We start from the raw sequence: 62,167 nt of genomic DNA on the forward strand, positions 1-62,167 counted from the left end.
AGTAAAGTATTAAAAGACTGAAAAGATAGGAAAGGGTCATGTTGTTCAAGGCTTTAAATGCAAAACAGAGGGCATTATATTTAATCCTGGAGGCAATAGGGAGATACTGGAGTTTATTGAGTAGGGTGTGATATGGTCAGACCTGTGGTTTAGGAAAATCACTCTGGCACTTAAGTGGAGGATGGAATAGAGCAGAGAGAGACTTGAAACAAGGAGACCAATTAGAAAGTTGATGCAAGAATTTAAGAGAATTGATGAGGGCTTAAACTAGGGTGGTAGCTTTGAGTGGAGAGAAATTGATGTGTAAACATCTGTGTGTAGACATGAAAGTTGTAGAAAAGACAAGATCTGACAATAGATTGGATATGGTTACTGAGTCTGAGAGTCTCACTTCTGATACATATTAGAAACATTTATTTTTTCTAACTTCCAGGGATTCTTGGTTAATCAATCAACAAGCATTTATTAAATACCTACTATGTGCCAGGCACTGTGCTTTTTTTCATTAAAAATGAATCAGTCCTTGCCTCAAGGGGTTTACTTCTGAATGGAATAGTGAGAAGGAGATCTGAAGAAGTCATCTTTTTTAAACTCTAAGGATAACTTTTCCCTTGTATTCTGTTTATAGATACTGACCTAGACAGGGGAGGGGTGGTTACTTTCACAAGGATTCTCATGTTAAAGGAAAAAGGCCCTCAACTCAACAATATAGTTACTATCAATCAATCAACAAACATTTATTAAGCATTTACTATGTGCCAGGTACCACACCATGTTAAGCAGTGTGATGTTAATGGAATATCCATTGATAGGCCTTATGTGACCACATGTGTTTAATCACGGATGTCTTACTGCTTTGAGTTCCAGCCTAGCTGTGATACATCTTGAATCACATAGAGCCCATTGAGGGAGGGATGTGCCTAAAGGGAAGCTTGCTTAGGGGAGGCTTGCCTGTAGGAAGACTTTCATACCTTTTGGTACTGAACTAATTAGGCACTGAGTTGGACTCAATGGTGTCCCCATTAAAGTTGCATTTCTTTTAAGAAAAACAGATTAAAGAATCTGTGCTGGCAGGCCATCTTGGGTATGCTAGGGTGCTTGCTGTTACAAGCAGTGAAGATACAAAGAAAGATAAAAATAATTTCTGCCCTCGAGGAGTTTACACTTTAATGGTAGAGCTATGTAAATAATTAGGTACATTCAGTACAACATACAAAGTAGATGGAAGGTAACCTTAGGAGAGGTCTAGAAGCTGAGTTGGGGTGGGGTGCAGCAGGAAAGTCCTCCTACAGAAGGTGGTATTTGTGTTGTCTTGAAGGAAGTCAAGGATTCAAAAAGGTTGAGGTAAGGAGTGAGAGAATTCCAGGCATGTATACATTCTCTGGCAAGCAGTGTCAATTCCTTTACATCCATGGAAGGATCCTAGCACTTAAAATTACAAAAATCCCAAATAGCAAACAATTTTTATACATATTGTTGACAGGAATATAGAACTACAAAGACTAGACATCATGGATCATTAACTAGTTGAATGAAAGGTCAATATTAACAAAAAATGAGAAGAAAGGATAAAGATAAAAAGATACTGCAAACAGTTAAAAGATTTTCAGACTAAACTACTAAAATAAGCTGTCAACTCTAAAAATCTGGTAAAAGGTAAAGACAGACAGTTATTATCAACATTTCTTAGAAATCTGTATGAGATGTAAAACCGTTTCCACAAGCTGGCCAGAAGACCTCAGAGTATATCTCAGCCCTCAGATATGATCTTGCCAAGTCAGAGACAGGACAATTAAGAGTGATACTAGTTTACATGCCATGTTAATTTGCAAAACTTTATGCAGAAGAACATAGAATTATGAATACCCCTGCTTCATCAAAAAATGAAAGAGGAAGAGGACAAAATGAATCTGTGAGTAAGACCCAAATTAAGTCAGATTAACACAAGACTATTTATAGATGAAACTGAAAGTACAATAAATACCCACAAAATAGAACAGGTCTGCCAGCGTTTGCATAGCTGTCTATTTCCATCATCATAGTATACTTCAGTATCCAGTCCAGAAGATGATGCTATGGCAGAGCTTGACCAAAAACATACCTAAAAAACTGTGGCAGAGGTGATAAAATTTTAGTCATGCAAAGATAAATTTTCAAGATTTTTCAAAGGGAAAAATTCCAAAAGAATATAAAAGATAGCAGATGGTATTATTGCCACAAACTGGTGATAGAGAAGAACCTAGTAATTACCAATTCACATACCTTTTTCTCACTTAAAAAATTATTTTTAAGAATAATGGGATTTACTATTGATCAGAGAAATGCAAATCAAAACAGCTCTGAGGTAACATATCTCTCCTGTCAGATTGTCTAACATGACAAAACAGAAAAATGATAAATGCTGGAGAGGATGTGGGAAAATTGGAACATTAATACATTTTTGGTGGAGTTGTGAACAGATCCAGCCATTTTGGAGAGCAATTTGGAACTATGCCCAAAGGGCTATAAAAATGTGCATACCCTTTGATCCAGCAATACCACTCCTAGGGCTATATCCCAAAGAGATCACACAAGTGGGAAAGGGACCTGTATGTACAAAAATATTTATAACTGCTCTTTTTGTGGTGGCAAAAAATTGGAAATTAAGGGGATGCCCCTCAACTGGGGAATGGCTGAACAAGTTGTGGTATATGAATATGATGGAATACTATTGTGCTATAAGAAATGGGGAAGATACAGACTTCATAGTAACCTGGAAAGACCTACATGATCTGATGCTGAGTGAGAGGAGCAGAACCAGGAGAACATTATACACAACCACAGACATATTAATTCTGTGATGACTAACTTTGATAGAACTGGCTCTCCTTGGCAATACAAGGCTCAAAGACAGCTTCAAAGGACTCATGATGGAAAAAGCTAGCTACATCCAGAGAAAGAACTGTGGAGTCTGAATATAGATTGAGGCAAACTATTTGCTCTCTTTTTTTTCTTCTTTTTTTGTTTTGTTTCTTCTCTCTCATGATTCATTCCATTGGTCATAATTCTTCTTTTGTGACTATTGTGTAAATAAGTTTAATGCAAGGTTTATGTAGAATCTATATTGTACTACATGCCGTCTTGGGGGGTGGGGGGAGGGGAGGGAAGGGAAGAAAATTTGAAACTCAAGAACATGTAAAACCGTTTTAAACTAAAAATAAAAAAATCTAATTTTAAAAAAGATGATTGCACATGAAACTACAAATCTACTATGTATAACCTGCCATTCCTTTTAAATATACAACAAAGTTAACATGTAAAAAAAAGAATAATGGGATTTAAGAAAATATTTTTATTGAGGACATCCTTCATAATATGTGGGTGCAAATGACTGAAAAAAGACGTGGACCAATCATGTAGCGTATTTTACCAATAACAGATGGACAGCTTAAATATTGTATCAGTCTCTACGACCTTAAAGACTTCCACTAAACTCTGTGAAAGATTTATGAGAAGGCGTGGATAAAATACCTTAGGGTGAGAAGGTATGGTTTGCTGCCCGGTGAAGGCAGGACTCCCATTGCTGAGATGATTATGGATCCAAGGGACCTCAGAAACCATCTAATCATAGGATCATATACTTAGAGCTGAAGGAACTTTAGACACCATTGAGTCCAACTCTTCCTTTTAGAGATGAGGACACTGAAGCCCAGAGAGGGCCCAGAGAGGCAGGATATCAATTCAGGTTTTCCTGATTCAAGTTCAGTGCTCTGTCAACTGTACCATCAAGCAATAAAATGGGTATTTTCCTTTAAAAGTTTTCCCAAAAGATGGTGTTCTTTCCCATCCAAAACGTCTCATTCCCCCCACCCTGAACCTGCCCCTTCCCCTCCCAACTTATTCTCCGTCATTTTCCCTAAGCTCTTTTTCCTTCTTTCCTCTTCTTTTTAAGGGTTATGTAGCATCTTGGAGCAGCTAGAAGTAACATCAGATTCCAGATAAAGTCTGGGGAAATGGGGATGCCAGAAAACTCAGGAGTCAAGAGCCTTTTCTAAATTTTTTTTTCTTCTTAATATATTTATTTCGTTAAATATTTCCCAATTGCATGCAAATGTTTTAAACATTCGTTTTTGAAATTTTGAGTTTCAAATTCTCTCCCTCTCTGCCGCCCCTCCCTTCCCCTTGAGGCAAGTGATTTGATATCGATTATATACGTGAAGTAACGCAAGGTCAAGAGCCTCTTGATTGTGGAAATGATGACAGCCTAAAAATCAAGTCCGAGGACCCCCTTTCTCTTGGTTCCAAGCACCAAGAGCTCCTATCCATCCCTCTCGGCGTCGCAGCTGGCCCGGGTTTCGCCCAAGCATCACCACTGCCTCCACATGCCCCAAGGTCAGAGCTGGTCCTAAGCAAGACGCAGCCCGGAGCAATTCAAACTTGGCGACTGGGAGGGACCAGCAGGCTCAGCCCCTTCGGGGACCCCAACTCAGAACACCGAAATTCTATAGGGTCACGCCAGGACTCCGTATTCCTCGCTCAGTGTGCGCGGGGGAATTGCCTTCTTCCGTTCCCCCATCTCTCCACTCCAGGCCCCTCCCTCTCCCCCGCCCCCAAGCCACGGGAAAGGCTCCTGTTCCGCAGCGCCTCCTGCTGGTTCAAGGAATAAAGGGGGGTCTGAGGCCCCGTGACCGGTCATAGTTGATTAGACCAAAGGAGATTCATGTCCCGGGCCCACAAACATCGAGGAAGATAGATTCAGGGGCGAGAATGGGCCTGTGAAAGAAACTGTAGCAAACCCCCCCAGAAATGCAGGGAAAGCGAAAGGGCACGTGGGAAGAGCAGGTGGGGGCCAATGACAAAGAAAGTTTGGACTTTATCCTTTAGGGGCTAGAGAGTCATTGAAGGTCTTTAGACCAGAGGGTGGTGCATGCCAAGTAATATTTTGAGAAGATTATTCTGGTATCAACGACCCGGTGAGGGTGGGGAAGTCACTGGGAGGGAGAACTGGAGACAGAGACTTTCATTTAGAGAACCCGTTTGGGGTTTTCTTGGCAAAGGTGCTGGAGTGGTTTGCCATTTCCTTCTCTAGCTCATTTTATGGATGAGGAAACCGAAGCAAACAGGGTTAAACAGGGTTACCAAGGGGTCGTAGAGCTAGTGTCTGAGGTCAGATTTGAACTTGGGAACATGAGTCTTTCGGATTCCTGGGTCCTCGCCCTATGCACTGTAACACCCGGCTGCCCAGAACACCCAGTTAGAAGAAATTAAGTGGAGATGGTGTGATGAGAGAGAGGCTGGTTAAGGGTAATGACAACTAGAAGTGGAAAGGGACAGATGCCAGAGACAATGCAAAGGAAGGATTAGCTGTTACTTAGCAAATGGTTGGGTGATTACAGAGGGAGGCAGAGGAAGTTAAGGATGGCTGCAAGATGCAAAACCTAGGTGACCAGGATAATGATGCTATGAGTGACTGAAATGAGACAAGAGGAAGAAAAGATTTGAGAGAAAAAGGATGAGTTTAATTTGAGTTCTTTGGCTCTTTCTACGTTTCTCCATCTCATGAGTCTGTTCTTTTCTAATCTCGTTTCTGTTTGGTTTTCTCTGAGTTCCTTATACCATGCTTGAGAACAGGTTGTATTCTTTGTACTCTGCCTAGTACATTTCATTATACATGGTTAAAAGGACTGGAGTGAATTTTGGAGTTCTTTCGGTCCAATTACTCTTTTAAGTCTTACAATCCAGCCTCCTACTCAGCAATCACTTCAGGAACATCAGAGGCCATCTACCTTATTTCAACACTTTCAGTGAGGGGGAAATCACTATTTCACAAGGCAGTACAATCCTTTTGAACAACACTGAAAGTTCTTCCTTATAATTCTACCCAGTCTTTTCTAGGCTAATCCTCTACAAGTTAAACAAAATGTCAAGTCCTTCCTTATGAGAGTCCTTAAACTATGAAAAAGGTCATTATGTCCCTCTTCTTCCTACCTCCATCTAAGACTGCTTGTCGAAATCCTACTCATCCTTCAAGACGCTGCTACAATTCTACCTCCCTGAAGTTGTTAGCATTGTAGTTAACAGGAAGTTAGGAACATCAGAGTCAGGAGGTAGAAGTGAAGTTGAAGTGAAATTGAGACTCTGAGGTGTCAGCACTATGAGAAGGGACAGCTCCTAGCGATATGCTGCTGAGCTGTTTTATTATCATTATGGAAGTCCAGGGATGGCATGTAGTGGGGATATGTCAGGAGTGGGAAAGGCTAACGTTTGTGTCTTTGGATTGTTAACCCAGTGAAAGTAATATCCAAGTGACTCTCTAGAATGTAAGAAAGATGTAATTATTTGGATTTACAGAAAGGAAATTTCTCTTTCATGGGTATGTCTTCATGTCTTTTCCTGAGGCACTCACAGGAAAGCATCTGTATAATTGTGTCTACATGCTCCTTCTTAGGGCGTCATATGGCAGTGCTCACGTTATCCTTGTAATACAAGGGACCTGTGTTCCAATTAATGCTTTGTTCTTGATGAGGCCTCCTGTCTTCTGTAGCAGATTACAACCTTAACCATCCCCTCTTTTTCTAAAATCTTCCACCTCTCCCTACCAACTGGTTCTTCAAACACGCTCACGTTTTTCCCATTCTTAAAAGACCTTCCTTAGACCTACCATCCCCTCAAGTTCTTGTCCTGTATCTCTTCTTCCTTTCTCAGCCAAACACCTTGAAAAAACTGTCTATGCTCACTGCCTCCCTTTCCTCTCCTCTCACTCCTCAAACCTTTACAATCTGATTTTTTATCTCATCACCTAACTAAAACCTTCCTCTCCAAAGTTATCAGTTATCTTTTACTTGTGAAATCTGATGGTCATTTCTCAATCCTAATTCTCAACTTTTTGCAGACACAGGTTAAATGACTTGCCCAGAAACACACAGCTAGTATCTGAGGCTGCATTTGAACTCAGGTCTTCCTAACAACATTCCCAATGCTCTATCCACTGTGCCACCTATCTGCCTGCATGGGGACCCAACTTTTGAGTTTGTATGATTTGGAGTAGACCAGAGCAGGTGCAACATGTATATGACTCATCTCTCTCTTACAATACAAGGTCCTTGGCAGAAGGAAGTATGCAATTTTTCATCTTTGTATTCCCAAAACCTAATAAGAAGTGCCTCACATATTATATAGTTCAAGAAGTGTTTATTGAACTTCTCTCCTACCCTGTAGTGAATTTATGCCATTGGTTCTAACTGGGCTTTGATATGAGATCCATGATTAATCAAAAGGGAGCAATCTTAACAATCGATGTCGGAAACACTAAATGGATGAAAAATGCCCATTTTCCAAACTATCATTAAGTTGGTTGGACAGTTCAATAAGTTAGTACACTAATATGTTGCTGGGACAGACATCCCATAAAGATGATGAGTTGAGCCCCCAACTGAACAGGAAGAACTGCATTTGGAAAATTAAGCAGTATTTTCAATGATATCAACATGACCCCTAGTGTAAAATGTTCCCCCATTGATAGGCTGTGGGTACAAATCTTGGGTTAACATAATCTCCAAAGAATTAAGAGTGTAGGTGACTCAAAAGGCAATGGAGTAATACATGGTGGGTACACATTTGCTGGAGCATATTTCTAATGATGACTTAAGTGTAAGAAATAATGTAAGGAATTTCATGGAGGAAGCCTATTCTCAGAAAAGGAGGTAGGCCAGTCAAATGTCGACAGGATGTTCAGATGGAGAGTGTGGATTACTCCCCTGGCATCTACAAAATGTAAAAAGGTCTAGAATACTTCCAGCTCATTGGGTGAATCTTCTGTGAAGAATCAATAAACAAATAATACAAAATAAGGAAGTATGGATAGGCTTAGATCTGCACTAATGTAGAGAATACTCATATTGATAGAATAATAAATCATTTAAAGTATCAAAGAAATAAAAATATTTTTAAAAAATTTCATTTGTTTTATTTTGAACACCACATAAACATTTCCATATACACTGTAGTACAGAAGAGGATTATACATGAAACTGTAAATCTCTATTGCCTAGAACTTGCTTTTCAAGTACATAAAAAACTCAACATAAAACTTTCAAGTTGTTCTGCTTGTCTTGGTTCCTTCTGGCTTCCTGTCCCTTCTATTCTGTTCTTTTCTGGGAAAGGAGAGAGACTCTATCTCAACTCTCCCTCCTTCAACACATTCCCCCCACCCCACCATTAGAAAAAAAAGGATTTAAAAAAATCACCCTTTGTAATAATATGCGTAGTCAAGCAAAACAAAGTCATACATTGGCCATGTCCAAAAACACATGCCTCATTCTGTACCTTGAGTTCATCACATTTCTGCCAGGAAGTTGTAGCATGCTTCTTGTCCTCTGGTGTCATGGGGGGTCATTTCATCTAGGAGAGATCTTAAGTCTTTCAAAGTTATTTTTAGATTTAGAGTTAGAAGACAGTCTAAACTGGGTAAAAATGTCTCTCCCCAATTCATATCCTTTATTGACTGATCTGTCTCACATTATTCTTTCCTTTACTTCTATCCTAATCTTGACTTTATTTAACAGCCAAGTTTTTCTTGATCTTTTCTATAACCACTTCCTCCTCCAGTGCCGTGCTCTTGTATCTGCTTTCTTAATCCCAAGTTCCTCTTGGCTCCCCATCCTACTTCTGAGCGCAGAAGTGTCTAATCTTTGCCTTTTATTACAAATGACAAAAACACTTCCATGAGAACTGATATAACAACTTTGATCCTGGAGACTATAAATAATAAAACCTCTTGGATTATTTCCCTCCCAGATAAATCTAGAAAAGCCTAAATCGGACCCACTTCCAGGATATTTGAATCAGCTCATTGGCTACCAACCAGAATTTTGAATATGAATGTTTATTAGAAAACAGACATAGATGTGAATGGGACTCACCTAAGTGCAGTAGCAAGAAATAAGCTCACTGTCAATAAAGAAGTCACTGTAACCAGGGAGAGCTGACACAATCTGAAGTGAAGACTATGTACCTGTGCATCTCTCTCATCCTGTTCATTTGGCTTGGTCCAATAACTTGAATCTGTTCCAGGTATACTCTATCCTTCTTGGCTTCAAGTTCACGATTTCCCACAAGACTGGCTTGGGGACACGACTGCTTGCAGTAGAAATAGCTGCTATCGATAACTGCCATCATTCGTTTAAACATCTTTTCCCTTGTGGTCCCTTTCTCTATCACTTCTCATTTAGTCCTTTTGAGCGTATGCCTCCCATACCTTCCCTACTGGCCCCATGTCTACTGAAGCATGAACCACATGAGGAAGAAAGCCAGAACCATCCGACAGCTCTCACACATAACTCCTCCACACCCTTGGGGGATTCAGAGGATATCTGTTCACTGGCAGACTACTTGATTACTATTTATAACATCCATACAGCTAAACCCCAACTCACTGAGTGGATTCCCCAAGAGCGGGCAACCCCTCAAAGTTGCCACCCACCTAAAGATGTGGCTCATCATTCAGTCAACAAACATTTATTTAGTGCTTACTATGTGCTGGGAATATGAAAAAAAGCAAAAAAAATAGTTTCTATCTTCAAGAAATTCACACTCTAACAGGGGCAACAACATGCAATCAACTATGTGAAAATAAGATATACAGGGGATAAACTGGAGTTAGTCTTAGAGGGAAACCACTAGCATTAAAGTGTATTGAAAAAGCTTCTTGCAGAAGGTGGGATTTTAGCTGAGACTTGAAGGAAGTCGGGAGCCAGAAAAGAGGGGGGAGAGCCTTCCAGGTAAGGAGGATAGTCAGTGAACATGCATGAAGTTGGGAGGTGAAGTGTCTCATGGGAGGAAAAGCAAGGAGGCCAAGTGTCACTAGATGGTAGAATATGTGGGCACAAAGTGTAAGAAGGCTGGAAAGTTAGGAGAGGGCCAGTAGTGCACTTGGTAATTCTAGACCTTTTGGTCTTATCCAGGAGCCTTGCTCCATTAATTTTCCATTCTTTTTCATCTGCAGTTTCTGCCTTTTCACTGGCTCTTTTAACCTCTCCTTATAAACTATTCTTAGGTCACTCCCATCTTGAAGAAATATTTCCTCAATGTTGAAGAGGTTATAGAAAGATAAGCACACTAAAACATTGTTGGTGTACTATGAAATGGTACAAGAATTTTGGAAATAAATTTGGAATTATACAAATAAAGTGACTAAAACATCCATACCTTTTGACCTAGAGATTCCATTACTAGGCTTATATCCGAGGAAAGTCATTGATATTATTTAGTGCTTACTATGATATATTGATAAGAAGAAAGTCCTCATATACACCAAAATATTTACAGCAACACTTTTTGTGACAGCAGAAAACCAAAAAAAAAGTAGATGCCCATTGATTAGAGAATGACCAAAGAAACTGTGGTACATTAATATAACAGAATATTACCGTGCTATAAGAAATGATGAATGTGATGAATATAGAGAATCACAGAGAGGTCTGTATGAATTGATGCAGAGTGAAGTAAGCAGAGCCAAGAAAAAATATACACAATGACTACAATAATGTAAATGAAAAGAACCAGACACACAAAAAAACAAAAGCAAACACAGCAAAATTATAAAGATCAAGTATGACTCAAAAGGAGACATATGAAAAGACACTCCCAACCTACCCCTTTGTGGAACTGGGAAGTCCACAGGTGCTGCACATTGTACATGTTTTTGGACCTTTTCAGCTGGTGATCAGCTGTGCTGATTATTCCCCCTCTTCTTGTTCTTTGTCTTTAAAAAATATTTGTTAGATGGGATGATTGTCTAGGAAGGGGAGAGGAGGAATATTGGGGAAAACTATGAGGATTAAAAAAACTTTTAAAAAAGAAAATATATCCATGCACATAGACATTATACGTGGCAATATTAATAATTAAGAACTTCCCTCCTTAGGATCTTTGTGTATTGCAAGTTTACTTTACCTATCCCTTTAGAGCAGAGTTAGTGCTCATATGTAGAATTCCAAGGTAGAAAACCATAAGCACCTCCTATAAGGTAATTAATACTCCCTTGAGTAATCAACCCAAGGCCATCCTCATAGTTCTGTCTGGGAATATTTAAAATTGACCATCCTGTATACCTATGCAGTTTTAATTGCTTCTTGTTATCTTTTACTTTCATACCTAAAACTAGCCAAGGGGATTTCCTCAATTACCACTTATTATCACTTCATAGACTAGTGTCCACCTGGGCCCAAACATTCCCACAGCACATGGGACCATAGATAAAATCTTACACATCTCTTTTTAATTACAAATAAACTGAGAACTTTTCCAAACCCACATTCTCATTCCCCATACCCAATTACTGTGCTCAAAGATCTCCAAGTATAGATGTGGAAGCGGAGGTAATAGATACATCTTGTCCCTCTGAAGGCCCTAATGAAGAGGAAACATCTCTATGTACCAGAGATGGGACTTTCCTATACCAAAAGGAAAAGCTAGGAAGCCATTTCTGAGGAAGCTGCTACTTCGTCACCCCAAACTGGACAAATGTAGAGGACTAAAGTACCCCACTCCTATGTCTGGCCAGCTATAAGATCCTCTCATAAATCTCTTCTGGACACAAGTTTTCTGCATGGGTTTTCTCCTCTTAAACTCTGGTGGAGACACTGGGTTACCACATAATTATTTATTTGTAGGATGGTGGCTGGAAAGCAGGGACTTACATGAGCTCCCCATCACGTCCCTCCAAAAACCTATAAAAAATGGCTCTGAACAAATTCTAGAACTGCAGAATCCACAAAATAGCAGAGAGAAGCAGGAATCCAGCCCAGGACAGCCTGGATGGCCGCTGGATGAGGTCTATCGAGCACGGAGTTGAGGAGAGCGGAGCTCAGCATGGGAGGCAGCAGGACCAGCCAGACCAGGAGCCGGGCAGAACAGGCCCTAGCACCCTGAATCAGTGAGCTGTGGCAGTTACCAGACTTCTCAACCCACAAACACCAAAGACAACAGAGAAGGTTAGTGGGAAAAGCTGCAGGGGACAGAGTGAAAGGAGTTCCCAGTTCGGTCACCACCCCAGGGGCAGTGGGGGAGGTGCAGCTACAGAACTACAGTTGTAGTTAATTCCAGCCCCAGGCCCACGTGGTGGGAGGAATTAAGTGGTGGATCAGGGCAAGAGTGAAGAGCCTGCAGAAGATTTGCATCAGGTTGGGGTTGGTGGTTCTTGAGGAAGGAGGAGTGCCGGGGTGGCAGAGCTGGCTATATAGAAATAGCTCTGAAATCAATGGTGCATCCCCTCAAGCTTGGAAGAAAGTACTCTTTGCTCTACAAGCAGTCATACCCTGACGAAAAACTAAAGGGTCAAGTAAGTTGGCTGGGAACATGGCCAGGCAGTGAAAATGCACCCAGATTCAGTTTCAGACTTTGGAATCTTTCTTTGGTGACAAAGAAGACCAAAACATACAGTCAGAAGAAGTCAACAAAGTCAAAGAGCCTACACCAAAAGCCTCCAAGAAAAACATGAACTGGTCTCAGGCCATGGAAGAGCTCAAAAAGGAGTTGGAAAAGCAAGTTAGAGAAGTAGAGGAAAAATTGAGACGAGAAATGAGAATGATGCAAGAAAACCATGAAAAACAAGTCAATGACTTGATAAAGGAGACCCAAAAAAAATACTGAAAAAAATATTGAAGAAAACAACACTTTAAAAAATAGACTAACTCAAATGGCAAAAGAGCTCCAAAAAGCCAATGAGGAGAAGAATGCCTTGAAAGGCAGAATTACCAAATGGAAAAGGAGGTCCAAAAGACCACTGAAGAAAATACTACCTTAAAAATGAGATTGGAGCAAGTGGAAGCTAGTGACTTGATGAGAAATCAAGATATTATAAAACAGAACCAAAGGAATGAAAAAATGGAAGACAATGTGAAATATCTCACTGGAAAAACCACTGACCTGGAAAATAGATCCAGGAGAGAGAATTTAAAAATTATTGGACTACCTGAAAGCCATGACCAAAGAAAGAGCCTAGATATCATCTTTCAAGAAATTATCAAGGAGAATTGCCCTGATATTCTAGAGCCAGAGGGTAAAACAGAAATTGAAAGAATCCACAGATCGCCTCCTCAGACAGATCCCAAAAAAAAAACTCCTAGGAACATTGTCGCCAAATTCCAGAGCTCCCAGGTCAAGGAGAAAATACTGCAAGCAGCCAGAAAGAAACAATGTGAATATTGTGGAAAAACAATCAGGATAACACAGGATCTGGCAGCTTCCACATTAAGGGACTGAAGGGCTTGGAATACGATATTCTGGAGGTCAATGGAGCTAGGGTTAAAACCAAGAATCACCTACCCAGCAAAACTGAGTATCATGCTCCAAGACAAAATATGGACTTTCAATAAAATAGAGGACTTTCAAGCTTTCTCAGTGAAAAGACCAGAGCTGAATAGAAAATTTGACTTTCAAACACAACCACCAAGAGAAGGTTGAAAAGGTAAACAAGAAAGAGAAATCATAAGGAACTTACTAAAGTTGAACTGTTTTGTTTACATTCCTACATAGAAAGATGGTGTGTATGATTCATGAGACCTCAATAACATAGTAGCTGAAAGGAATATGCATATATATATATATGTGTATATATATGTGTCTATGTATGTATATGTGTAGGTGTATATATATGTGTGTGTATATATATGTATATATATACACACACACAAAGGGCACAGGGTGAGTTGAATATGAAGGGATGATATCTAAAAAAATAAAATCAATTTAAGGGATAAGAGAGCAATATATTGAGAGAGGGAAAAAGAGAGAGATAGAATGGGGTAAATTATCTCACATAAAAGTGGCAAGAAAAAGTGGTTCTGTAGGAAGGGAAGAGGGGGCAGGTGAGGGGGAATGAGTAAATCTTGTTCTCATTGGATTTGACCTGAGGAGGGAATACCATAACACTCAATTGGGTATCTTACCCCACAGGAAAGAAGGAGGAAGAAGATAAAAAAGGGGGGATGATAGAAGGGAGGGCAGACGGGGGGAGAAGGTAATCAAAAACAAACACTTTCGAAAAGGGACAGGGTCAAGGGAGAAAATTCAATAATGGGGGATAGGTTAGGAAGGTGCAAAACATAGTTAATCTTTCACAACATGAGTTATTGTGGAAGGGTTTTACATAATGATACGTATGTGGCCTATGTTGAATTGCTTGCCTTCTTAGGGAGGGTGGATGGGGAGGGAAGAGGGGAGAGAATTTGGAACTCAAAGTTTTAAAAACAGACATTCAAAAACAACAAAAAAAAAGTTTTTGCATGCAACTAGGAAATAAGATACACAGGCAATGGGGCATAGAAATTTATTTTACCCTACAGGAGAAGAAGGGAAAGGGGGATGGGAGGGGAGTGGGGTGACAGATAGGAGGGCTGACTGGGGAACGAGGCAACCAGAATATATGCCATCTTGGAGTAGGGGGAGGGTAGAAATGAGGAAAAAATTTGTAATTCAAACTTTTGTGAAAATCAATGCTGAAAACTAAATATATTAAATAAATTTAAAAAAAAAGAAAAGAAAGGACACTTGATACAGAGAAAAAAAAATTATTCATTTGTAGAGGCATTTGTTGCCAAATGTAGGAAGTGAAACGAGCAGAAAAAAATTGATCACATTTCCCTCTCATTTTAAAGCTCCTTAAGCACAAAGAAGCTCTTATTCCAACTGTGGCAGTAAGTGGTCCTAATTTGGGGTCTGAATCCTGATTTTACATTCATTATGTGGGAGACCTTGGGGCAAGTCACTTTCTGGGCCTCAGTTTCCTCATTTATTAACAAAATTAGTTGTTCTAGATCAGAGGTGTCAAACTTGCAGCTGCAACCAAATGAAAATGTAATTGGAAAATCTTTGACAAAATAAAAATACAATATAGATAATTTGTGGTTTTCTAAGTCAATATGTGACGATCTGTTTCTACTTGAGTTTGATACCCCTGTTCTAGGTGACCTCTAAGGTCCTTTTCATCTCTGAATCTATGAATAATTAATGGGGCAAGCTGCTCAAGGAGATGAGATGCGATAAAAATCAGGAGGAAGGGTCTTGCCAAGCAGAAGATCCATCTTTTTCTCAGACACTAGAGCCAAGAAGAAAAAATAGGAGATAATCAAGAGATTTTTAGGGTTAGAGTAGGGCAGAAGAAGCTCACAACAGATATTTTTAATAAGCACAGAAAGCAGGCCATACTCTGCAAGAAACAGAACAGACAAATGGCAACCACCTTCTTCATTTCAGCCTGGAGAATGACAGAATTATTTTCTTCATTTTTCTCTTTCTTATTTCTCATTTAGGCATTGGTTTCAATGTTGTTTCAGTATCTGAGGATGAACTCGAACAACAGAGTGACAGGAGAAGGGGCAAGAAGGATGATGTGGGACTACATATACCTTTGAAAATGAGACTAAAAATTTTTCATCTCATCTATGCCTTTTGATTAAGAATTGGCCCCTCTTTCTGACTTTTTTTGGGGGGGGGAGGCATTTCCATGTTTATTGGAAAGAAGGCAAAAGTAAATATTAAACAGCTCCTCTTGGTGTTTTGAAGTTCATCCCAACTGTGGGCTGGGTAACTTGCAGGCTGGACAAACTGCCAAATTCCAGGAGTTTTAACATTTCTTTGGTGTCAGGGTCCACTTCAATGATCTCCTGATCCAAAGCAGAGACCTCAGGGACATAGTTATCCCTCCTTTTTCTTTCTTCTTCCTGCAGTTTGATGGAGATACCTCTCACAGGGCCTCTCTGGATCCGCTTCATCAGATGAGTAACATATCCCGCAATCTTGTTGCGGAGCTTCTTGCTGGGGATGATGGCAATCTCCTCGCATATGCACTTGTTGGTGTGGGAAATCATTGCCGAGGTGGGTGTAGTACTTTTCAATGATGACTCGTGCCTTCTTCACGGTCTTGGTACGAATGCGACCCATGTTGGCTCCAGAGGGTGAAGAGAATCCCTCTTTCTGACTTTTGCCCATCATGAAGATCCATTCTTAGATGCCACAATTCTGCCACATCTCTCTCAACTCCAATCAGACTCTATTAACTCAAATATGTGGAAACGCTTGCGTGTACTATTAGCTTCACTTGGGACATCACAGGACTTACCCTTGGTGTGTACTCTGAAGTGAGTGGCAAGTTTAGATTTATAGATGAAGCCCTTGCCACACTCTCCACAAGAGAATGGCCTCTCAGGCTTGTGAATGCGCTGATGCGTAAGGAGATGTCCCTTTTGTCGGAAACTCTTGTCACATTTGGGGCAATGGAAAGGTCTCTCCCCTGTGTGAAGGCCCTGATGGCTAAGCAGCTGCCCTTTCAGGCGGAAACTCTTATCACATTTAGGGCACTGGAAGGGCTTCTCCCCTGTGTGTGTTCGAATGTGTTCAATGAGCTTGGAGTGTTTAGTGAAGCCCTTACCACAATCGCAGGAGAATGGCCACTCCCTACTGTGTAAGCGCAGGTGGGCCTTCATATCCGCCTTCACACGGTAACTCTTATCACACTCAGGGCACTGGAAGGGTCTCTCTCCTGTGTGTAGGCGCTGGTGACTGAGCAGCTGGCCTTTTAGGCGGAAGCTCTTGCCACAGTCCTGACACCAGAAAGGCTTCTCCCCACTGTGCACTCTCCCGTGTTCAGTGAGCTTCGATTGCCTGCTAAAGCTCTTGCCACACTCACTGCAAGAGAATGGCTTTTCTCCTCTGTGTATGCATTGGTGGTCCTTCAAGATGCCCTTGAGACGAAAGCTCTTATCACATTCAGTGCACTGGAAGGGCTTCTCCCCACTATGCAGCCTGAGGTGCTCAGTGAGTTTACTCTGGTGGGTAAAGTTCTTCTCACACTCACTGCAAGAGAATGACCTCTCCCTACTGTGTGCACGCTGATGAGCATTCATGTCACCCTTTAGGTGGAAGGTCTTCTCACAGTGAGGACACGGAAAAGGGATCTGCCCTGTGTGAAGGCGCTGGTGCCTCAGCAGCTGCCCTTTTTGGCGGAAGCTCTTGTCACACTCCAGACACTGGAACGGCTTTTCCCTACTATGTACTCTCATGTGTTCTGTGAGCTTACGCTGCTTGGTGAAACCCTTGCCACATTTCCTGCAAGAGAATGGCCTCTCCCCAGTATGCACTCGCTCGTGCACTTTCAGCATGCCCTTCAGCCGAAAACTCTTCTCACATTCAAGACACTGGAATGGCTTCTCCCCTGTATGTACTCTGAAGTGGTTGGTGAGCTTAGACTTTACTAGAAAGCCCTTGCCACACTCACTGCAAGAGAATGGCCTGTCCCTACTATGGGCACGCTGGTGAGCTTTCAGGTCACCTTTCATGTGGAAGCTCTTGTTACACTCAGGACATTGGAATGGCTTCTCCCCACTGGGCACTCTCATGTGGTTTGCGAGTTTAGATTTCTCAGCAAAGTCCTTCCCACATTCTACACAAGAGAACGGCCTCTCCCCGTAGTGTTGACAACGCTGATGGGCCCTCATGTTGCTCTTCTGGCGGAAGCTCTTATCACACTCAGGACAATGAAATGGTCTTTCTCCACTGTGAATAAGTTGGTGGTTGATCAGACTCCTCTTATGGCGATACATCTTTTCACACTTGGGGCACTGAAAGGGCCTCTTCTCTGTGTGCACAATTAAGTGTCTGAGAAAATACTGCTTTAGACGAAAACTCTTGTTGCACTCACTGCACTGGAAGCACCTCTGCTCCCAATGGGGCCTAGGTTGCCAATGGAGATTGGATTGCCTCCTGGTTTTCCTTGTACTCTTTGAGTATTTCTGTGACTGTGTCTTCCCATGCAGTTTTTGGTGTTTTACCCAATGGGTCTTTGATGAGAATCTTTTCCCACAGACAGAGCAAGAGTGAAGCACTCTTTGACCTGGACACATTTCCTGGCAATCAGAGGGATTCTGGGGTTTGTGAATTAGACTTCTCTCACAGTAAGCCAATTCCAGGGGGCTATGCCCTTTTGGAATTAGATGCCATGTGTCTGTGCTGCATGAGTTTCTTAAGGAAGCTTCTTGGTCAGACATAGCAGAAACCTCTCTCACTGTGCCTTGTAAGGGTTCACAAATCTGAATTTGTAGGATATCTAAATAGCCTTCTACTTCTCTTGGATGCATACATCTGTGGTATCCTGTAATTAAAATCAAATATCAAAAAATATTTATATTTATCAACAAGCATTTACCTAGGTCCCATTATGTGCCAGGTAGTATGCTGAGGATATAAAGACAAAAATGAAACAGTCCCTGTCCTCAAAGAGATTTTACATTTTAACAGAGGAGACCATCTGTACATGTAACAGGGATACATGAACAGGTGAGCCCCCCTCTTGTGTGGGCCTGGACCATTACTGGTGGGCTATATGGACTCTGGCTCAGTGCTGAAAAACTACGCACTTTGAGATAAAGAAGCAATAACTCCCCTCTGAATTGGCCACTGAGCCAGGAACAGCCACATACCCAGTAGACTTTAAAAGGAAAGAAACTTCTATCCTCATTCTTGAATGGATGACAATGAGCTCTCCTTCCGGGACTTCCTATGGGAATGTCTCCTTCTGCCCCCCAACATATACAACTGTTGTTTCCCCAAAGCAATGAGCACATGTGCTACCTAAATGAGCCCAAATCTATGCTTTGGGGCCTTGGTTGGTTCTTCTGATATTATTCTTTTCCCAAGCACAGGTGATCGAAGAGCAATCATGAGGCAGGCATTTCCAGCCTCGAAGGGAATCTCATGAGTTGGAGAGGTTGAAAGTCCCTGAGTTCCTCATTTACTGCAGGATGTTCTATGGAAGCCCCACCCACCCACCCAGTAGCTACTACAACTCTTCTCACTACTCAGGAAGATAAGACTGGCTTAGCTTGGCTTGTCAGAAGACATGGAATCTTTTGTGTCTTAAGCATTTTGGGGGTAAGAGGTGTAGGGAGGAGAGTGTGGGATGGAACATGGGATACACAAAGAGCTGTCTACTCCTGATATTGATAGCATACTTTGAATATTTTTCCAGTTTCATTTTGAGGGAAGATGAGGAGACCCTACACGTGAGCAAAACCTAAGCTTTAAGTGACTATTCCCAGGGCTCTGGGGTCAAGGAGTAAAGAGCCAGAGACAATGAGAAAAGCGCATGATCATTCTCTTTAGAAGAGGCTCCCCCAAGACTGAATCCAGTCTGTGCAAAAGCCCAGTGAAAATCAAACACCATTTCCTAGTTCATCGTAACCCAAAAGAAATGGAATACTCAAGGAATGAAAATAGGAAGATCTAACTACATACATCATCTTAAGTTTCACGGTCCTGGTTCCTTACAACTTACCCCCAAACATCTGTTCTTCATGGCTTAAGTCACTGGAACTGAAGGCAGTTTTTGTTTCCTGTGACTCCTTCAGATTTCTGATGAAAGGTTCTTCCCCCCGTTCGATCAAAGATATTAAGTCTGGTTTGGAAATTGAATAGTCTGCACAGAGAGGCCACAGAGAGGCAGTTTAGTTTCTTTGGTACTCAATTTAAACATGTGTTCAGTGGTTCATAAAGTTCCCTCATTTCATCAGAGGGACAATGCATGGAAATAGATGTGGAAAAAAAGAGGCCTTGGAATACCATGAAAAGGAATAAAATAGTCTACATGCCTGAATAATTAGATTTTATATCCATTAAAAATTTTTTAACCACACCTCAGAAGGTGTTGTATTATTTAATAAATTTGATTACAAACGTTTTTGTTTTCAGAATTCTATAAATATCCCTTGAGTTAGCTAGAGATACCACAGAATGTTTTTTTTTAATGAGAGCTACAAATAAGGATTTCAACAAGAGAATGCCAAACATCTGGCTCTCTCTGAAATATTCTCTACAATATTTCTGATGACAAAAGCATCATTGAGTCCAAAAGGCTTCACTGTAAGTCCCATAGCTAATGAGACAGTCTAGGTTAAAAGTAAAGAAGATGGCTAGGGCAATGGATTAAGCATCAAACACCAGAGGTTGGGGCTGGACAGAGAGAATCTGCTGAGTCGGAAGTCAGAATGGTCCATATTCCCTTCTTAGTTGGCTGGATGCTCAATTCTATATTGAAACTGCTCTCATCAAAGTCTGCAATAACTTGTCAATCTCCATTTCTAGCCCCAGGATCCTATCCCAACCCAGTCCTCTATTTCCAAATGCCTACAAAATATCTCCAATGACATATTATGTTGTCTTTTCATGTTTATTGTGTTTAAAGATGAGCTCATTATCTTTGCTATCACTCTATCACTCCTGGTTCACGCAGCTACCTTTATGTTTTGCATCAATGACATTCCACATTATTTCCCAGTTAAAATGCTTGAGGTAATCATTAACTCCTTCCTTTCCTGAAATCACAATGTCTAGTCAGCCAGTGAATTCTCTCAATTTTTCTTCTGTAATGTCTCTTGGATTGGACTCTTTCTTTGCATTCCCATTGCTACCATGTTTTTAGCCAGTGCTTCAATTGCTGTCCTCCTTACCTTTCCTCCTCTAAGCCAACATCCACACCAAGGCAAAAGAACCCTTTCTAAAACACTATTCTTATCAAATACTCTTCTAAAACTTAAGAATTTGGAAAGCCTCCCTATTGCTTTTTAGGTTAAGTGAAAACTTCTCAAGTGAGCATTCTAGGCTCTTAATAAACTGAACTTTCCTGACCTTAATAACTTATTTCCCATTATACCGCAATATCAATTTTCTTCTCCTGTCAGACCAGTCTGTGTTCTGTACCGTAAATACTACACATTCATGCCTGCATTTTTGCTCATAACTCTTACTCCACTTCAAAATGTCTTCCCAGATCCTCACCTACAATAATAATCATACTCCTTTTTCAAAACTCCATTATCTCAGCCATCATGAAGCCTTCTTCAATTAAGCCAGCTGACAGGAAACTCTTTTTTACATGAATTTATACAGAACTTCTAGCCATGTCACTTCCATCTCTCAGCCTCAGTTTCTCCATATGTAAAATGAAGAGGTTGGACTAAGTGACCTTTAAAGTCACTTCTGGCTCTAAATCTATGAACCAATACTATTAGATTGGATACTTCAAACTGTAATAATCTTATGTTGTCCTCTACCTTCTTCACTTATGTAAATATTATTTCTCAACTAGATTTTAAGTTACATAAAGATTTTGCCTTATGTTCCTTCTGTATCCCTTGTAGTAAACAGAACTCAATTACTGACCTTAATTTTTTTAACTTCATTTTTTTCAATAAAAAATCCACTTTCTCTTCCTTCTACTCTTCCTCCCCCCGCTCCACTGTAGTCACTATGAATATTATTCTCCTGATTCTCCTTATTTCACTGTGATAATTTTTACAAGTCTTCCCAGGCTCTCTAAATTCCTCATGTTCATCATTTCAGGTAACACTATTTGTCCAACCATCCTTCAGTGGATAAGCATTCACATTCCAGTTTTTTTGCTGCCACAGAAAGAGTAGCTATTAATATTCTGCCAAAGAAAGTCTTTCTATTTCACTTCTATGGGATATATGGGATAAATTAGAATTCTGAGCAGTAGTGGGATCACCTGATAAAGACAATGAATAGTTTAGTGACTGTTCTCACAAAATTCAAATTATCTTCCCAAACATCTCTAGCAACCATTTATTAGTATGCTTATCTTGACATAACTATTTCTGTATCTCGTCATCTTTGCCAACTTGATGCAAACATCTTACTTTGCAGAGCAGTAATTAAGGCACAGAGAAAGAGCTTAAGTGCTGAACCAAGGTTACACACGTCCTAAGTATTAGAGTTGGGACTGGAACCCACGTCTTCTGATTCTAAATCCATTGCTCCTCTTACTAGATTATCTTGGGGCTTTATCACAAAATAAACACATGTCACAGAAAGAATTATTATTATAAGTATGGGCATTCATAAAAAGTAAAACTAAAATGTCTCATCACAGCTTTCAATTTCCCACTGCTTATTATATGCTAGACCAGAGGTCAACAAGCTTTGGCGGAAAGGCCTCGAGCTAGGAATGATTTCTACATTTTTAAATGTTTTATTATATTTTAAAATGTAAAAATCATTCTTAGCTTAATGGCCACATGGCAGGCTGGATTTGCTCCTCTGCCTAGTTTGCCAACTTCTGGACTAGACAATTGCATATCGTATCTACCTCACTTCTGTCTGTATTTCACAGACCACTTCGAGACCTTCACTCAAATCCTGTAACATATATTACCTCTACCATTCACTTTGTCATTATCTCTGGCATGGAGGTATTGAACTACTGTTTATCTCTTGTACTGTTGTTTAATAAGAAGCAAGATAAAGTATAGCGGGTTTGTAGACAGGGAATCCGGATGCAGATTTGTGCTTTGTCACTAGTTACATGATCCTGGGCCATGTCAGACAAATGTCATTTTTTTCTATGCTGCATAGAAATAATTGATAACAACAACAATACTGGTAAGAGCTAACATTTAAATAGCACTTCTTATGTGCCAGGCACTGTGCTAAGCACATTACAATTTCGATCTCATCTGATCCTCACAACAATCCCTCAAGATAGGTGCTATTAGTATCCCCATTTTACAGTGGAGGGAGTTGAGGCAGATAGAGGGTGAGTGATTTGCCCAGGGTCACCACAGCTAGTACGTGTCTGAGGCTGGATTTGAACACGGGTCTTCTTCACTTTAGGCCCAGCACTCTGTGTACTGTCCCACCTAGCTGCCCTAGAAAATGAAAAAAAAAAAAGAATCTGAAAAGAGGGGCAGGGACGTGACTAAGAACAGCACGTAGATCAGAGTATCGCCTCCTCACTCCACAGAGGTGAGCGTTTTGTTTTGAGGTTTTGTGCACTATCTTGGAAGGCCCCTGCCACAGACACTAAAAGCTATTTACTCTTTAAACGGGTGAGGAAATTGTCCTGAAGACTTAACTGGTTCTAACTGTTAAGGCAGCATTTCTGGTCATTCAAGGCACAAAGACCAACTGCATTAAGAGCTCCCACTCCTCAGACTCGGAAGACTCCTTACTCCTTCCTTGTCACTGTGAGTTGACAGGTCCTTCCAAATACCATGACTGGCAAATGTGGAGGTGAGAAAGGCTGCATCCACTGGAACTACTACAATATCTTTGCTGAACATCCCTTCTGTGGTAAGTAAATCTTTTCTAAAATGCTATTAAGCTTACAAGTGTCTTATTTAATTCCCCTTCTGAGCCTGATCTACCAGATGAGGTTAAGTCAGGCTGGCTTAGAATAGGCAACTTTGTTTTAACTGAACAAACTATAGCCCCGCTGGGCTGTACAGAGATAGAGATGGACGGCTGAGTGGGCCCAGGCTACTGTAGCATGTAGAGAATACTGTATTAATAATATGATCTGAACTAATTTAGACATAAAAACCAGCTCAGCATACATAATGAATACAATTCCCATCTTCTAGACATTCTGTCAACCTTGAATTATCATTGAATCCAATTCTCTTAAAATATGATAAAGGTTTAAGTATATAAAAAGTAGGTTAGTGAAAAACCATCTTTGTGGGGCGGGTTTTTGAGCACAATCATCAGACAGCACACAGAAAGCCTCTTTTGCCTCAATATATCTTTCACAATCTGATTCCATGAAAGTCACATGCACAAAGTTTTAATTTACATAAACATATCTTACTGAGGGACAGAAGTGTCTCATAATTGGCTTTCATCACGTGCTTATACAGCTCTTTCTGCCACTCAACAAGTTTCCTCCATTCTTGCTCTGAGAAATACATGGCTACATCATCAAATGTCATGGGTACCTGAAATTACAAGTGAAAATCACATTAGCTTCAGTGATATTTTGCGCCTTATCTTCAGTGTCAATTTTCAAAAGACACCCCCAAATATAATTTTTTCAGACAGTAATACCGCAAAGGTGTAATTTTAGGACTTAATAAAGTTCCTATCAAAACTCCAAACATGATACCAGATGCCAAAATTAACAACTGACTTTATTTTAAAAATTACTTTATTATGAACTTAATTCCAATATGTAAGAGAGAACTGCATATGAAACGGTGAAATTCAGTTACTTTTATAATTTTTAAGAAACGTATATTAAATTTAACACATTACTAACAAAGATGCTGTACTTGTCTTTGTTCTCATCTGAACCTTCTTGTGCTTTCACATTTTTTTCACCTTTTTTGTCTTTAAATGTGTAGATTTAATTTTAAAAGACAGGAAAAAGATTTTTTGTTGATGTGAAAGATCTTTGAGTCAGCTGTCCTGACCATCAACTAATCAGAACCAACATCTAAATTTGTTTAAACACACAAACAACACAAAATCCAGGAATAATAATGAGAAAAAGTTGGGCATAGTTTAAATAACTGAATCTTGAATTATTAAACAACTTATTAAAAATAAAAAATAGGAAACGAACAAACAACTGATAGCATCAGTTTATATTCACATGAATATATACACATTTTATATACGTATATATAACATATATTAACATTAATTATAATAATTTCCCTCAGAAGTCTAACCAATGTAAATTAATTGCTACAAGGAGACCAAAGAATCACAGAAGAAGGCTCCAACCTGTCTATAAAATTTCACTGTAAAGGTAGGGCCAGGTAATGCAATTACATTAGTCCCAGGCACATAAATGAATGAATGGTATAAACTAGGTGTAAATAAGTCTTTAACCAACTTGAGCCAATTATAGAACTTTGACAAAGAAAGACAGATGGTGTCACACAGAAAACATCTTATGATTGTGTTGAGAAAATTAAGTCACATATTGGGCTATTAAGAAAATTAGCAAACCAGTTCAGTTATAAGGATTCTAGTTTGAGAGTTAGAATCAAACCCCTGAGTTTTTGCCACTCCGTGTGTCTCTCTCTTTTCTCTCTCCTCACACCCTCCCACACCCCAAAATATCCCCATATCACCTGAGAGATAGGACCACTAGCATAGAGTACATCCAGCTGGGATCAGAAAGGCTGAAGACAACACCTCCAGCCTGGAGTACAGACACATGAGGAAAAGTAGGCTCAGGATGTGATTCTCATGAGAGAGAGGCCAGCTATGGAAACCTTTAAAAGCACTGGCAGAGAGCCTTGTCAAAGGATAACTGCATAAGATGATGAAAGAAGAGAATTTCCAACGACCAGGAGTTATGTGTCCTCACTGAGGCCCTCATTCCCTCTGTGCTTTAAGCCTGTGCACACCCTCCCAGGACCCTGAATAGAGTTTTGGGAGAGTATGCCCTAGACTTGGGAGGGAGTGTTTTTGTACCTTCTGTTTTTGCTATCCAATCTTAACTTTTGCTAAGACATAATTCTGTCAGGCTGATTATTAGTGGAAGCACACCAGTGATCTTGTGAGCAATGATACCAGAAAATCCAGCTCCTTAGGACTGTCCCAGAACGCTGACAGTATTTAGTCACCTTCTGGGCACCAGGCCTGTCAATTTAAGTGGCAGTTGAGGAAGTAGTCCTAGAACACGTATTACATTGTGAAGACGGTTAATAAATGATTAGGAGCAGTTTTATCTCATAAAGGAGAGCAAGCAGTTGAAGGGAAAAGAAGTTTACGTAAAATGTGGAAAGATATCCAATTAAACAAAATCATCCCAAAAACATGAAAATGGAAGGACTACAAACAGCAGAAAAATGGATAAGATTTGCAGAAGTCATTTTGACAAACTGTTTTCTCAACTAAGGACCACCACACTTGGGTCTTAACATCAGTTCTGAAGATACTTAATAAAAGATGTAAAAAAAACGGCATTAAGGAGAACAAAGACAGGAAGAGCTGCTAGAACGGATCAAGTATATACAGAGGGGATCTGTGGTGGAGATGACACAGTTGTGAGGGTTTTAGGAGACCAATATACAAGGTATTTGAAGGGGAGGATACCAAAGGTATGGAAAAAGTCTAAATACTGAAAAAAGGTGAATAATAGTAACAATTAAAAAGCATTTACTATGTGCCAGTCAACATGGTAAGTGCTGTACAAATATTACCTCATTTGATCCTCACAAGAACCCTGGGTATAGGTGCTATTTTTTTTTCAGATGAGGGAACTAAGAAAGAGGTTAAATAACTTTTCCACATAGCTCATAAAGCGTCTGAAGTCACATTTGAACTCAGATCTTCCTGATTCCAGGTCCAGTGCTCTGTCCACTGAACTACCTAGCTACAGAGAATAAAAGACTGAGTAACTATTAACCTAGTTTTCTATTTATACAAAATCTTTTTTAAATTTTTATTTTACCCTCAGTTCCAAATTCTTTCCTTACCTGCCCTGCCCTGCCCTTCTCCCCTACCCATTGAGAAGGCAAGAAAAACAGCCCATTACAAATAACATCTATACAAAATCTTAAAGAGATAGCTACAAATGGACCGAAGTCATCCTTGACAAGGCTATTATTAGGCACATATGAGCTTTCTCAAGTGATATTCAACAGTGGACCACATTTTTACCATCTCCTAATTAAGAAAGATGTAGAGAATGATAAGATTCCATTGAGCTTATTATTTGCTGATTATGAAAAAGCATTTCATTTGATAGAATAGAACACCTCTTTACAGACTCTTTCACAGGAAAGTATCTCTCAGAAAGACATGAAGATCATTCAGGATTCCCTGGAATATGCAACAATAGAAATATCCCTGTTCAATGACCCTCTAATAATAAACATGAGGAGAGACATAAAATAAGGAGATGATTGCTCACCAAAGATACTGCTGCTGTGACAGAAGAGATGCAGTACAGCATCCTGGTGGAGGAGGGATCACCTGTGGATGGTGAGGTCCTCTAGAAGCTCCACTTTGTAGATGATATCATGCTGACTGCATCAAGCCCCAGGTCATTACTGAGCCTCCTGGAAGAGATCTATATTCGCTCAAAGGAGTGTGGTCTCTTTATTCACACAGGAAAGACTATGTCTGTCGGCTGGATTTCAATATGTATTTGGATGAGAGAGAGAGAGAGAGAGAGAGAGAGTGTGTGTGTATGTGTGTGTGTGTACAGACAGGTAATGAGCTGGGCCCAGAGTTGAAAAGGAGGGAGAAAGTGGATAAGGACTGCTTTTGAGAAACAGCAAAGCCTCTTTGCTATTTGGTGTCAGTGTAAACTGACCTGAAGCATCCTATTAAAAAAAAAAGACCCATTTTTCATTCCTAACATTTTGCCAATGTTGCTACATAAAAATGAGAAGTGAATAACTAAAGATGAATATTACACAAATGGCAATGGAGAGGCAGATGCGGGTACGAGCCGGCCAAACATAAAACCAATGCAGAACTCTACATAAGTACAAGAATAAAGGGTATCATCAAGAAATTGTGTCACAGGAAGACAAGAAGGGTTGGTCATGTGGCAAGAACTAAAGATGACTAATAGATGACCGTTGTGCTCCACTGTTACCTTCAATGTCAGGAAAAAGCTTGGAAGGCATCTAGTACGTATTGTGGCAAACTTGGAAAACCATGGAAAAGAATCACACAGGATAGGGAGGCATGGATAGGTTTCAATCTACAGAGGGAACTCCTGAATCAATAAGAGATTTTTATTTGAGGCTTTCAATAATAAGCCTCTCAAATATACTGACAGACCTTTAATATAGTTAACATTTATAGAGTTAGAATTTAATTAAAATTTGCAAAGTACTTTATATCACCCTTGAGATTCACAACCACCGTGTGAGTTAGTTGCCATTATTAACTCCATTTTAAAGATGAAGAAATTGAGCTTGAGAAGTTAAGTGACTCACCCACGGTTACATAACCACTAAGTTACTGAGGCAGGACCTGAATTCAGGTCTTCCTGATTCCCTTTATCCACTATCCCAGATGTGTCAAATTTGAAGCCTGCAAAGCTTCCCAGTAAGGCCCAAATCAGGTTAAGATGTAATTGGGAAAATTTAACAAAATGATTTCAAAAACCACACAGATAATGTTAGTTTGTGGTTTTCTAAGTCAATATGACATGTAGGGATTTGTTTCTGTTTTGACACCACCACACTATCTTACCTAGCTGGCAATGTATCTTGTTGCTTTATATTCTGTACTGCTGACTTATCCTTTATCATGTTTCCATTATATCAACATATTTTTGCTATTCCCTACTTTGGTTCTTTTTTCCTAATTTATCATTTGTTTTTTAAATGAAAAAGTAACTTTTCCATTTCTATTAATGTTAGAAATATGGAGGTGACTCACTCATACCTTTTCTGAGTTTTCATTTTCCAATGTGTCATAGAGCAATCTCCCCTCTCCTTTTTTTTAAATCGAACTGTTGTGTTGAAGGCATGTCTAGCAAAGCCCCCTCAAATCCTCTTGTATTTCTTTAACAAAGTATTAAATTCCTTGAAAAAAGTAGCTCTTTGCTAAGATGTGAACTTGCTTGGCTGTGGATGCTCCCTAAAATAACAAATGATTTATTATTAGTCAGTTCATACTCCTGGGCTATGCATCATTGGTTTGGTCCTTCCTTGGGCCTTAAGTTTCCTTATCTGCAAAATGAGGTTGGACTAGATGGCCTTTGGGGTCCCTTCCACCTCTATCCCTATAATCCTACGGCTCTGGAGCTTGAGTGAGAAGCAGAGAAAAGACAGGGCCTTCAGGGAAGTAAGAGCCCTAGGGATGGCATCAGATGGACGCAGCTGCAGTGCAGCAAAGAGTTCCTGTCACCTGGAAAGCCTCAGGAATGAGAGCTGTTAACAGTGGCTCAAGCATGAGGGAAGCAGCAGAAGAGTTCCTGTACACTGCAGAGTTCCTAAGATGAAGCTAGAGAAGCAACAAGGGACGAGGCCATGTTATGGAGCAAACCCAGATCTTGTTCTTCATGGGTACCACAAGTATTGTGAAAGGTGTAGATTCTGAAGAAAGGTGGGCTCTTTGAGAGTGGGGATTGCTTGATTCCTTATTAACAACCCTAACTTCTTTCTCTGTTCACAAGGGGCCTGAAGTCCAAGATGTAAAATAAGCTAGAGCAAATGTATAGTCTCTAAGGGAGTGCGGGGTTCAGCACAGCTGGGCGTGGCTTAACCCTACAGCAAACCTGAGTTCTTTCCTGGTTTTGGACGCATAGCCCCAATCCTAGAAAACCACATAGAATCCTGGGAAGATGTTCTATGGAGAAGGGGTCAGCTATCCCCACCAGTTATCAACTGCCAAAGATCAAGGCATCCAGAGGAGCACATAACAGGCAAGTCACACCATCACCACCTCCCCTGCAACTCCGACGGTGTTTATAAGGTATGTCTCTGTGGCCAGGAGCCTTGGGAATAGCAGTGCCCCTCAGACCTCCAAACCTGCCTCCAGCTCAGTCCCCAAAGGCATCATCTCAGTAAACAACCACCATGGCAGTGCACCCTGATGGCCACCTATGCAGATGCTACAGCTTTCCCTTTTCAGCAGCCCCATCTAATTCAAAGTTTTTGCCACCAAAGTCTTTGATACCATTCAATGGTTCGACAGCAAAAAATGAATATGATTTTATCAGAAGTATTAAAGAAGGTATATGAAGTCAGATCTAAATAAATGGAAAAACATCAGTGGCTCATGGTTAGGCTGAGCTAATATAAGAAAAATGATGATTTTAACTAAATTAATTTACTTATTCAGTGCCATACCAATCAAACTACCAAAAAATTATTTTACAGAGCTGGATAAAATATTAACAAAATTCATCTGGAAGAACAAAAGGTCCAGAATATCAAGAGAATTAATGAAAAGAAATGCTAGGGAAGGTGGCCTAGCCATACCAGATATTAAACTGTACTATAAAGCAGCAGCCATCAAAACGACTTGGCACTGGCCAAGAAACAGTGGTGGATCAGTGGAATAGGTTAGGTACGCAAGACGCAGTAGTCAACGACTATAGCAATCTACTTTTTGAGAAACCCAAAGAATCCAGCTTCTGGGCTAAGGATTCACTATTTCACAAGAACTGCTGAGAAAATTGGGAAATGGTAGGGCAGAAACTGGGCATAGACCAATATCTTACACCACATACCAAAATAAAGTCAAAATGGGATCATGGTTTAAGAATAAAGGCTGATACTGAAGAAGATGCATGACCATATGCTTTGCTGTTACATCCTAAGGACCACTGGACCTTCCCATAACTTGCAGCTGAAACCACTTCTATGTGTTATTTCCTCCCTTTAGAATGTGAGCTCCTTGAAATCAGGGACCATTTTGCTTTTCTATTTGTATCCTCAGCACTAAGCACAGTGCTTTGCATAGAGTATGCATTTCAATGCCTTTTCATTCACTGACACATCTTGTATAATCACAGAATCAGGTGTCCTCAGTGGCGTTTTCTGTTGGGTTAAATAAATCCTGTCCTATACTGATGTTTTGTTAACCTGAGCTCTTGCGTTGTAACCCTTTTCTCTTTGCTGTGTAGATCACAACATGAGCTATAGTTTTACATTCCTTTAGGAAAACTAATTAGTCAAACACTGTCTCTTCCAGAAGAAAAACTTGTTTGGGGACAAAAAGTATGATTACTGAGAATTTCAAAACACTGAAGCCTGCCCATGTAGAAACACAGTTTTAACTCTGGGAGAGACTTATAAGCATATAAGGATGTTTTCAAATAATTTCATTTGGCTTGCGTACTAACTGGATTTGGGGGAATAAACTACAATTTATCTTCTATTTCGTGTAAAAGAAGTAGTCATTTCTTTCTTCAATTTTAAAACACAAGGACCAAAGATTAAAAATTTGTATATAACTCACGAAAAAACGTTAGTACTTTTTGTCAGAATTCGTTTATTCCATTTTTTTTAATTAATGCCTGTTTTCACTATTTATTATTTTAAGCAAAAGCTTTTAAACTCAAAGAGGCGGCGGAATGAACAATGGATTTGCAGTCAGAAGACCTTGGGTTTGAGTCCTGTCTCTGCCACAGCTGGGCGACCTTGGCCAATTCACTCACTTCGCCTCCCAGGATAAACTTTTGGAAACCCCTCTCCCAGGCTTGTCCACCAGAGTGAATTCGGCCTGTCGTGACCGCCCCCGAAGCAGCCCGAGCCTCGGCTCCGCTGCTCCCTCTCCAGGCTCTCTGTCTCTACTCCTTCGACCTGCTGCCTGGGCCCGGCATTCAGTGCTCTAGGAAGCTAGCGGCTCGTCATCTTTAGCTCCTCCCCAGAGGTGGAACCAGGCCCCCCCCACCCCCCTTCCCCCTCCCTAACCCTCCCCCCCGCAGGCCCCGCGGCCGTCCATGCGCGGCGGTGGGAAATCTCTCACCGGCGCAGGAGCCGCCTCGGCCATGGCCCTTCGTCTCCTTCCCAGGCGCCGGAGTAAGGCCTTTCCCCTTCGGCCGGGCTCTGGCCTCCAGCCGCCGCTCCGTCGGTCCGTCCGGGTCCGCCACCCCACCCGCTCCACATGGGCGAGCTCCCTCCCTCTAGCCCCAACCGCTGTAGTCAGTAAAACTCGCAATGCATCCTGGGACCTCCGCTCCCCGCTCAACCCCGGAAGCCGCCTCTTCTGCAGGCTTGTCACCCAGCGCCGCCTCTGGGCGGGAAGAGTAAATGCGAAGGTTTAGTTCAAGAGCTTCAGCCCGGGCAGGAGCCGGCAGAGGCTTCAAGCCAGGAATTATTATTTTGTTGACTATCTAGATTTAAGCGATGGAGAAAATATTAATAATGCAGATGAAACCTATGTCGAATGTTAAACATTTACCAGCACATCCCTGATTTACCACCAGCTTTTCTGCATCAAAGGTCAATAGACATAGTCTCAGTGGATTAAATGCATTAATATATCAAGTAGAAAGTCTTACAAAAGTAATAAAATAAAATGATATTTTGCAAATATAACAGTTCTGCTTAGAGACACAAGTGATCTTTATTTTAAAAATACATCAAAATAGAAAATTCTACATTAAAATATATATTAGCCAATGCAACACTGGCATCATTTTTAACATCTCTTAAAATTAATGAAACATTGTTCCTTTGAAGAAATAGCTTGCTACATAATTATTTATTCTTAATTGTTGCAAATATCTCTTGGCAAATCTCTGAGTGATGCATTTGGATTACCAAAAAATATTAAGTTAATGGTAACTTTTCCTATTCCTTCAAATTACTTTTTTTAAAAAAAGATCTCAGGGAAGGTAGGTGGGCAGTGAGTAGAGCACCAGCCCTGGAGTCAGGAGGACCTCAGTTCAAATCCAGCTTCACACATTTGACACATTTACTGTCTGTGTCACCTTAGGCAAGTCACTTAACCCCAATGGGCCCTGCCCTCCCCCTGCAAAAAAAAAAAAGAAAAAAAAAGATTTCTCCATAGCAGCCTTCCAAACTCAGAGTGAAAGAATGAATTGACACATTTTAAGTTTGAAATCTGATGAGCAAGTTTTCATTAAAATTATTTTAGAACATTAATTCATTCAATAAACATTTGCTAAGTGCATACTATGTGCCAGGCACTGTGCTAAGCAGGGAAAATGAAGCAAAAGCCTCTCCCTGCTCTCAAAGAGCTTAAAATCTAATGGGGGAGACAACATGTAAACAAATATATACAAAGTAAGCTATGTACAAGATAAATAGGAAATAAGTAAAAGAACACACTTCTTTAAAAAGATTTTACAATAAAGTATACCTGCAAAAAGATTCCACATCTTCTTCAGATCTTTACATTAAAGACTTTCCCCAGGATTACTGATAGAAGCTATAAAGCTGTGTTCTCCAAAGGTCTAGATAATTCATAAAATTAACACAGTATATTCCTATTACTGAGGCAGCTAGGAGACTCAATGGATAGAAGGCTGGGCCAGAGTTAGGAAGACCCAAGTTCAAATTCAGCCTCAGACATTCACTAGCTATGTGGCCCTGGGCAAGTTACTTAATTTCCATTTGCCTTAATCTACTGGACAAGGACAAGGCAAACCACTCCAGTATCTTTGCCAAGAAAATCCCATACAGGGTCACAAAGAGTCAGACACGATTGAATAACTGAACAACAACAAAAAATTCCTATTACATGATGTGCCATTTCCAAATCTCAATGAGTACAACGGTTCTTGTTGAGATGGTGAATTCTTGCTGTGAGAAGAATAGGGGGTAACCTTGAGTATTCCAAGGCCACGCCAACAGAAGACAAATTAAATCTGGCAAGTCCCACCACACTGGTAAGGCTTCTGGTATAGGCAGGCAACCTGCATATGTGTCATTAGAGGACAAGTCCAGCTTAATTGAGAAACTCCACCAGGTTGGCTGCTGGGTGATGAATTCTTCAACCACAGCAACTCTCTGCAGTGATAGACGAGTTGTAAGCTCCAAAGGTGAAAGGAGTTACCCAAAGGAGTTACTGAAACTAATGGAATCCCTGATCCTTGAAGTATTGACTGTCATTCCAACTATACTGCCAACAAGTCTGCTGCAATGTGGAACAGAGAAAATATAATCAAATAATGGTCAATCCTCTCATCTACCAAGATGAAGTTAGAGAACTCTTCTAAACCAATTGGAGTTCTCTTTCTCATCTCCATCTTTAATAATCTTCTCTCAAGACAGTACAGGTAGCACTTCTTTTCCTGATCACTCAAGGATAAAGTGTTCTCTGTCTCAAATTTTCCTAGCGCCCTTTGTCTGGATCTCTTTTGCCCTTATTACCAATCACATTTACCCTCATCTTCTATTGTACTTCTCCGTATTGCATCATAACCTTTCTGATATAATGTGAGTAGTTTGAGAGCAAGAAATGTAATTTTTAATTGAACTGAAAATAACTTACTGAAATAGCTTTTTAATCTTTGTAGTTAGATGAATATATTACAATGAAGATGCAGTTTCACTTGTTTCCTGTCATAATATTTTGAGTTTATAGAGTAAGAACATTTTCTACAATTTCTTCACTGTTTGTTCAGATAGAAATTTAGATTCAAATACTAGGAATTAGTTAAAAAGGTACAACCTAAAAATTTGAAATCTTTATTGGATTTTAACAAACCATAAATTACTACCTAAGTGAGAGAAGCTGTATTATTATAGTTTAATGATATGACATATGATTACAGACTTCTTTACCATAAGATCCAACTTAACAGGTTTATCTTGTATAAGAAATTTGTTCTGTAACCATGGCCCAGAAGCAAAGCTCTGGGTTTACTTGGCCTGGGTTCAACATTGTTTATTTCTCTCAAATCACTCTTTGTAGTCCTTCTCTAATGGACAAGTGAATGAAGGACATAGTTTTTAAAAAGAATAAACTATCAGTAAAAACCTGGAAAATGGTAAAAATCACTGATAATCAAAGAAATGCAACCTAAGGGATTACTTCACAACAGACAAATTAGAAGCACAGTGCTGGTGGGATATGAATTGTTTTACTTGTTTTAAGTTGAAAAACAATTTGGAATTGTGCAAGGAAATAAGTAAATTGTTCATATTGTTTAAATGGCTTAAGGAAACAACTGGAGAACATATTTAAATTGTAACTGTACAAGAAAATCTGGGATATATGGTTGTCACAGGTATAATATCTATCCTATAAGAATTTACTATTTGGCAAGTCAAAGAATATGGACTTTTAAAAGAGGAAACAAGCCCCAGGGAAACTATTATCTTCGTTAAATATCTAATATATTGCCAAGTACTGAAGGGCTGGGAGGATAAAAAGCTTGAATAAGAAACATGGAATCTGAGGTCAAGTAGAGAACTATGATACATACACAATTACCTATAACATGAAAAAGTGATATAAAAGGGGGTGAGACATTCTGGGGGGAAAGTTCATTATTGACTGGAGGCAGGTCACAGAAGAATAGGTTCACAGACTGACATTAGGGATGGTCATTTATAGGAGGGATAGGATTGAAACAGAGAGAAATAGAGAGGATATTCCAGACATAGGGAATGGCCTGAGCAAAAGCGCCAAGGCAAGAGAGCCCACTTGTAGCCAGAACTGTGTGGAAGTGGTGTTGTCCGAAGTATGGAATGTGGAGGTAAGGGGGTGCCAGATTGTGTAAGGCTTTGAAAAGCCAGGCTGAGGATGTTAAACTTGATTCTACAGGCAATAAGTAGCCATCAAAAGGTTTTGAAGGGAGGAGTGAGGGGCTCAGATGCGAATAAGGAGGAGGATTCTTGTCAAGAATGTATGGAAGGAGGGGCGGAGCCAAGAGGGCAGCTGGAAAGTAGGGACTTGCATGAGCTCCCCGCCAGGTCTCTCTAAAAACCTATAAAAATGGCTCTGAACAAATTCTAGAGCTGCAGAACCCACAGAATAGCAGAGGGAGGCAGGGCTCAAGCCTACGACAGCCTGGATGGTCACTGGGTAAGGTCTATTGCATGGAGCTGGGAGCAGAGCAGAGCCCAACATGGGCTGCGCCTAGACCAACCAGACTGGGAGCTGAGCAGAACAGGCCCTGGCACCTTGAATCAGTGAGCTGTGGCACTTACCAGACTTCTCAACCCACAAACACCAAAGACAACAGAGAAGGTTACTGGGAAAAGCTGCGGGGACAGACAGATAGGAGTTCATGGTTCAGCCACCGCCCTGGGGACAGCGGAGGTGGTGCAGCTCTGAGGACAGAACTACAGCTGCAGTTGCTTCTGGCCCCAGGCCCACCTGGTGGGAGGAGTTAAGTGGTGGATCAGAGCAGGAGTGCAGAGCCTCCTTAAGATCTGAGTTGGGTCCAGGTTGGTGGTTCTTGGGGGAGGAGGAGCACTGGTGTGGCAGAGCTTGCTGTGTAGAAATAGCTCTGAAAACAACAGCACAGCCCCTCAAGCCTGGGACAAAGTACTCTATACTCTACAAGCAGTCATACCCTGACAAAAAACTCAAGGGTCAAGTAGTTGGCTGGGAACATGGCCAGGCAGTGAAAATGCACTCAGATTCAGACTCAGACTTTGGAATCTTTCTTTGGTGACAAAGAAGACCAAAACATACAGTCAGAAGAAGTCAACAAAGTCAAAGAGACTACATCAAAAGCCTCCAAGAAAAACATGAACTAGTCTCAGGCCATGGAAGAGCTCAAAAAGGAGTTGGAAAAGCAAGTTAGAGAAGTAGAGGAAAAATTGGGAAGAGAAATGAGAGTGATGTGAGAAAACCATGAAAAACAAGTCAATGACTTGATAAAGGAGACCCAAAAAAATACTGAAAAAAACAACACCTTAAAAATAGACTAACTCAAATGGCAAAAGAGCTCCAAAAAGCCAATGAGGAGAAGAATGCCTTGAAAGGCAGAATTAGCCAAATGGAAAAGGAGATCCAAAAGTCCACTGAAGAAAATACTACCTTAAAAATTAGATTGGAGCAAGTGGAAGCTGGTGACTTTATGAGAAATCAGGATATTATAAAACAGAACCAAGGAATGAAAAAATGGAAGACAATGTGAAATATCTCCTTGGAAAAACCACTGACCTGGAAAATAGATCCAGGAGAGATAATTTAAAAATTACTGGACTACCTGAAAGCCATGATCAAAAAAAGGGCCTAGATATCATCTTTCAGGAAATTATCAAGGAGAACTGCCCTGATATTCTAGAGCCACAGGGCAAAATAGAAATTGAAAGAATCCATCGATCGCCTCCTCAAATAGATCCCAAAAAGAAATCTCCTAGGAATATTGTTGCCAAATTCCAGAGCTCCCAGATCAAGGAGAAAATACTGCAAGCAGCCAGACAGAAACAATTTGAGTATTGTGGAAACCCAATCAGAATAACCCAAGATCTGGCAGCTTCTACATTAAGAGATCGAAGGGCTTGGAATGCGATATTCCGGAGGTCAATGGAGCTAGGATTAAAACCTAGAATCACCTACCCAGCAAAACTGAGTATCATGTTCCAAGGCAAAATATGGACTTTCAATAAAATAGAGGACTTTCAAGCTTTCTCCGTGAAAAGACCAGAAGCTGAATAGAAAATTTGACTTTCAAACACAAGAATCAAGAGAAGCATGAAAAGGTAATCAAGAAACGGAAATTGCAAGGGACTTACTAAAGTTGAACTGTTTTGTTTACATTCCTACATGGAAAGATGAATGTGTATGTATGTATATATCTATGTGTATATGTATGTATGTGTGTATGTGTGTGTATATATATATGTGTGTTTATGTATATGTAGATATATATATATATGTAAAAGAGAGAGAGCAGACACAGGGTGAGTTGAAGATGAAGGGAAGATATCTAAAAGAAATAAAATGAAATTAAGGGATGAGAGAGTAACATACTGAGAGAGGGAGATAGGGAGAGATAGAATGGGGTGGATTATCTGGCATAAAGGTGGCAAGAGGAAGCAGTTCTATGGGAGGAGGGGAGAGGGCAGGTGAGGGGGGAATGAGTGAACCTTGCTCTCATCAGATTTGGCCTGAGGGGGAATACCATACATACTCAGTTGGGTATCTTACCCCACAGAAAAGAAGAGGGAGGAAGATAAAAAAAAATAAAAGGGGGGGGATGATGGAGGGGAGGGCAGATGGGGGTGGAGGTAATCAAAACAAACACTTTGGAAAGGGGACAGAGTCAAGGGAGAAAATTCAATAAAGCGGGATGGGTTGGGAAGGAGCAAAATGTAGTTAGCCTTTCACAACATGAGTATTGTGGAAGGGTTATACATAATAATACATGTGTGGCCTAGGTTGAATTGCTCAACTTCTTAGGGAGGGTGGGTGGGAAGGGAAGAGGGAAGAGAATTTGGAACTCAAAGTTTTAAAATCAGATGTTCAAAAACAAAAAAAAGTTTTTGTATGCAACTAAAAAATAAGATACACAGGCAATGGGGCGTAGAAATTTATCTTGCCCTACAAGAAAGGAAGGGAAAAGGGGATGAGAGGGGAGGGGGGTGATAGAGGGGAGGGCTGACTGGGGAACAGGGCAACCAGAATATAAGCCATCTTGGAGTGGGGGGGAGGGTAGAAATGGGGAGAAAATTTGTAATTCAAAATGTTGTGAAAATCAATGCTGAAAACCAAATATGTTAAATAAATAAATTGCATTTAAAAAAAAAAAGAAAGAAAAAGCAGTTCTGTAGGAAGGGAAGAGGGGGCAGGTGAGGGGGAATGAGTGAATCTTGCTCTCATCAGATTTGACTTGAGGGGGGAATACCATACACACTCAACTGGGTATCTTACCCCACAGGAAAGGAGGAGGAAGGAGATAGAAAAGGGGGGATGACAGAGGGGAGGGCAGACAGGGGGAGGAGGTAATCAAAAGCAAACACTTTTGAAAAGGGACAGGGTCAAGGGAGAAAATTGGATAAAGGGGGATAGGCTAGGAAGAAGCAAAATATAGTTAGTCTTTCACAACATGAGTATTGTGGAAGGGTTCTGCATAATGATACACATGTGGCCTATGTTGAATTGCTTGCCTTCTTAGGGAGGGTGGGTGGTGAGGGAAGAGAGGAGAGAATTTGGAACTCAAAGTTTTAAAAGCAGATGTTCAAAAAAAAAGTTTTTGCATGCAACTAGGAAATAAGATATACAAGCAATGGGGCATAAAAATCTATCTTGCCCTACAAGAAAGTAAGGGAAAAGGGGATGGGGGGGAATGCGGTGACAAGGGAGGGTTGACTAGGGAAAGGGGCAACCAGAATATATGCCATCTTGGAGTGGGGGGGAGGGTAGAAATGGGGAGAAAATTTGTAATTCAACCTCTTGTGAAAATTAATGTTGAAAAATGAAAATATTAAATAAATAAATAATGATTTAAGGAAAAAAGAATGTATGGAAAAGGGAAGGGCTGCTGAGAGTCTCTTTCAACAGTGTAGATATGAGACACTAAGTGCTTATATGAAGGTGATGGCAGTGAGAATAAAAAAGAGGAGGTATATGTAAGAGACTGTGGAGGCACAAGCCACAGGACCTGGTAAATGAATGAAGGGAGGAATAGGGCAGAGTAAAAGACAATGCAACAGTTTCAAATACCGACACTGGATGAATGATAATGCCGCTTTCAGAAGTAGTGAAATCAGAAGAGAAGCAGGTTTAGGTGACAGATAATAGTTTAGCCCAGTTGCCTGCACACAGTGATGCTTAGTCAATGTTAACTGGTTGATTAATTTTGGCTACGGTCTGGCTGGGATTGCAATGGGACACAAAGCTATAGCAGGGCTATAGTTAGAAATGTGGGTCTGAAGCTCAGGAGAGAAGCCAAAATTAGAGATACAGATTTGGGAGAGAGGGGAAGAAGGAGTAATTCAAACAATGTGACTGAATAAAGACAGAGCAAGAGAAGAGTGCTCCAATAAAACAACTGTGGGAGAGTATGAAAGATTCTCCTGCAGTTAGGAAGATGAAGAGAAGTCACAGCCTGGGATGAAAAAAATTATTCAATGTCCAGTCATGTGCAAGGCACCATGCTAGGTGCTGATAAGTACAGAAATGAGAACTTGGCCTTTGATTTCACTGGTTTAGTGAACTCCTAGGTGGGAAAACACCCTATACCAATGCAGGGTGACACCTCTGCACTTCATAGTCTCAGAGCACTGCTCAGAGCAGAGATGTCAAACATGCTTGGCTAACACTCCCAAGTAAGTCAATATGTGGTTGCAGGGATCCTTGTGTACAGACTGATGCTCCTGTTTCTGAGTTTGACACTGGAGTACTAAGAAGGTAAGTGACTTCCACAGGGTAACATAGCTAACATGTATCAGTGGAAGGACTTGAATGTCAGGACTAAATCCACAATACCTTACTGCCTCTAATGGAATAAAACATTAAATAAGACAGTCTTTTTCCTCAAAGAATTTACAATATAATAGGAGAGATGACACAAATAACATGAATTAGAATACAATAAGCACGAAGAAAACATTTAGCAAAAGAGCACTATAAAAATGAAAAGGGAGAACTGGAGGACAGGGAAAGACTTCAGAAAGGAGGTGGCACCCAAAAGGATGGAAATGGCGGTGGAAATCTCCTCCAAACAGGGGGTCAATGTGAGCAAAAGCAAAATGAAAACCAGGGGCAGGGCCTCTTCCAGAATGTCTGGAATACAGGCTGTGTAAAGGACACTAGCCTGACATCAGACTACAAAGATGGCCATGCTGATGTTCTAGGAGGACACAAGTCTAGCTCCACCTTACTGATTTTTTCCTGTCTGAATCTTGATCAGCATTCTCTCGTGATAATTCCTAATACTCCCTCTTTGGAAACCATATTTCTCCAGCTAGATTTCCACCACAATAACTGGGCTTCAGCCAAGACTTCAAATGAATTTAAAAGCACAGCTCCATCCAAAACCCTGCCCGCAGATCCCCACTAGGAAGATTCCACGGGCAGTGACAAAATGGATGGACTGGAGAGTAAAGTCAAAAGACCAGCTAGTGGCTTATTACGATAGTTGAGGTGATGAGGTTCTAAAATAGAATTGTAGGAAAAGAGAAGGGATTTGAGATAATATATATGATGGGCTGTAAAGGAGAAGGAAAAATAAAAAATGAAATCTGAATATAAAGAAGGAGTGGTAACGCCCCAAAGAATGCCATTTGCTATCATTTCCAGCTAAGAGAACAGAAATGAATTGTTCTGGTGATCTCTGGAAGAAGAAAAAGAGAATGGAGTCAAAGGGAGTAAGAATATACTATAAGGGGAAAAAGAAAAAAAAGTGGGCTTCAGGGCTTTATTTTTCTAAGAGGTAATGACAATAGAACTTCATTTCCTTGTTGAACCAAGTTATGGGAAAAACCAAAAGAAGTAAAAATTTCTTCTGGTGGAAGATGAAATGATTCTATGGAGCCTTAGGGAGAAGAAACCTTTTAAGGTTCCATGTCACACTTTGGAAAACTGAGGCCCAGAGGTTAAGTGACTCACTCAAGGTGATACAGGGACAAAGTTGTTAGCTCTCTTAAAAAGGATCTTATACAATCCCTTTATAAATGGGAAACATAATAAATTATAAGGGAAAATAGATTATATAAAACATTAATAATCAGAAACTAAACTGGACCACAGTTCAAGAACTTTAACAATGAAAGGGATGTTACCAATTTATTTTTTACAAATAAAAAATCCCTTAGGAATCTACTTACCTCTGGAATTTTTATATGGCAAGAAGGTGAGGGAATCCTTTTAGTTTAATCAATAATCCTGAGGTGAAATCCAGGCAGGGTAAAGTAGAAGAGAAGTTTTTCATTTATACATATCACTCAGGCTTGGATTTCAGGGTTTTCTATGTATGAAGGTATGTGCATGTTGGATAGGAACAAGGAGTTCCCTCAGTACTTTGGAGGGCCCTTAATAAGATAAGAAAAGCAACATGAGGCCAGATGCCCCTTTTAATAAAGGGCAAAGCAGCAGCATTGCAAAGTGAAGCTTACAGAAGGAAGCCTTTCATGGTCCTTCACACTCCAGGTCTACCAGATGGTGAAGCCTCCATTCCACACATTGGTCTGGTCTTTGTGTGGTTCTGGCTTTCTAGCAGATCATTACATTAACCCCATTTTACATTAACCCCAATAACGGTCCAAAGGGCTCACTGCTGGGAACCTTGTCTGGCTTAGCACTGTTCAATCTTTCCCCAGCATGAACTGTGAGGTGGGTGTTGAGCGCACCCTTGTAAGTAAATCTTCTGCCACACTCACTGCATGAGAATGGCCTCTCTCTGATGTGCATTTGCTGGTGCACTTTCAAGGCACGTCTGTGGCTGAAGGTCTTTTTACACTCAGGACATGGAAACGCTTTTTCCCTGCTATGGACTTTGCTATGCTCAGTGAGCTGAAACCGATGGCTGTAGATTCTACCACACTCACTGCAAGAGAAGGGTTTCTCCCCACTATGGCTCGTGATGTGTTTAGCGAGCTCCGACTGCTCCACGAAACTCTTGCCACACTCACCACAGCAGAACGGCTTCTCCCCTTTGTGGACTCGGATGTGACTGGTGAGATGAGATCGACGGATGAAGCTCTTTCCGCACTCCCCACAGAAGAACGGCTTCTCTCCACTGTGGACTCTGATGTGTACAGTGAGCTGAGACTGATAGCTGTAGGTCTTGCCACATTCACTGCAGGAGAAGGGCTTCTTTTCACTATGGACTCTGACGTGTCTGGTTAGCTTAGACTGATGGGTGAAAGTTTTGCCACATTCTCCACAAGAGAACTGTTTCTCTGTGTTGTGGACTCTGAGATGTTTGGTGAGCAAAAATTTCCGGGTAAAGCTCTTACTGCACTCACTACAGGAAAATGGCTTCTCCCCACTGTGTTGGATGAGATGGGCCTTCAGATTTATCTTTAGTCGGAAACATCTGTCACACTCAGGACACTGGAAAGGCTTCTCTCCAGTATGGAGTGTGATGTGTTGGTTGAGGTTATTCTGTCTGTTGAAGCACTTGCCGCACTCACTACAGGAGAAAGGTCTTTCCCCCGTATGGAGACGCTGGTGGATTTTCACAGAAGACTTCTGCCTGAAGCTTTTATCACACTCAGGACACTGGAAGGGCTTCTCCCCACTGTGTACTCTGATGTGCTCTGTGAGCCTGGACTGATGGATCAAACTCCTGCCACACTCCCCACAGGGGCAGGGCTTCTCTCCGCTGTGAAGTCTCAGATGTGCCTTCAGACTTCTCTCTAGGCGGTACTTCCTATCACACTTGGGGCATGGAAAGGGTTTTTCCCCAGTGTGGACGCTGATGTGATCGGTAAGACTAGACTGGCAGGTGAACCACTCACCACACTCCCTGCAGGAGAATGCTATTTGTTCATCATCGGAGTTTTGGTGAAACTTTAAGGAGGTCTTCCTATAGCAGCTCTCATCACATTTTTGGCAGTGGAAAGGCTTTTCCCCACTGTGAATTCTCATATGGGTGCTGAGAATAGACTGAAAGGTGAAGGTCTTGCCACACTCATCACAGGAAAATGGCTTCTGCCCACTGTGGAGGCCCTGGTGTGGATGCAAGTAGGATCCTAAGCAGCTCTTCCCACATTCTTCACAGGAGAACAGGTTCCCCCAGCTGGGTATGTGCTGAAGCTCCTCTAAGTCAACCTTGCTGCAGAAGCTTCTTTTTCTCTTGGGGCCTCGAGGGGGCCACTCTCCCCTGTGAACCAGCTGGTGAGCAATCAGGCTCCATTTCACACAAGAGCTCTTCTCACATTGGCGGCACTGGAGGGGCTTCTCCTGGCAGCAAAGCCTCTGACTTTGCTCGAAGTTAGACTTGCTGCTTAATGTCTTCTTACACTTTGAACACTGGCAGAGTTCCTCCTTGGGATGGCTCCTTTGGTGGAGTACCAAGTGACCTTTCCCGTGGAAGCTGTTATTAGACACACAGCAATGGAAGCATCTCTGTCGTAGGGGGACTTCCTGACAGCCCAGGGGGCCTGGGATTTTATGGTTCAGGGCTCTCTTCCTCAGGAAGGACCCCTTAATGCTGTGAGCTTTTAGAAAAACAGGGTTTTTGTTTTGAATGTGGAAGTATCTCAAGGTAGTTCTTTGAACAGACATGGAGCAAAGATTTCCTTTTCTCCATGGTAAAGATTTAAGTAAATCTTGGCTTTGATGATCATGCAAATGGAATTCCTCTTCTTTTGTACTCACAGCTCCCTGGCTTTCTGGAATTATGAACAAATACTCAGTTATTAGTCCTGTCTGCCCTACGATAGGATCTATCCAAATCACTACTAAAGTGAAACACAGTTAACAAAGGCTGTCCTACGAATCTAGATCCATCTCACCTTCATTCCCAGAGAGGTCCACAACTTTGCCTTTTAAGTATTTGTCATTAAAATAATTACAAAATAGTCAAGAGTATGGAGATGTACTTTAGACTGAACAAATAAGATTCAAGATGTATTTGATAAACAACAATAAAGTTGTGGTTCCCTGGGTTCATTAATATAAAGCCCAACCTTCATAAGTTTACCAGATCCTCTAGTTCGGCCAAGGAGGAAGAGAATTCTCAGTGGATGTTGCCCAATGTGAAGGTGTCATCACTGAGCTCAGGCCTATTTAACTAAGGAGCTTTGTTAGGGAATTCAAGTAAATGCATGACATAATCAGTAATGTTCCCAAACTAAACAACATGAAAAGACTTTAAAACAGCATATAGCAATTTTTTTTGTATTTAGCAAATATCAAATATGAGCATTTTCAGTACATAAAGACAGAACTATACACAAAACTACAAATCTCTATTACACACTGTTTGCATCTTTTAGAAAGCATTCTAATCAAAGCTATCTTATAGTAGACAAGAAACAGAAAAAGTAGACCAGAAGAGTAGGAGAAACCAGAATACGCCCAAATACATAAATTGAAGCTGTGAGAAAGATTGATGAGAGAAAAGAGAACCAAAGACAGATGGTTGAGGAACAATCACTTTAAGGATTCAGGAAAAAGATAAGGAACAAATGAAGGAGACATAGAGATGGTTAGAGAGGTAAGAGGTAAACTAGGAGACAGTGGCATCTCTGAAACCAAGAGAGAAGAGATCCAGAAGAAGAGGGTCTACAATGTTAAAAACTACAGAAAGGTCAAAGAGGATGGGCATAAAAGATGGTGTTTTTTGGTGATTATTGGTGACTTTCAGGAGGCAGCCAGGTATAGATGTGGATGGAGCACTGGTCCTGGAATCAGGAAGACTTGAGTTCAAATTTAGTTTCAGACTCTTACTAGCTATATGATCCTGGCCAAGTCACTTAACCTCTGTTTGCCTCAGCTTCCTCAACTATAAAATAAGGATAATAACAGCACTTACCCTGAAAGGCTGTTGTGAGGATCAAATGAGATGTTAATTGTAAAGCGCTTAGCATGTACAGTTGCCTGGCACATAATAGGTACTTAAATACTTGTTTCCTTCCTTCCTTCAATAGAATAGTTTCAGTAGTATGGTAGGGACAGAAGCCCATCATAACAGGCTGATGAGAGAAGGTACAATGTGAAAGTGGAAGAACTAGGTATAGACAACACTTTCAAGGAATTTAGTAATGAAGGGAGGAAAAGAGATGGGATAGTAAGTATTAAATGATCTAGAAGGCTCAAAGGAAGGCATCTTTTGGATTGAACATTAAGCATATTTGCAGGTAGAGAGGAAGGAGCCAATGGTAATGGACTAATGAAGATATAGGAGAAAGAAAGGAGATTCCTAAAGCAAACAAGATTCTGGAAAAAGCAGGAGGGAATAGGCTCAAAAGAGTAGGAAGAGGGATTTGCCTTACTAAACATTAAGATAAGGTTAAGTGAAATTAGAATTAAGTTACAGGTATTTTTAGACCATTATTGAAAGGACACTGGGTTAACAATATGGGGCATGGGGACTGGAAGAATGGCTATTTGTAATGTGAACCTAGGATCAAAGACTTTAGAACTTGAAGAAACCTCAGAGATCACCTGCCCCAGGGGTTCTTAATCTGAGGTCCATTGATTTCTATAACGTCTCTGGATAGATTTCAGGCGGTCGATGAACTTGAATGGAAAAAAATTGTAACTTTATTTTCACTAACTTCTCTAACTATAATTTAACATTTCCTACAATTATGAATTTTAAAAACCATATTATTCTCAGAAGTGGTCTATATGTTTGAATAGCCTGCCAAAGGGGTCCAAGACACAAAAAAGCTTAAGAACTCAAGATCTAGGAGTTAACTTTGCCTTTCAATTCCCAGTCCCTCACTCTACAAAAGAAGGAAGGTGATACCCAGAAAAGTAAACTGACTTGCTTAAGGACATCCGGCTAATAAATGGCAGAGTCAGACTGCAAACCTAGGTCCTTTGACTCTAGATCCAGTGGTCTTTCCACTATACCAGATTGTGGAGCTCTACTCAAGTCAAATGACATTGGAATAAAAGATAGATAATTTTATTAGGATTACTAAAATCATGTCCTTAAGGGATTTGGGTATAATGAACCTGCCTGCCAGACTCGTTCATTTTCTGTGACAATTTCTGTTCCTGGCCAAAGATTAACTTATGAGCTAGGGCCAAGCACACCCTAAAAACTATAAACAAGTATTGAGTTTTACTGGATTGTTGAAGGTAGAGAATGGATGACATAAAGACAGACAGGAGATGGTGGGATTTCTGGGAAGAGAAGGGTTATTGGGAATAGAAGACTCTGTGTGATCACAGTAGGTTAGGCCAGATCATCTTCAGAGCGTGACTCATCTGATCCCCCAAGCTATTATAGACCAAATGGGCAACAAAATTGCTTATTAAAAAGACAGCTTTGGTATTGGATCCATATGTTACTTTGAATCTTTGACCCATTATATGAATGAAACACAGATGACGATACTGAAAAGGTTTGAGGACTGGGGGAATAAAACTGAGGTAGTGCATGTCTAACGTTTTCAATTTTCTCAGCGACGTAGGAGGCTAGGTCATCTGATAGAAATGTGAGAGGTGAGGTCATGGTTGGAAAGATTCATGAAAAAAAGGCAAAAAAGAGTGAGAGAATAACAGCATGTATATTGACTATAATAATATAGTGAAAAATTATATGTATAAATACAGAGACTAATGGACAGAGAGAGGCAGCTAGGTGGCACAGTGGATAGACCGTTGGGCCTGGAGTCCAGAAGACTCATCTTCCTGAGCTCAAATCTGGCCTCAGACTCTTACAAGTTGTATGACCCTGGGCAAGTCACTTCACCTGTTTGCCTCAGTTTCCTCATCTGGAAAATGAACTGGAGAAGGATATGGCAAACCATTCCTGTATCTTTTTAAAAAATTTTTTTTCATTCCTGTATCTTTGCCAAGAAAACACCAAATGGGTTCACAAAGAATTGGACAAGACTGAAAATGACTGAACAAAAGAAATGGACAGAGAATGTATAGGGATATAGAGATTATGATTTTATATGAACACGTAGGCAGAAATTCAGTTTTACATATAAGTAGTTGCAAATGTAGATATGATTGGTTTTGTAGCTTAAAGTTCAGTGCATGACACTGAAACTATTTCCAAATAAAATTTTTTAAAAAGCAAGAAGAAAGAATTAAGGAGGGTAACTTACTGACATTCTTATTCTCCTAGATCTTGAAAATATTTAACTTATTCATTCACCTGGAATAGGGCATGCTGGGTCTGGTCTCTCTTCTAAGTATGGTTGATTCAAAATAAGTGGTTCGATCCCCTGCTTAAACCAAGGGAAATCATCAGCCCTCAGGAATGCTAGGCTCACCTCTGAGAAAGGCAACAGTATGTGCAGAATGAGACACACATTTTTAGACATGGTCACTATGGGAATCTGTTTTACTTGACTATGCATATCTGTTACAAGGACTTTATTTTTTTTTCTTCATGAGAGGTAAGGGGGAAGGAAGAAAATAAATGTTCATTAATTAAAAAAAACTGGAAAAAAAGAAAAGGAATCATACCAGAGCTCATATTTAAGTTCTCTTAGTCACAACTAACAATTCATTTCAACTTAAAACATTTATTAAGTGCTTACTATATGCAAGGTACTATGCTGGTTGCTAGATATACCAAGCAAACAATAAAAATCATTGCCCTCACTGTAGCTTATATTCTACTTGAGGAATATGGGTACGTAAGTAAATAAATAAGGATAGGTTTACCCTTTGTGACTCTAAGTGATTTTTTTTCCAGTCAATTGGTCCTCATAATGACTTCAACTATAAATGATTGTGTATAATCTCCTAATTAGTTTTCTAATCTTCTCAAATTTCTTGCTACTTTAATACATTGTGCAAATACCTGACCTACATTCCTAAAAAAAAAAAACACTATATGCCTTGAAACCTTTCTAGTTTTGAAATGTTTTGTGTTTGGCTATTAATTTCTTTCTTTCCTTCTTTTTGTAAAAGTGATGGGGTGCTTGGTGCTTGTGCTTGGACCCCAATTCTAACATTACATTTCTCATTAGTCTCTGCTTGGGTGCCAGTGCCTGGATCCCGATTCCAAAATCACATCCAGTTCTAAAATCACATCTCTACCTAGCTTCAAAATACTGGCCCTCGCAGTTCCTCTCCAGTTCAAGGGCAGCATGCCTTAGCAAAACACTCCCGATACTGTGGCCAGCTGCACTATAGAATTTATTCGTCTGACTCCCTGTGTACGTGCTAATTGGCTGTGCACTGGGTTATAACAATATTTACTACTTACTGACCTTGCTGATATGTATCCTAGACATAGTCAAATGTATACTCCCTTACACTCACCTTGTCTAACAAGACATTTGATGAGAGCCACCTTGATATTCCCAGTCAGCCCTGCCCATTAGTTAACTTAGCGACATTTCATGGTCAAAACCATACCTCCAGGTTGCACCGCCCCCCCAGCTATTTCCCAGTGAACTCTGGGTAAGATACCTGCACAATAGATGCAAAAAGTCCATGTTCCTTTAAGAACTGACTACCCCTTAACCACTCCTTAATCCCACCCCAAAACACCTAATTGACATGTTTCACCCCTAAGTCTATAAAAACCTTCCTGCACCTGTGTAAGTTTGCCAGTTCCATAAGAACTCTTGCCTGCTGTAAAGCATAATAAGTCTTTGCCCCCTTGACTTAAAGAATGCTTGAGACTGTGAATTCATTCCAAACAGCCCCCCAATACTCGGGTCCTTGAGGAGTATTCCCCCTCAAAGACTCCATCTGGGAATTCCAGTCTTGGGGTTCCTGGACCTCGGCTCCCTCAACAAAAGGATTTTAGTAGAATTTTATTTTTTTCCAATTACATGTAAAGATGATCTTTAACATTCAATTTTTTAAAATTTTGAGTTCCAATTTATCTCTCTCCCTTCCTCTCCACCTTCTCCCAAAGATAGTGGGAACGTAATATAGGTTATATATGTGCAAAATAAAACATATTTCCATGTTAGTCATATTGTGAAAGAAGAAACAGGACAAAAGAAAAGAATCACAAGAAATAAGGTAAAAATAGTATGCTGCAATCTGCATTCAGACTCCATGTGATCTTTCTCTGGATGTGGATAGCATTTTCCATAATGAGTCCTTTGGAACTGTTTTAGATCATTGTATTGCTGAGAAGAGCTAAGTAATTCATAGTTGATCATTGCACAATGTTGCCTATACTATGTACAATGTTCTCCTAATTCTGCTCACTTCATTTTGCATCAGTTCATGTAAGCCTTTCCAGGTTTTTCTGAAATCCACCTGTTCATTTCTTAGAGCACAACAGTATTCCATTACATTCATATACCACAACTTGTTCAGCCATTCCCCAATTGATGGGCATCCCCTCAATTTCCAATTCTTTGCCATCACAAAAAGAGATGCTATAAATATTTTTGCACGTGTAGGTCCTTTTTCCTTTTTTATGATCTTTTTGGCATGCAGACCTAGTAGCAGTATTGCTGGTTCAAAGGGTATGCACAGTTTGATTACCTTTTGGGCATAGTTCCAAATTGATCTCTAGAATGGTTGGATCAGTTGACAACTCCACCAACACTGGATTAGTGTCCCAATTTTCCACATCATCTCCAACATTTATCATTTTCCTTTTCTGTCATATTAGCCAATCTTATAGGTGTGAGGTAGGACCTCAGAGTTGTTTTAATTTACATATAATCAAAAGTGATTTAGTTTATTTCTTCATATGACTATAGATAGCTTCAGTTTCTTCGCCTGAAGACTGTCTGTTCATATCTTTTGACCATTTATCAATTGGGGAATCACTTGTATTCTTATAAATTTGACTTAGATCTCTATATATTGGAGAAATGAGGTCTCTATCAGGGACACTTGCTGTAAAGTGTCCCAGCTTTCTGCCTTCCTTCTAATCTTGATTGTACTGGTTTTGTTTGTACAAAATCTTTTAAGCCTGGATTAAAGTTTACTCAGGTATTTTCTAGCAATGAGATTTCGGAGAAGCCATAACCACTTCAGTCAATTAAGATGAAAGCATACAATGCAGTGAGCTTGGACATATAATCTATCCTCAGGTCACTCTTCTGTAAAATGAGGGTAAGACTTCCCTTACCTACCTCACAGAGCTACTCTAAGTATAAAGTGAAATAATATGTGAAAGCCCTTTGTAAATTATACAGTGAAATTTGATTATAGCACATATTTATTAGTAATACTAATAAGTGATGCTATCTATGTATTCAGAGGCTACTAGGTGATGCAGTGGACAGAGCACTACCCTGAGTTAAAACCTGGCCTTGGACACAGTGATGCCACCTTGGGCAAGTCACTTAACCTCTGTTTGCCTCAGTTTCCTCATCTGTAAAACTGGTATAATAATAGCACTTACTTCCCAAGATTGTTGTGAAGATCAAATGAAATAATATTTGTAAAATGTTTAACATGTATGGAGTTTTCTTAGTAAAGATATTGGAGTGGTTTGACATATTCTTCTCCAGTGGATTACGGCAAACAGAGATTAAGTGCCTTGCCTAGGGTTACACAGGTAGTGACTGTTTTACCCAGATTTGAACTCAAGTCCTCCTGACACTGAGCCACCTAGCTGCCTCCATAAAAACGCTATTGCTATCCTCCTCCTCCAACATAACTCCTCCTCACTCTGATTCAGAATAGTTAATCCAAGTGACCAAGGCTTATTAAATTGCTGGGAAATTGCAGCCAAAAATAAAATTGAGACTGCTATAAAAATCCTCACCTTAAGTTATTAGGGTTTGGGGTTGCTCCTTCCCATCAAGTTTTTATTTTTCCTATATCCAGACTCTTAAGTTTCTCACCTTGGGTCATTTTAATGATCCAAAGGATAGGGAAGGTAAAGCTGCTGTGAGGCCCTGGGGAGGGGGTATCTTCACATTCACTGTTTAAAATCCCTGAAAGGACTTTCTAGCTGAGGCCCAAGAGGAAGCATTTGTTTCTTTTTAGAAAAAATGAAGATGATGTGAACCACAGGTTTGGGCTTTTAGAGATATAATTTAGCTGCTGGCACTCTAAATATACAATCATCTAGCAAATGAGTGAATATACCAATAGAAGATATACCACATACATATATATATATATTCCTTATTATTAAAATGAAATTTCAGCTAAATGGACGTATAACTCCCAGGTCCTTTTTAGAGTTCTTAGGATCATAGCAGTGTTGAAAGGGACCTTAGGGGCCATCTAATCAAATTCCTTCATTTTATAAATGAGGAAACTGAGGCACAGACAGGTTAAATGACTTGTCCAAGGTCATTAAGTGGGAACACCCATATTAGGAGAATACAATGAAGGATACATAGAAGTTAGAGAGGTAAGAAATGAATCAGGAGAATATAAAACCTCTGAAACCAAGAACAAAGAATGGATGTGTTGGTTAACCGTGTTAAAAGCTACAGAAAGGTCAAAAAAGGGTTAAGTCTTCTGATTTCTACTGGTCAGTTAAATTCAGTGCTCTCTACATATGAGTTTCAATCTAGTTCAGTGAAAAAGAAATATTTAAGGTACTTAGCTACAAGGACTGAAGATGTCATGGTGTTAATCTCTTCACACTCACCAAAAAACTTCCACTCCTCGATGCTTTCCAGGTTACATTCCTCATCGTCACCAGAACTGACCACTGTTTCTATTCTCTTCAAATCTACCAGATCTCTGATGAATGGTTCTTTACCCTGCTCAATCCAGGATATTAAGTCTGGTTTTGGAACAGCACGGTCTGCAGAGAGGCCAAAAAGAGGCAATTCTAATTCTCTGAACACTCACGGTGCAAATATGTTCACAGTTATTTTATTTTCCTTGATTGATTAGAGGGACAACATATGAGAACAGATATATCCAAAAACTGGATAACCCTGGAACAGCTGAACATGGCCACAATCAGGGATAATGAATAGCTGCTCAAACAGATGAGAATGTAGCTAATTCTAGCTAAAATGCATCATGCAGTATATCTACAGATAGTTAACATTATCATCTACTTGGAATGGTTGTATCTTTCTTCTGAGACTTAAGGAGCACCTCTTTGATCGGCCTACGGAGTTAAGTAGCAAAATGTAAACCAAAGAAGGAGGTACTGGCTATGCCCTGTTTTGTACATAATGAATCTCATGAACATTTTTATGTCCCACATTCTGTCATTTTACCTGGGTAACCTCTTTTTGCATATTTATTCAATTAAACTCATTTTCACAAAGGTCACCAATTAATACCTTTAGGCAAAATCCATTAACCCTTTCTTCCTCTTTAGGGTTTGTTTAGGCCAAGGTCTCCCACTGCACCCAGGGCTGTCTCCAGTGGTCCTGATCTATATCTTGCCACTGGACCCATATTGTTCCAGAAGAGAAAGTGAGGCTGGTAACTTTGCACTTGTAAGTCATGGTATCACCTTCCTGATGTCATGGTCCTCTTTGAGAACAAAGGACAAACAACAACCTGTGATAGTACCAGCTGCCCCATTGGGGCCCTAACTGGCCAGTTCCAGTTGGGCAACACATCTCCTTTCTTTCTTCCTTTTTCTTTTCCCTCCCCTCCCCTTTCCTTTTCTCCTTCCTCTCTTTCTGTCCACATAGAGTATCATACCCTTACCTGCAGGTGGTCTGAGAAAAGGAACGTAAATTTTGATCACTGAAACTTTGAAAGGTATTTTGAGATTTACAAGCTAGATTTCTTTCTTAAGGACCATGCCTTAAATCCAAGTCACTTTTAGTCTCATTGATTGGCCAATAATAGGTCCCATCCCAAGCCCCACTTGGTCACTTTTGGGCCCTGATGGCTTTTGGCCAGAAACCCTGAGGGTCTTCCCCTCCCAGATTGATTTTTTTTAACTAGGTAAAAGAGGCCACTCTTTGTTTCATTTCTTACCTAGCCTTAATCATTGAATGGGCATTGCCTCAGTCAAACTGAGACCTAGGAAAGACCTTAGCTTAAAAAGGCCAAGGTCTCCACTGCACTGGGGCCATCTGCAGTCATCCTGATTTCTATCTTACCACTTGAGCCAGATGGCTCCAGAGAAAAGAGTAAAGCTGGTGACTCTGCACAGCTCTCCCTCACTTAAATCCAATTCATTTGCAAGTCATGGCATCATTTTCCTGATATCACGGTCCTCTTGGAAGGACAAACAACAACAACAATCCACATCTTTGGATACTCAAACCTTACCTCACCCTCTTTTAGGAAATTTCCATTTCAATGTATGTTGATTGATTGATACCGTTGATTGCTTTCGCTAGTTAGATTGTTAGCTTCTTGAAACCAGAGATTTTGTTTTATTCATCTTTGTAGTACCCATACCATCTAACATACAGTCACCACACAGATGTTTATTGAATACTATGTGAGACTATGTACTTTGATGAGAAACACCCAACAAGTTTCCAATTAACTCATCTTACCCAAGAATATTAAGGTCTCATAATTTGTCCTCATCACATGCTTGTAGATTTCCTTCTGCCACTCTTCCAGGTTTCCCCACTCCTTCTCAGAGAAATACACGGCCACATCATCAAAGGTCAAGCATGTCTGGAATCACAAACATAGTAGACACATTTAATACTTCAGTGCTATACCCCCAACATCTTCTTATAGAACTTACTGCCTTTTTTTAACCATCAAAGCCATTCTTTGATGACAGAAGGCTACAAAATCATGGCTATATTTTCAACATTTTGAGGGGGTTTTATCATAGCATTTCAGCAGAACGTATAAGAATATAGTTTCCAAAATATTCTAGTACTCATTTCCCAGTTATAACCAAAATACTCTTGGCAAATACTTCAAACAAGTCAAATTAGCCCCTCAGCTGTGCCTTGGAGGTCTGAGGCTTTGATTTGTTATCTATTTTATTCACTGGTCTTGGAAGAATTATCAGATAAAATTATTTCATGAGAGCCATCAAAGGGTCTCTCTGTTAAATATCACTTTTAACATAAAAGGTTTGATTGTACCTTGAGTCAGGTATTCAAGACATTGCTCTCTATATCTAAGAGATTCACCTATGTCTGAACTTGGTTGACACTGAATTGGTAATCACATGAAATGGGTTTCAGTTCAGGCTCCAATACTCACTAACCTCATATTCTTCATCTGTACGATGGAGATATATATTTGAATGGGCCTAGAATGATCACAATCCCACAGAGAGGATTTACCCAACATCATACCAGAGGCCTTCCTCAGGTCTTTCAACATTCCCTAAGTACCAAGACAGAACTTGGGATATCCCTCTGTTATTCATTGCTCTTGCGATATGAATGGCTCACCGCCTTTTCCAATCATATTTCCTGAATCTCTTTTATAACATTTGTTGTGTGAAAGCAGGTACTGGTCATGAGCTGCAGCCTGCTTGTGAGTGTCTTGCCTTTGATCCACCCACAGTTTAGGGGTAGTAATACTTATACTCCTATCTTACCAGGTTGTTGTGTCCTTTTGTCAATCTTAAATCGCCACAGAAATATGAGCTCTTAGTAGTATTATCATTATGTACAAGATAAACTGAATGCCCCATCTACAAAGATACTGACAATCAGTATTAAATTATCTTAATCACATGAAAAGTGAATTCAAAATGTTTTAATTGACCGAGAAAATAATACCAGGAATAGCTACTAGCTAGGAAGAAATAAGAGGAGGGTTATTAAATTGACAAATTATTCTATAGTAATTTCCAAATAAGTCATATCCCAATATTTCATTTTATTAGGAAAGGGACTCTGGATTCTTGAAAGTTATACCAACTGGTCAAGGTTTCATATCTAGAAGTTTTGAGAATGGCCTAACCAAATTCATCTGTCATCTGATTATCAGACTAGTTAAGTCTGGAGAAATTCTATGATGTCAAGAAAGATACTTCTAAGTTTCCTGATTGTAACCAGAATGGCCTTTGTTTTCTTTGAATGACTCAGCTTACCTCATTGAGCCTCTGGACACTGTGGCTTGCTCTTCTGGGGCAGGAAGCCCAAAGAGCATGCCAGGAAGCAGACAACTTCCTGTGTGATGAGTCATGGGGCTGGCTGAGGGGAGGTGTTAGCTCCAGAACCTGGTCTACGCTAGGGGGAGGGGCCAAGTCCAGAACCAATCGGCCCTGGTCATTCAGGCGGTGCTTGATGATGTCAAAAACTCTATAAGAGGGGAGAGGACAGCTTAAAGAGCTCTCTTTCCTTTTCTGGTTGGTGTGGGAGCAAGCGGGGAGTGTGACTCTGGGCCAGCCCTTGCTCTTGGGCCGAGCCCAGATGTTGGTAACTATGAATTGTATTGGGTCTGTCTGTTGATATTTGTAATTTGTTTGTATTTTGGTTTTGAGGTTCGGGATGCTGGTTTGTTTTCCCCCGAACTAAATGAATGTTTTGAACCTCAGGGTGCTGGTTTTTTCCCCTGAAGTAAGTCAATGAAGCTGTATTTGGTCTGTCTCTTGATGCTTGTCTGTATGCTCCCCTGAACTAACTGAATGCTAACTGAATGCTGGTGTTTTCCCCTGAACTAAATGAATGTTGTCTGTATGCTAACTGAATGCTGGATTAAAGTAAGCTGGTCAACCCCTTCACCGTGCTTTCCTTGTTTAAGCAGATAAAAAGAACCTGTGCCTCCTGGGTCCCAGCAGCCTCCTGGGTCCCGGCAGCCTCCTGGGTCCCGGCAGCCTCCTGGGTCCCGGCAGCCCCCTGGGTGCCGGCTGTGGGGGAGGGATCTTACGCCCCCACCGAAGCTGCTAGCTGGGTTGTTAAAACACCCATCTATAAGATAAGGGGATTGGAAAATAGAGAATAAACAGCCTTCAAACTTGTCTTTAAATTGGGAAAATGAAAGCAATGAAGAATCTATAATTCCTAGTTGATCTCCCCAAGACCTCGTGGGAGCCTTCATAGAGACACTCTCAAGCTCCTCTTCATTTAATGAGGAAAAAAATCTATTATCAAATACTAAGCTAACATGGCTGTCTTTGTGTTCCACTTTCAACCCCTCCTTTTCACTTTTCTTCCTATTCCCTTCCCCAAGTAACCCATAGTGCATTCTCAAGTTCCTGCTCTCTCATAATGCCTGAGAAGCAGCAACTTCCACAATAGCTTGTGTTTATCAATGCCTCCCAATTGCACAAAAAACCATACTGTCAGCTGTACCATTCATTCAGCCACTTGTTAAGCCCTGAGGAGATACAGATACAACTTACCTATAATGCTCACCTTTTGAGAAATAATCATAAAATCTTCAGGTTGGAAGAGCCCTTAAAAGTTTACTAGGACAACTTCAGTCCAAATCATAACTCATCTCTACAACTTCCTCAAGAAATTCCAACCTGTTTGAAGACATCTAATGAAAGGAAACTCAGGATCTACGTTTTGAAGCAAATCAATCCATTTTTGGACAATTCTAATTGTTCCTTATGTTGAATTGAAATTCACCTCCCTATAACTTCCATCCATTGGTCCTTTATATGTTCTCTGAACCCAAGCAGCATAAGTTAAAGAAAGCTATCATGTCACCCTTAAAGATTCTTTTTTCCAGACTAAACAGATAGCATTTCTTCAATGAATTTTCACGTATGCATGCTTTCGAGTCTCCACTTCTACTGGTTGCCTTTCTCTACATTGTTTCAGCTTGTCAATGTCTCTTAAAAATTGAACATAAAGCCAGGTTTCATCTGACCAGGGCAGAATATAGGACTTTAACTCCGGATACAACCCTCTTTCAACTAAGCATAATATCACAGTTTACTTGGCTAAGATATAACAATACTGACCTAGAACCACTTGATCTTTTTCATATGAAATGCTTTCTAACTATGTATCTCCCTTCATGCTATATTTGTAAAGTTGAATTTTTGAAACCAAGTAGAAGACTTTACATATTACTACTAAATTTCACTGGACTAGAGGCAGCCCTGCCTTAAGGTTAGTAAAGTGCTTTACAAATATTTCTTATTTGATTCTCACAGCATTGGAAGGTATGTCCTATCATTATTCCCATCTTAAAGAAGAGGAAACTGAGACAGACAGCAATTAAGTTACTTGCCCAGGCCACACATCTAATAAATGTCAGAAGTAAGATTTGAATTCAGGTCTTCCTAACTTCAAATCCAGCATTCTATTTATTCTACCAGCTGCCTAGATTCCGATTCTGTCCCACAAAGTATCAGACAGATTTCTCAGTTTCATGTCATTAGTCAATTTAATAAACATGCCATCAGTGTCTTTAGGCAAATGATTACTTTTTAAAAACAGAATAAGCTAGGTCAAAGGCAAACCCTATGGCCTGACACAGGCAATGTCCTCCCAGACTGACAGTTTTTGGCATCAGTTAAACTGAGTAGTTCAGAATTCTAAGTGTACAATCATAAAGTCCACCATCTCTTCATCTCTCATAAGAGATTTTGTCAAATGTTTTGATGAAATCCAGAACCATTGGGTTGAATCTAAAAATATGAAATTCAAATGTAAAGTCTTATATTTGTATCATCTTTACAAATATAAGATGAAGAATGATTACACATCAATCTGTCTAAATAAAACCTGGGATGTTTTAGTGTATTAAAAGCTCAATATAAGTCAGCAGTGTGATGTGGAAACCGGAAAGTTAGTGCAATGTTGGGCTGCAATGAAAGAAGCATTGTTTTTAGGAATAAGGTGACAGCATTGTTGTATTCTGCCTTTATCCGATCACATTTGGAGTATTTTGTTCAGTTGTGGGCACCACTTTAAAAAGTACATTAATAAATTGGAAATGGTCCAGAAGGACAACCAAGACGATGAAGGCTTGCCTTAATCCCCAATCATATTAGAACAGGTTGAAGGAACTACAGATGCTCTGAACCTACAATATCGGAAGTACTCCCCCTACTGTTGATTCCTGTGGCTGTCATGAAACCTTTGTTGTGCAATGTCTCATCCCTGTTGTTTCACAGGAAAGGAAGAATCCTTAGTCAAGACTCTTATTTGTCTCCATAGGTAACAGGAGACAGGTAGAGAAGTGGCTTCCTGTTAATCAGATTGGAAGTGGCAGCTGATGAAAACTGACCAAAGATTATGCCAGGGGTGGGAAGCCTGAGGCCTGGAAGCCACATGTAGCCCTCTAGGTCCTCAAGTGTGGCCATTGGACTGAATCCAAACTTCACAGAACAAATCCCCTTAATAAAAGGATTTGTTCTGTAAAACGTGGACTCAGTCAAAAGACCCCACCCAAGTATCTAGAAGGCCACATGTGGCCTCAAGGCCGAAGGTTCCCCACCCCTGGACTAGTCTATCCTCCCTCTTGACTGCAGGCTTAGTTCTGAGACACCCCCATCTCCATCTCATTAGTATACCTTTCAAAGCATTCTCACAAAACCGAGGAATGCTTGTGTCTGCTGTGGAGACACATCTGATTGCCCATGGAAACAAAGCAAAAACACCTGTTACAAGGTATAAGGAAGGGCAGCTAGGTAGTGCATTGAGTAAGGCACCGGCCCTGGAGTCAGGAGGTCCTGAGTTCAAATGTGACCTCAGACATTTGACACACACTTACTAGCTGTGTGACCTTGAACAAGTCACTTAACCCTGACTGCCCTGCCTTCCCCCTGTCAAAAAAATCTTAAAAAAAAAAAGAAAAGTATACAAGGTATAAGAAGGAGAAAGGGAAATCTCAGCAAGTTTGACTGAACACTGAATTTGTCACACAATAAGGAGAGAGAGGTAAGTGATATAAAATTGGCAAGAATGTTAAACAAGAAACTTGGGCTGTGTACAATTTAAATTTTAATGTTTAAGACAAGCTCTGGTTAACAGAGGTATAACTGGGATCATGAAAACTCGTCCCAGGACTTAAACCTTTAAGTCCCTATACTTCCTTTTGCCTTTCAAAACCGGAATTTCTGTTAAAACAAATATGTATCAAGGATGTGGGCACCACAGTTTGGGAAAATCACTGAAAAACTGCAGAGCATCCAGAAGAATCCATATCTTATGAAGATAGGTTGCTGGAAACAACGTTTACTCTGGGAAAAACTCAGAAGGACCTGTTAGTTGTGATTAAGTATCTGACAGGCTGTCGTGTAGATTAGACTTATTTGCCCAGAGGGACTTCTGAGAAAACAGAGTCATCTATTGAAAACAACAAGACGATTTTAGTGAAGAATAGTATTCCCTGTTCTCAGCAAAATGAAAGATTCCCCCAAATCCAGAGAGACCAAGACACTTTCCCCCAGAGACGCAGTGCAGTAAGAAAAGGGATGCAGAAACTGGCAGGTGTTTGTGAAAACATCATTCAAATACTGTTTCCTAGAAAAGGAACTCCACCCTGACACCCGAACTGGCTTCAAAGCTGACCAGCCCAGTGGGAAAAGTCCCGACCTGGAAGTCAAGACCATGGCACTACTCCTGGCTTGGCCGTTAAAATCATTTAATGCCCTATTTAATGATTCAGGGGCCCAAAAGCGAGTCACTTCATCTCACTGGGCTTCAGTTTCCCCATCTGTAAAATGGGAAGCCTGAAATCCAAATAACCTTAAAATTTCTCGTTAGAGTGTACAAATAAATGGTGGCTCGGCCGTGAATGAGTAGAACGTAAAAAGGCGCCCTAAACTGTCCCTCTCTCCTTGTGTCCATGGCTAACCGAGTCTTCCCTTCCATAAACCCCCAGACCATCTCCACAGTCAGGTCGGGTCACAGTCACTGGAGCCTCGGGTAAGAAGGACCCCCACGGGGCCCGGGCCCCCCTCCCTCCGGGGGATGGGGGTGTCTCTCACCCGAGCAGGAGCCGCCTCGACCATTGCCCTCCGTCTCCTTCCCAGGTCCCGGGGAAGCTGCCGCTTCTCCCGCTCCCTCCCCCCGGCCACGCTCCGCAGTCAATGTCAGCGGGGTCTCCGGCCCCTCCTCCGCGCGCGCTCCCCACGGGTCCCTGCGGGTGGCGGCGGTGCAGGGGCCAGAGGCATGGAAGCGAGACGGCACCCGGCCCTCTCCTCCACGCAGCCGCAGACCCTCCCTCCGCACCGCCTCCGGCCGCAGCTGTCCGTTGCCAGGGATACACGCTGGGCATCCTGGGAATCTGTTCCCCCCCCCCAACCCCATCCCTCCACCACCACCCCACCCTCACCCTGGGAAAAGCTCCTGCTCCGCAGCGCCTCCTGCGGGCCGGAGGAATACAAGAGCGTCTAAGGCCGCGTCTGAGGGCCCCGGAGCGGTGGGGAATTAGATCAAAGAAGATTCATGTCCAGGGCCAGGAAACATCGAGGTCGAGAATGGGCCTGGCTCGTGAAAGAACCTGTAGCAAACCTGCCAGAAATGCAGGGAAAGTGAAAGGGCACGTGGGAAGGGCAGGTGGGGGCAAACTGGGGAAAATCTCCCCCGTGAGTGATGACAAAGAGAGGCTGGGGAGCCATTGAAGGTTTAGACCAGAGGGTGGCACATGCCAACGATATTTTGAGAAGATTATTTTGGCAGCAGTGATGGGGGGCGGGGGGAACTGGAGACAAAGACTCATTTGAAAGACCCATTTAGAACAAAGTGGAGATGGTATGATGACTGTGAGGCTGGATAAAGGTGATGGCATTAGGAGTGGAAAGGGACAGATGCCAGAGACAATACAAAGGAAGAACCAGCTGTTACTTGGTGAGTGATTGGAATCCCTCCCTCCCCCCCATTTGTGCTTATTAAAAATTGACATTGTAAACAAACCTTGCCTCCCAAAATATTTTGACTTTTGAAATATTTTATATAAAAGCTTTCACAGAAGAAGATATTCTCAGCCACATTCTTGACCTTAGTTTCTTTGTTAGATTTCACATTTGGTTTAACATTCTCTGCCTCAAGGAAATTACATTCCATAATAGTGGTAGATGGCCATTTTATTGTTTAAAACATTTTGAAACTTCTTTATTGATCGTATGTTTAAAGGTGACAAGTTAAGGATCTTTTATATCGAATATATTATTTAAAACCTAACTTCGAATATTAACAAAGCAACTAAATGTGCTCATTAGTTACATTTAATTTAATTAATTTCACACATATGATAGTTTTAAAAATAATTTCCTCCAAGACCCTTCAGGATTCTTCAAGTGAAGTATCTATCCAGAGGCAAGCTGTATGTTAGGATGAAGAATTGAATATTATTTCCTCGACTAATCAGTTTTTCCAATTGTACGGGTTCTCTGTTCTCCACTGCCATTTTCACAGCTTTAAGATACTGACATCCACACTTGGTTACAGTTTCATGGCTCAACTTCATCAAAAATCTCATGAGTAAAAAAAAAAAAATCTCATGAGTTTCTTCCTGGTGAAGCTGTCAACCTTTAGGTCCAATAAACTGAAAAACCTCTCTGGCGCTTACACAGGGAGAGGGAATGAATGGCCAGAAGTACTTTCTCTAGGGGAACTAGAACTGACTGATTGGATGTTGTCAGAGGGGTATAGAGAATGAGAAGGCCAATTCCAAGCTATAGAACCTAAATGACCTGGAAAAAAGGCTGTCACTGACAGAAATGGATGGAACTGGAAGGGAAGATGTTTTGGGGAAAAGATGATGAGTTTCAATCCCAATTCCTCTTTGGCTCTTTATGTATATGTTCTCAAGCTTATGAATCTATATTCTTTTCTAATCTCCTCCACCCGTTGATGGCTTTTGTCTTAGATGCTTATTCCATCTTTGAAGGCTGGTTCTAGTCTTTGCTCTGTACTCCATTTTTCAAATGTTTTAAATTATAAAATTTATAGCCATCAAAAACTATTATAGAATATAAGATCCTTGTGGGCAAGGAATGTTTCATTTTTGCCTTTATATCAAGGCTTTGTGCGATGCCTGCCATATAGCAGGTTCTTTATAAATACTTGTTGAAAATATGCCAACTCTTCCAGTAGATTATTAGCTTCCTGAGAATAGAGTCAAGACCAGAAGCATTTACTGAGAATTTTCTATGTGCTAGACACTGTGCTAAGTTCTGGGAATACAAATACAAGCAAAAAGAAAGATAATCTCTACCCTCAAGGAGCTTATGTTCTAATGAGGGAGTATGGCATGGGAAAGTGAGCTGAAAAGTCAGGAGGGACATGGTGCATTGGGACATGGTGACAAATTCCAGAGAACTAGAAGCATGAAAGATGCTTGGTTTGGGCCCTTTCTCAAAATAGATGTTCTGGGAGAAGGGGACCACAGGGACAGATGAATATTCCAGGGTGAGAATACCCCAGGGGATGAGGGAACTGCCAGGGCAAGAAAACAGCTGAGCAATGGTGGCAAAAGTCCAGAGAGTCAGAAGCAGACCTGGCAGAGGAATGAAGGATGGCAGACATGGCCCCATCTTCAAAATGGAGGTTCTGGAGCTGAGGCAGGGAACGACCATTGGGAGAGTATTTTGCATCTGTGTCCTCAGTGCCCAGATAATGAAAGCTCCATGACTGACCAGTTGATTGATCGACTCTTGTAATGTGAATGCCACACAGCTCAACACAAAGTACTTTGCGAC

The 62,167-nt window shown here is 40.6% G+C and overlaps 2 protein-coding genes and 1 pseudogene across 2 annotated transcripts; all 3 read right to left on the reverse strand.

Moving 5' to 3' along the window:
* Nucleotides 1–15,481: 15,481 nt before the first annotated feature.
* On the reverse strand, nt 15,482–15,949 carry LOC118851987 (annotated as a pseudogene).
* Nucleotides 15,950–16,013: 64 nt separating this feature from the next.
* LOC118850952 (zinc finger protein 786-like) lies at nt 16,014–17,579 on the reverse strand. Its single transcript, XM_036760563.1, has one exon. It carries the CDS (start codon nt 17,577–17,579, stop codon nt 16,014–16,016), a length of 1,566 nt encoding a protein of 521 aa, XP_036616458.1.
* A 13,802-nt stretch (nt 17,580–31,381) lies between these two features.
* On the reverse strand, nt 31,382–59,495 carry LOC118850953 (oocyte zinc finger protein XlCOF6-like). Its single transcript, XM_036760564.1, has 6 exons — nt 59,453–59,495; nt 53,136–53,262; nt 51,302–51,460; nt 41,403–43,292; nt 34,655–34,662; nt 31,382–31,591 (listed from the first exon to the last, which is right to left on the reverse strand). Exons 1-6 carry the CDS (start codon nt 59,474–59,476, stop codon nt 31,382–31,384), a joined length of 2,418 nt encoding a protein of 805 aa, XP_036616459.1. The 5' UTR covers nt 59,477–59,495.
* Between the last annotated feature and the right edge of the window lie 2,672 nt (nt 59,496–62,167).

This window comes from Trichosurus vulpecula, chromosome 5 (genome assembly GCF_011100635.1).
Source record: "Trichosurus vulpecula isolate mTriVul1 chromosome 5, mTriVul1.pri, whole genome shotgun sequence".
Classification (NCBI taxonomy): Eukaryota; Metazoa; Chordata; class Mammalia; order Diprotodontia; family Phalangeridae; genus Trichosurus; species Trichosurus vulpecula.

Coding starts and splice junctions, on each gene's coding strand:
- LOC118850952 (XM_036760563.1), bottom strand. CDS start 17,579: ATGTATCGCCATAAGAGGAGTCTGATCAACCACCAACTTATTCACAGT.
- LOC118850953 (XM_036760564.1), bottom strand. CDS start 59,476: ATGGTCGAGGCGGCTCCTGCTCGG. Junction 53,263..59,452: donor TCGAGGCGGCTCCTGCTCGG/GTGAGAGACACC, acceptor TTGTGATTCCAG/ACATGCTTGACCTTTGATGA. Junction 51,461..53,135: donor TGAGACCTTAATATTCTTGG/GTAAGATGAGTT, acceptor GCCTCTCTGCAG/ACCGTGCTGTTCCAAAACCA.